This window comes from Bidens hawaiensis, unplaced genomic scaffold (genome assembly GCF_021521415.1).
Source record: "Bidens hawaiensis isolate Kalapana, Puna unplaced genomic scaffold, B.hawaiensis_p1.1 tig00001016_1, whole genome shotgun sequence".
In the NCBI taxonomy this organism is placed as follows: domain Eukaryota; kingdom Viridiplantae; phylum Streptophyta; class Magnoliopsida; order Asterales; family Asteraceae; genus Bidens; species Bidens hawaiensis.
In genome coordinates this window covers 2305360-2377448 of record NW_027491059.1, presented here as the reverse complement: position 1 = coordinate 2377448, position 72089 = coordinate 2305360, and the positions used below count along the sequence as shown (strand labels likewise).

The following is a 72089-nucleotide window of genomic DNA, read 5'->3' as shown; positions in this document are numbered from 1 at the left end:
GCTAAGTTTGCTAAGGCATCTGCTTCAGCGTTTTCTTCTTTAGGTACCTGTACTATATCAAACATCTTGAAATACATAGCTAATTGTTTAACTATTTCTAAATATTTTGCTAAATTTTCCGCATTTACTGCATAAGAGCCATTAAAATGGTTAGCTAATAATAAGGACTCAACATAAACCTGGAGATACCTGACCTTCTTATACTTAGCTAATTGTAATCCTGCTATTAAGGCTTCATATTCAGCCTCACTATTAGTAGCCTGAAATTCACAAGATATAGATAAAGGTATAATGTCCCCCTGTGGCGATTTTAGCAGGATACCTAGAACTGTTCCTCTTATGTTAGAGGCTCCATCTATGTGCATAGTCCAATTCTCCTAGACGTCCAATTGTTCAACTTCTTTTTCTACTTCTTCAAGAATATCCTGGCTAAAATCAGCCACAAAGTCAGCAAGTGCCTGAGATTTAATGGATGTCCTTGGTTCATACAAGATATCGTATGCACTAAGTTTCACAGCCCACTTTTCCATCCTACCTGGCATTTCTGGTTTTCTCAAAACAGCCTTAATAGGATAGTTAGTTTTTACATGAATAACATGAGTTTCAAAATAATGTTTTAACTTGGTGGAAGCCATCATAAGTGCCAAAATTAATTTTTCAAGATAAGAGTACCTGGATTCAGCATCTAATAGGCTTTTACTTACATAGTATACCAGATGTTGTTGACCTTCATGATCCTTGACAAGGACAGCGCTTATTGCACTCCTTGAAACTGCTAAGTATAAGGATAGTGGTTCCCCATCAACTGGCTTCATCAGGAGTGGTGCTGAGGATAAGTATTCCTTCAGAGATACCAGCGCCCTTTCTTGCTTATCTCCTCATTCGAATTTCTGATTCTTCCTTAGGATATCGTAGAAGTCTTTGCACTTCTTTGAAGATCTTGGGTAAAAATTGTTTTGGGTAAAAATCAACAAGTGCAATTTCGTAACCAAATTAGTAAGTGAGGTATGGTGCTTGAATGAAATGAAAAATGCAATAACACAAGGATTTGTTGCGAGGAAAAATCCCGTTATCCTGAGGATAACAAGAAAAAAAACCCCAGACGGTGAAAACTATCACCACCAGTTTATTAATAATCAAAAATGGTTACAAGTGTTGGAGCTTTTCTCTTTGGATCATGTTACAGAGTATTGCTAGAGCTAGTGTGATTGTTGTGTGTGTTGATCCAGAGATGGGTTCTGTATTTATACTGAAATCAGCTAACAAAAATTCCTAAAAAACAGGAAAAGCTAAACTATTTCAAAATTAGTCGTTGTCTTCCGTTAAGCATGTTCTTTGAAGTAGTTGATTAGTGGTTCGATTCTTCAGGAAGACATGTGAACGTTGTATGACCTGGTAAACATCAAATAAAAGAGGTCAAACTGTTAGTGTAACAATATATTAAGGATACCTGTTGCTTTGAAGGATACTATATCCTGAAGTTATCCTGAATACATCGCCTGCTTAGGATACCGAAAATTTGATGCCTAACACATCCCATGGCAAGTTGCATTGTACACTGCAACGTATCCTGCCATCATTGTGGAGGTTGTTATCAACTACTGCTTATGACTCCTCCATAAATTGGTTCGCCTGCTAGCAAAAAATGTACCCCGAAGTTGATTTCTTGTCATCTTTGCATTTTGCAAAGTCGGAATCAGAATAGCCCACTACTTCCAAGTTATCAGTTCTTCTGTATGTCAACTTATAGTCTTTCGTTACTTGAAGATATCGCAATACTTTCTTTGCTGCTTTCCAATGATCTAGACCAGGGTTAGATTGATACCGGCCTAGAATTCCAGCAATATAGGCAATATCTGGACGAGTATAGACTTGAGCATACATTAAGCTTCCTACTACTAAAGCATAAGGTACCAATCTCATTTGTTCCCTTTCTACCTCTATTTTTGGACATTGAAAAGAACCAAAAACATCTCCTTTAACTACTGGAGCTATTGATAGAGAGCAACGTTGCATCTTGTATCGTATAAGGATATGATCAATATAAGCCTTTTGAGACAGTCCTAATATTCCATTGGCTTAATCTCGGTGTATTTCGATGCCTATTACATAAGAAGTTTCTCTGAGATCTTTCATGTCAAAATTATCCGGAAGTAATCGCTTTGACTCATGCAGAAAACCTAGACTATTACCTGCCAAAAGGATATCATCCACATAAAGGACAAGTACAGAAAAGTTGCTCCTATTCATTTTGAGGTAGGTGCATTGATCCACTTAATTTTTAATGAAACCTTGTTTCTTCATTACTTCATCGAATTTTAAGTACGATTGACGTGATGCCTATTTTAACCCATATATGGATTTCTTTAACTTACAAACTAAGTGTTCTTTACATTCAGGTTTAAAACCTTCAGGTTGAGTCATGAACACATCCCCATGTGAGTCACCTTTTAGGAAAGCTGTTTAACAACCATTTGATGTAGCTCTAAGTCAAAATGAGCTACTAATGCCATAACGATCCTTAAGGAATCCTTCCATGATACAGGTGAGAAGGTTTCTTGATAATCAATTCCCTCCTTTTGAGTATAGCCTTTAGCAATCAATCTTGCTTTATACCGTTCGGCATTTCCATTTAGGTCCAATTTGGTTTTGTAAACCCATTTACAGCCTACAGGCTGGTTTTACACCATTGGGTAATTAAACTAATTCCCAAACGTCATTCTGTTTCATGGAATCAAGCTCATCAATCATAGCTTTATTCTATTCAGAAGATTGATCGCTGCTAATGGCTTCTTTATATGAAGATAGATTGTTACATTTTCCTATATCCATATCGGCTTCATTAAGGTAGGTTACATAATCATCAAAATTAGTCGGTCGTCTAGACCGTGATGACCTCCTTAGTTGATTATCGGGTTCAACAGTTTCAGTAATTGTCTCAAGGACTTGCTCTTGTGTGTTTGATGTGCCTTCATTTACATGGATATGCGGAGTATTAAGTGGTGCGGTGTCATGTAAAAGAGGTGTAATAGGAGGTAAATTCGCAGAAGAGTCCATCCCCCCTCCTCTTGCACTTCTTGGAAATCAAAGACTCGACTTATACCGCTCCCACTGACCTTAGAGCTTTCTAGAAATTCAGCATTACGAGTTTCTACAATGCGAGTAACGTGGGAAGGGCAATAGAATATAAATCCTTTTGAATGTTCGGGATATCCGATAAAGAAACAACCGACGATCCTCATGTCAAGTTTCTTTTGATGAGGATTATAAAGCTTAGCTTTGGTTGGACAGCCCCATACTTTCAGATAGTTTAAGCTTGGTTTCCTTCCTGCCCAAATCTCATAAAGAGTTTTAGGGACAGACTTAGAAGGAACCCTAATCAATATATGAGCTACCTTCTTTAAAGCCTATGTCCATAAAAAATCAGGAAGATATGAGTTTGCTAATATACTTCTTACCATATCCTCAAGGGTTCTATTTCTTCTCTCAGCAACACCGTTCTGCTGAGTAGTACCCGGCATGGTAAATTGGTTCGCGGTCCCATTTTCTTTACAAAAGTCAAAGAAAGGACTAGGAACTTGACCAATGTCAGTATGTCAGCCATAATGCCCGCCTCCTCTATCTGACCTGACTACCTTTGTCTTAAGATTAAGTTGATTTCAACTTCAGTCTTAAAGATTTTAAACAAGTCAAGTGCTTCATATTTCTCATTAATTAAATACAAGTACATGTAACGAGAGTAATCATCTATGAAAGTTATGAAAGATGTATGGCCAGTTATGCCAGGAGAGAAAGGACCACAAATATCAGTGTGTATGAGTTCTAAAAGTCCTGAACTGTCACACCCCAACCTAAGGCGGAAATGCCAAGGCCTGAGCTGATTGCTCACAGCTCAAAGGTACTATCATAAATAAAATGACAATATCTATTAAGTTAATTATTTCACAAAAGGTGCAGACAATATCCAAACATGGCAAATAATCTAAACAAGTAAATTATTCCAAACATGATAGAATCATAAATAGTCTTCATTGATTTTCCGAAGGTCTTTTCTACATGTCCTTCACGTCAAACTTCAAGTCAAACGATAACCAACATATGCGTAGAAAATAAATAGAGTTTGTCAACACTAGGTTGAGTGAGATTATCACCAATTTTGCATGATATGGTAAATATAAATAAATAAGAAAAACGAAATAAATGTGGTAAACACAATCAAACCATAAACAAATAGTGTGTCAATTAACCATTCCTCACGAACACGGGCTATGGCTACTATGACTGCATATAACTGTGATTGTCAGTTTACCATCGCCAACTGAATCGGGCTTTGGTTACTAAGACAACGTACGATCATACTGACATGCTAGAATTCTGATGGACCTCTCCGAATATGATAGAATGTAAGCACATAAACAAGTAACAAATAGCATTTGATTGAAATTCACACAATCATTCGTTTGCTAGTTTTGTGTGGGTATGTAGTATAAAAATATGGATTAGATATTAGTACTAGTACACATATGTCCCCAAAACTTATGAAAACAGTAAAATAGTGGGGAATGATAATATTCACCTTAATTCCTAGACAGCGAATAAAAATAAGTATAAACGATTAAGCAATAACGGATCGTCCATTAATGTGTCGAACCGAGTAAATCAAATGAACCTGAAACTTTGAGATAAATAAATATGAGTAAAACCGAAATCATTTCCGCTAGAATCGTTCCAAGCGGATGTCTAGAACTCTAGTTATGAGAATTAAACATTTAAGCGAGCTGGTATTGACCAGATCCGAACAGCGAGTCGGAAGTCGGATTTTGGTCAGTAGCCTTAAAATATTGTTACGAAAATAAAAGTCTTCTGGACCGAACGTCAGTTTCGACCAAATGCATGAGAAACTGAGTAGTCAAACTTGTTGACCAATATGCCCTTGAACGTGTTTTAGTCGAATCGATCGGTCAATACCCTTCAATCTTAGAAATTGATTGAAGATTATTAACTATGGAAAATATATTAATGATTTACGTCACACAACTTACCCGGAAAGTGAATGATTCAACCAAAAAGTGAAGTCAAAGGTTGTTGCAAAGGTAAAGTCAAGCACCGAAGCTTATATCTTCAAGTAAAACGGCCAAAACAAAGAAGATTATGATGGGCAGAGGTGGATGACGGCTAGGGAATGATGTAATTAGGGTTTAGGGAAATTTGTGGCAGGTATAATATGTCCTGTTTATATAGAATAAGCAAAAACGAACCAAATATAGCTAGTTTACTCGTTTAAGAAACCAAATCAAGTTTTAATGACCAAATCAACTGAAAGTGCAGCCAATATTCATTCTTGAGGAAGTGGTAATGTATATGGACAAGTAATTAGTCTATGTTAGTTTTCTTGGGGCTTAAATCACGTGATACGGTCCAAAAATAAGCGATTTTGTTCCAAAAACGAACTAGAAAGCATAATAAACAAAAAATTCTGTGCAGGTGTGTGAAGGTGTCACGCGACGGCCAAGGGATCTTGTGGCCGCGCGGCGCCCAGGGTATAGGGAGGAAAACTTTTGCTTTTTGACAATATAGGCCCTTGTACTTTATAAAAAGGCTAAATATTGATTATTTTAGAATTAAATCAATGAATGACAAACTTTAAAAACATAAGAGATATAAAATGAAAATACATTAAAGAATACTTATAAATGTTTGATTTGATTAATAATAAAAATTCGAATAATGTTCCCGAATCGGGTTAAATATAAACGAATACGAGTACGGAAAATCCAAGATGTTACATGAACTCCTGGTGGCACCTTTCTTATTCTTTTTCGTCTTTTTACCTTTAATATATTTAACACATTTTTCAAAGTTGGAGAAATCAAGATTGGGTAATATTTCATCCTTTACGAGTCTTAACATTCGATCTCGTGAAATGTGGCCTAAACGTTGATGCCACAGCATGGATGATGTTTCCAAATTTCATTTTTGTTTGTTAGTGTTTTCATTTCACATTATATGATAACAATGATTTTGAAAATTGATGATCTAGTTCTAACTTATAGAGACTTCCTTCAAGAGAACCACAACCAATGCATGAGAGTTTAAAGTAATAGTGACTTTGCCATTTCCATGCAAAACATTATAACTGTCATAATCCAACTTTGGTACCGATACTAAATTCCGAGTTATTCTCAGTACATACAAAGTATCAAAAAGTTTAGTACAATGACGAGTTTTCATTATTAATTGCATGGTACCAAGAACTTCAACATTCAATTCGTCACCATCTCCCACTCTAATTGTCCTTTGGTTTCTTTCCAGCTTCCGGATTGTAAGGAATCCCCTTCTTAACCAGCCACTCCTTGAATTTAGGGCAATCTCGCTGCTTGTGCCCCGTGTTACGGCAGAATTTGTAGCTAAGTTTTCTGGGTGTGGCTTTTGAGCTAGGGGCTGCACTTGTACTAGCTATATGGACTTTGAAGCTTTCCCCTTTGAAGTTTCCATTCCTTTTTAATGGCTTGCTAGTAGTGACGTGAACAACATCTAGTTTTTCTAACTTCAAACGTTCTTCCTCCTGCACGCACATTGCTATCAACTCACTCATTGACCATTTGTCTTTCTGAGTGTTATAGTTAATTTTAAAAGCATCAAAGTGTGCTGGAAGAGAGATAATAATGAAGTGTACTAAAAAACCATCACTGATTTCCATGTCTAGGCTCTTGAGTTTATTAGCCATGTCACTCATCATCATTATGTGCTCATGCACACCACTTACCCCATTATACTTTAAAGTAAGCATTTCCAGAATTAAAGTGCTCGCATGTGCTTTTGAAGATCCTTTAAACTGCTCCTCCACTGACTCCAGGTAAGCTTTAGCATTTTCCGAATCAGGTATTGTTTCCCTGATGGCAACTGATATGGAATTCTTGATTACCATCAGACACATTTGGTTGGATCTTTCCCACCTTTCATACTCTTGTTTCTCTTATGTTGTGCTTTCATCCGTAAGAGTAGCGGGAACATCATGCCTCAGTGCATAATCATGATCCAACATGCCAAGAATAAGTCTAACTGGGTCCCTCCATGAGGCAAAGTTTGCCCCAGTCAGAACTTCAACTCCAAAATTTGGAGTAATAGAGAATGCTAGATTAATACATGCAGAAGTGGTAGAGTTGAAGTGAGCTAAATAATGGGGTAATCAAAATAAAACAGATATTATTAATACGCTGAAGATAAAACCCATTATAACGCCAAAATAATAGGTTACAACTAAAATTCTATTTGAACATTAACTTCGCGTTGGCTATGACCAATATCCAAATGTTATGAATGAAAATAATGTCCTACTTAAACGTTGGCTTCGCATTGGCTATTACGAACGCTCAAGTATTATGAACAAATAAGTGTATGGTCCTACTTGAATGTTGACTTCGCGTTGGCTATGACCAACACTCAAGTATAATGAACACATAAAACTTCGGCACATAAATACACACATCAGTGTTGGACAAAAGTGTATATTTATGCATGTTAGGCCTATATTTTAACATATATACCATCAAACAATTAACCGTTGGGTTTATTATTTGACAATACTCATGAAATAAAAATAATTATGTTATATGAATATAATTATGACATGTTAATATATGAAATCTAAAAGAATAAACTTAGGTGATATATATAGATAAAACCATATATAGCACACATATTAAGTCATGAGCATATAAGTTTATAGGAAATTCTAAGTTCTTTGTACGAAAGTATTATGATGCATGAATAAAACAATCAAACACAACTGAATAATTTAAGTCACTATCAATTATACTTTGTCATTCAAAACATTCCTTTAATTTAATAATTACAGATTACTCTTGATGTCAATTACAAAATTAGAATAAGAAAGAAAGATAAAAATGTCTATAGTTATACATGATGTTCTTTAACTTTCCATAAGTCACCAGAAAATAATTCATTCGACTTTTAATTTTCTTATTAGCAAGTTAATCATTCAGATAAAATAAATAAAGTATATAAACAAGGATTTAGATATTTATCGTCCGAATGAATCTTTGAAGAAAATACTCCAGGTATGATTTTAGTCATAATGAAACTGTTAGCATATCCAAATGAAATTATATATGATTCACTCTAATTCAGAAATTTAATGCAGTTAAAACGTATTCACCATTTCTAAAATTGTCTAATATAATAAAACTAGGTTAGAACTCGTGTGACACACGGGTTGGTTAAAAGTATAATAAAATAAAATAAAACATATATATACATAATAAGATAGATAATAGGTTCATATTATATAAACAATTAGGGTTAGGTTATAATAGGAAGTATAGTTTTTGTAAGAAGGATAAGAAGTAATCTTAGCCATTGATTTTGAACATGGAGGGTTGAGATTAGTTTAGGAGGAAATCAAGTGTGAACATAAGAGAAAGGATATAAAAGGAATAACACATTTGTGGATTTTCACTCTCCACATGCAAGGCACATGCCAAATTCCTCCCATCATTTTAAAACGTCCATAACTTTTTATTACTACGTTTTTATTGAAAAACAAATTTACCATAATAACGAGTGTTTTTTTATCTTTTATATGAGTACCATATTGTAATATAAAAAAAATAGTAGGTTTTTTACAAATTGTGTTTTACCAAATTGTGTTTTACAAAATTGTGTTATACAATAGTATATTTTCATTGTGTTTTTTTTTTCATTGTGTTTTTTCCATTGTGTTTTTTCCATTGTGTCATACAATTGTGTTTTTTATCATTGTGTGTTTTTTTCATAGTGTTTTTTACATTGTGTTTTTCATAGTGTTTTCCATTGTGTTTTTTCGGACTTTTCCGGCAAGGTGGTGGCGATGGGTAACGGGTGTGGTGGCGGTGGGCGGTGGAGTGGTGGTGGATGTAGGAGATGAGTGAAGATGTAAGTGGGTTTTATGTAAATAGGTTTTTGAAATTAATGTAAGTGGGTTTTGATATAAAAGTGTTAAGACAAAAATATCCTCCTTCCTAGCCTTCTTAAGAAAATCAAACTTCTTATTTGAACCTAACCCTAAACAATTATATTACTTTAAGTAAACATATAAATTACAATTTTCTAAGTAATTCCTTGAGTTTGGTTTACAGTCATCACAACAAATGTATCGGAAAATTTTAATGTATATCAATTAAATTTCAATAAAACTACTTACAATTATTTTGAACTAAACATGAACCCAAGCCGGTCATTTAAATTTACTTATAATAACTGTATAATAAGGATGATATAAGTTGTATTATGATGTGCAGACTGGCAAGATATATGAGAGGGGTTCTTCTTTTTGTTAGTACAAACCATTTTTCTTATCCTTCGGTTTTCCTTTAAGATAGTTAAACTTTAAAAAATATATATAATATAATATAATAGTGATAGTAACATCGCTAGTTAAAAAAATGAAACTTACAATTTGTGGTCAATGTTTATTGTGTTATTTGTTGTGTAGAGACTAAATTCTCACTGGTGATACTTGTAAAAAAAATAAAAAATAAAAATGATAATTTTTACTAAATAAATAAATAACTATTGTGTAATCAATAATAAGAATAAGAGTTTAGAGAAGTCTACAATCAGCAATATATTAGATAGAGATATTCATAAGGTAGTATTGCTAAATGTATAACAAATCATCTCCTTAAAAATAATAAAAAGCCCATAGTTCTTCGAAACAATCAACTAAGAATAAAAGTAATTCAAATATTGCATATTTGAAGATATTTACTCGTTAATCTATTAAACATTGAATCTTGTACTATATCAACTTGCTTTTTGGATATTTTAATGTGTGTTTTTAAAGATAATATGTCTTTATTTAAATAATACTTATCGATAAATCCGATTGAATATGTGTAGGTGAATCTATTGACTCCGATTGAGGATGTTAACCCGATTGAATTTGTGAAGGTGAAACAATTGAATATGTGAATATGATAATAAATGTTTGATAGTTACCTTGAATACTGATGAATTTCAATGTAATAGGTGGATAGTGATTGCTGCTAGGGTTAAAACATGTGAATTGAGAAAAAAAAAATTGAATATGATAGCCATCGCAAGTTTGATTTTGAAATTGAATTAAAGTAATTAAAAATAATTAGGAAATATCATTTGATAATTTAAAGAAATTTGATAATTTAAAGAAATTTGATAAAAAAAATAAAAGGAGAATTTGATGGAAAACCCATGCCACTTTAAATGCTTTTTGTTAATTTAAAATAAAAAAAAAAGATATTATGTTTTGAATTTAAAATAATTAAAAAATAATATGAATTGACATGTGTCATTTTAAAGTCTCCTTATTAATTATAAAAATAAAAAGTTTTTTAGAAATCCACTCTTTTCTTATATAGATAGATATTTCATCTATCCAAAAGAAACTCAATCCGAGCTAATTACAATTTTACTTACTCTATTTATTCATGACTTTTCAAATCAAATTAATAAGCTATATCAAATTTTCATCAGATAAATATTGATTTAAATTATAGAGCCAATAGCATTAAAGAGCCATGCGTTGAATTCATATTTGCAGAAAATCAAAAGGGGGTTGCGGCGCAACTTGTTGCCCGTTTGCCTGCCACTTTATTGTAATCGTTTTATAGTAAATTATATAAAAATACATTAAAGTTGACAATTCGAAAAAAAAAATTCCAATGGCGCCATTTCCGGTTAGCAAAAAACGATTAACTGATTATAATCCACCAGTGTTAATTTTGTTGATTATGTATATAATCAATTATTTCCACAAAACCATTGTAAGGCGTTACTTTTTTTAAAAAAACCAAGTCATCGATTTTAATTTATCAGAGAATAAAATAAGATTTAACAATTATTTTATAATTGAATCGATATAATCAATTATTTTGATTATATCGTTAGAACATGGGCATATTAAGAACCATAAACATGTAAACTCAATCATGAACATTAGATAATTAATGAATTATTAACTATACTTACTTGTAGGGATGGTTATCTTTAAAGATGATGAAGCCATTATACTAATCTTTCTTCCTTCCCTTTAGATGCCTTAGTTTTTTATGGAGATTGTGTGCATATATATGAGATAAGATATGGTGTTATTGTATCTCTATTTATACACATACAAGACATCAAAGGGTAAGAGTCCTTTCACATTATGTAATTACATCCATCATTTACTACCAAATTAATGGAGACTTCTCATGATCATTTGGTTAAGTTCAAAATGAATGATCTAAAAAACCATATTTGAGTAGCATTATTTCCAACATCTTCAACCTCAAGTTCAAACAACCAATTATAACATGATGACACATAAACATATTACTTAACTTATAGAAAAAGAATTTTTTTTTTATAACGACCAACAAAAAACATGGTATTAAAATACTTGCAAGGCGCTAGAGCCGCCAAACAAACATCCATCAACAACTGAAAAAACAAAAAACAAGCAAGGCACCGATAAAACTGGAACGACATAGGGAAAGAATTACTGTAAAAACTCTCACATCTAGTGAATCCCTAAATATGGAAAACTCTCACGTATTATTTTATGAAAGGGATCAGAATACTATTTTGTATTTTGCCGTTAAATTTAGAGATTTGGATGGAGACACAAAACGACACATTTAACTCTACTTCTAAAGTATGTATAATTTTTGAGAATTACGGGACTTGAACGCTATCCCCTTGAAAAATCAAAGCTTATTAAACACAATAATATCGTTAGATCGAAGGGCCATTTGGTCTTAAAAAAACAATTCAAATATGTCATATGCGTTAAAATATGGGTTATCTAATTAAGTTCATTATTTATAATAAAGGGTTAAGTTTTCAAGTTCAATATATATATTGTACAATAATAGTTGTAAAGTAAAAAAAAAGTTTTAACCAAATACAATCGTATGTTAGATTTTAAAAACTTTTAACTTCTAATTTAATTTCTCTTATTACATGGCAAGAAAATAGGAGTATCAATGAGAGAAATTTTCTAATGAAAATTTTTCATTACTAGAAAATTGAGCAATTGCCACCAAATTTTACCACCGAAGAAAAACGGTAGCAAATTTAGCGACCGATTTAGCAAATTTGCTACCGAAAATGCCAATTACTTGAAACAGTGGCTAAACGGTCGAAGATTTTGCTTCCGTTTATTTTTTATGGCTAAGCGGTCGGAGTTTTTGCAACCGATTGCTAGGCGGTCAGAGATTTTGCAACCAGTGGCTAGGCGGTTGGAATTTTTTGCAACTGTTTGGCTAGGTGATCGGAGTTTTTGCACCCGATGGCTAGGCGGTCGGAGCTTTTGCAACCGATAGCTAGGCGTTCGGAGTTTTATTGCAACCGTCGGTAGCAAAATGTTATTATTAGTTAAAGATTTTATGACTGTTTATTTTCGGTGGCAAACTTGTGAGAAAAGTTTTAGTTGAGACCGTTTTAGTGGTTGCAAAATAGTGTATATCTAAAATTTAAAATTTAAATGGTTGCTACCGGTCTTATCGATAGCACCGATTAAAATTTAAACGATTAAAAATAAAACAAGTGGGCCATAAAAAGAAACCATTAAATGACGGTTTGCTCCGCATATCGCTCCTATTTTCGATTAGATTAGGATTCGCTCTGATTTCAGTCCGAATCTCCGATTTCTGATCTCGCAGACTCAAATTGAAAGGTTTGTCGATTCGTTCCACCCACTTGTGCTTTGTGTTAGTTCATCCTTTTAGTTTGTGTACGATTTAGGTTTATCTATATGTATGAGAAGCTAATTGCATCGTTAGTTCATTGAGGTTAGTAGTTAAAGCCGATTGCATCTGTTAGTTCATCAATTTTTGCCTCAGTTAAATTAAAGATAATGTGTGCCTCAGTTAATTAAACATGTGAAAGAGGATATTATTGCCTCAATTAGGTTGAATTGATGATTTGAAGCTGAGTTTATCTTTTTGACCTATTTGATTTTAGCAATGGTTTATCTATATTTTTCCATGATGATTATAATTAACAATCTAACCTAATATTTTCCATGAATTGAAACCGACGCGAATTGAAACCGAATAACTTGTCTCGATACTCCTGAAATCATGTTCATAATTAGCCCTGAATCCTAGCTTCTTCAATATGCAGGTGAGATCAGGTAGGATTTTCGCAACCGTTGGATGTTTATCTTCAGTTGATTTCTTTGACTGTCTGCTTTTGTTGCCTGATTACATTTGTGTGATTTAAGTTCTTAATTAGTTTTTTTTTATTGAAATTCTATTGTATTCTGAATATCTTTTGCAGATATTCTCGCCTTCCTTACAGATTAACTCCGGCAACCTATTCAAGTCTTCATCTATTCAAGTCTTCATGTTTTGTCGGTTAGATGCAATTGCACTAACTTGATGTTTGTACTGTTTGCAAGCTTTGAAACAACTTCACTAGGTCTCATAGTAGCTGTCAAGCTTCTGAGAGATAATCCTCAGGTATTTCAGTAATTAACAATTAGTGAATACGACTTAATTCAATCTAATAAAAATGTCTATATTCATTTTTTGAATATCTTTTAGCCCTATAACCTGATGTTGCTACTACTGTATGTAGGAAGAGCATGATAATATCCTAAAAAGTATTATATATTTATAGTATTCCTAAATCTAAAATACTGCATTATATATCACCAGTGAGTCATGCTTTGAAGCCTTGTATCTTGTAAATGAAAAATAAATCTAGTTATATATGCAGGTCTTTGCAACCTAGAAACCGTGCAGAAACCTTATGTGGCTTGCCACTTTGTATGGCAGAAATTATGCAACTTCACAACTACGACGCCAAGGTGATATTTTGATTATTTTTTTTTTAAATTACAAAATTAACTTTAGTTTCTTAACGAAACTTGATATATATACATACGGATTTGGTGCAGTTTAACAGTACAACCTGGTCAACTTATTTTTGCAAAACTAATTATTATGTTCAAATTTATCAGATCAGATTGCAAAACTAATTATTATGTTCCGAGCTCGTTTAGCCTCGACCTCAGCTTGTTTTAACTTAAGAGGATTATGTGTATTAGGTTTTCAATACGCAGATTTAGGGATGCAATAGAGAAGACAAGAATAATCTAGGTTTAAAATATACAACTTTTTTGTACTTATAATTTGACTCGCTAATTATTATAAGAAACTTTGAACAAATTGTGTTCTTATGAATTTAAAAATTAATACGTGCAAGTCCAAAAGAAGTAAAACTTAAAAATTTGCAATGCTTGTTAATGCTTGGGCCAATAACTAAACGAGCTTTTTTTAGGCTCGAGCTCGAAAAATCTTGGTTCGTTTCGAGGTTTTTATCGATTTGATCTCGAGTGGCTCGTTTGCACCTCTGTAGGAGACTTGTCGAACTTAAATTGAATTATATTTTGAAAATGTATCATCTGCGTAATCCTGTTTCTATTTGATTGATTTTGCTTCTGTGTTACTTAATTTTGCAAATTGAAGCTTAATTCGTTAATTTGCTTCAGAAATTTGTAAAAACAAGAGAAGTTGGGGAGTTTCTCAGTGGTGCTCTGGCTGGGGCTATGACCAAAGCTGTTCTTGCACCTTTAGAAACCATAAGGTTTGCGGTATTCACAAATTATATCCACAAATTCAAATTATTAGATATAGTTACTTCACTATTTTGAAGCATGTAATAGATTTGTAAATGTTATGCAAGACGCGAATGGTGGTTGGTGTGGGGTCAAGAAAAATATCCGGTAGTTTTCTAGAGGTAATTGAAAGTCAAGGCTGGCAAAGACTTTGGGCCGGAAATGCAATTAATATGATACGAATTGTTCCCACACAAGCAATTGAACTCGGAACATTTGAATGTGTTAAACGAGTGATGACATCAGTAAAAGAAAAATGGAGTCAAGAAGAGTGTCCAAATGTGCAAATCGGTCCGGTGAAACTAAGTTTTTCTCTCTCGTGGCTCTCACCGGTCGCCGTTGCCCGTTGGTGGTGCGGCTGCAAGGATTGCCGGCACCCTCGTGTGTCATCCTCTTGAAGTCTTAAAAGGTAATAGCTTTAAATAGTAAACAACTCATTGTTGTAGACTGATGATATTTTTTGTTGGTTAGTAATTGAATTATTTGGTTTTTGTTTTTAACAGGATCGGCTGACTGTGAGTCCGGTTGCTTATCCTAACTTGAGTATTACGGTTCATAAAATGTATAAAAATGGCGGTATCGGTTCTTTCTATTCAGGTTTTTCTCCAACGTTGATGGGCATGTTGCCATATAGTACTTGTTACTATTTTATGTATGACACTAATAAGAAGTCTTACTTGCTCTAAAGTCAAAGCCGAACATCAAAAACCTTTTGGGTTACTCGAGCAACCACCAATCCCCATATGGAAATGGGAAGACATTGCTATGGACTTTATAATGAAACTACCCACTACACAAAAAGGCAACGATAGCATTTGGGTGATTATTGATCGATTAACCAAGTCCGCTCACTTTATTCCAATTCGAGAAAAATACTCCGTTGAGCAACTAGCCCAAATCTACGTTCGCGAAATCGTGTGTCGCCACGGTTTACCTTTGACTATCATCTCTGATCGCGATGCTCGATTCACGTCTCATTTTTGGCGATCACTTCAAGAAACCTTGGGAACTCGTCTTGATCTTAGCACCGCTTATCATCCTCAAACGGATGGACAATCCGAACGTACGATTCAAACACTTGAGGACATGCTTCGAGCGTGTGTACTCGATTTCGGTGGGAATTGGGATTCTCACATTCCTTACATTGAATTCTCTTACAATAACAGTTTCCATTCTAGCATCGGTATGCCTCCTTTCGAAGCTCTCTACGGTCGCAAATGTCGTTCCCCGATTAGTTGGAACGAAATCGGTGAAGCTCAAATTACCGGACCCGAAATGGTCCAAGAAGCCACCGACTGTATCGACCAAATTCGCAAGAACCTACTTGCCGCTAGAAGTCGACAAAAGAGCTACGCCGACAAACGGCGAAAACCGATCGAATTCAATGTCGACGATCTCGTCCTTCTCAAGGTATCCCCTTGGAAAGGAGTTGTTCGTTTTGGAAAGAAAGGAAAACTAGCTCCTCGTTTCGTAGGCCCATTCAAAATTCTTGAGCGAGTCGGAAAAGTAGCCTACCGACTCGAACTACCGGAAGAACTCACCGGTGTTCATCCGACCTTTCATGTTTCAAATCTCAAGAAGTGCTTAGCCGAAGGTAGTCTCCATATACCTCTTGACGAAGTACAAGTCAATGAATCAATGATTATGGTTGAACGACCCGTTGAAATCATGGACCGCAATGAAAATAAAACCAAGCAAAGTCGCATTAAGTTAGTTAAAGTTCGATGGGAATCACGGCGTGGCGCGGAGTTTACATGGGAACGAGAAGACTCGATGAAGGAGAAATATCCATATTTATTTTGCATCATCTTAATTTCGGGACGAAATTTCCTAAAGTAGGGGATCCTGTGACATTTGTCAATTTCGGGTTATTTTATACTTGTATTCTTAATGTAAACCCGACCCGTTTTGTATCCCGAACCTTTCGATATTATCAAAATGATGAATTGTATGTTAAATATTTGTTTTATAGTTGTTGGATAAAAAAAAACATCCTTTTCGGTTCTTAAAATTCCCCGAAAACGCTCAAAACGAACTCCAGGGACTAAAACTACCAAAATGGAGACTTGAATGACCCATTTGTAGTTTGTGCTTTCTTGGGTCTATAACCAACCCATTTTCATGAAACACCCTTTATGAAAGACCCATTCAACTTACCCTATATATACACAGCCATCTTCTTCATTTATGCTTGCTTATTCTTCATTTCTCTCTCAAATTCTTGAATTCTAAGGTTGTTCTTCATAAGCTAATCATTCATTTTAACTAACTTCTCAATACTTAAAGCTTGATGTTACAACATATATATAATATACACTCCTTGTTTACCTTCGGTCTTTTATTTCTCCGGTCTCGGTCGGTTGAAATGTCGGGCTAGTAAGGCAAGGTTACATGGAGGACTTTGTAGTCCTTGTTTATATATTTAACAAATCTAACCATATAATTTGTTATACTTGCTTAAATTCTACATATCTTAGTTTATTTTTCATATTTGTCAAGTTCCATGGTATTGGGTATGTGGTGACTAGCCTCAGTTTCATCCCGAGTTGAGAACCGAACCAAAAACCGAACTTTTGTTTAAAAGCATTATTGTTAACTTTTTGAATGTAAAACTTGAGTATTATTATTTATAAGTTATTTTACAAGTTCCATGGTAATTGGGTATGTGGTAACCATCCTCGGTCTTATTCCGAGTCAAGGACCGAACCAAAAACCAAACTTTTGTTTAAAAGCTTTATTGTTAACTTTTTGAATGTAAAACTTGAGTATTGTTATTTATAAGTTATTTTACAAGTTCCATGGTAATTGGGTATGTGGTAACCATCCTCGGTCTTATTCCGAGTCAAGGACCGAACCAAAAACCGAACTAAACCGAGTTCACTCGCTTAAGACACACAAGTGTGTTTTTAGTCACCAAAACTCATATTTTTCTTCAAGATTATATTTTAAATCAATTTTAGTTAATTTCTAAACATACTTGGCATGTCGGTAACCAACTTGATCTTATAACAAGTTCGAACCGATAAGGTCATATACTCGCTTAACGAACATTAAGGTTCTTCACAATAGAACTACATACTTGTTAAGTCTATTTTGATTTTATTGAGTTATCTCATAACATTTATTATTTTGGGAAGTTAACTGTGAGCTTGTTCAATTATCAAGTCTCGAACCGACAAACCCGAACACTCGTTTAAACCTTGTTTTGGTATTCTTATAACCAAAGGTTTTGCAATATCGCATTTTAACCCACATTATTACTTAACATAGGTTGAGTAAAAAGAAAAAGAAAAAAACTAATGAATAGAATACCGAGACCCGGTTTCGAGTAAACTTATTTTACAAAACTCGTTTCTTTAATTTCTCAAATATTTACATTTTAAATCCTAAACTTTATTTATTTACTTTATTTGTCATGTATTTTATTTTAAACCCTTCCAAGAGTACCTACTAACACAAGACCCGTTTAATATAGGTCTTGCTCGTTAAACGGATCTCTCCGATTATTCACGACACTATCTTTCAAGCTACTTGTTAATGTGAGTACTTTTTCACCCCCCGTTTTCCATCTTTCGTTTTGGGGGTGGCATTGCATACTTATTCAAATTCAAATGATTTATACTTGAGTCTTAAACCACAACACGTATTGTATATGTTTACTTAAATAAATGCTCGATTTGGTGTTATATGCTTTACATGATTATGTGCAAATTCTTGAATGCTAAGGCGGGTAGCCTCATCAAAGTATGATCATACGTTAATTCCGAGTATATATGGTATCCCCATATAGAAAGGTGTCGTCAATGTATTCTTATTGACGGTTCGTCAATGTATTCTTATTGACGGTTTTATTATCTAAATTGTTGCTATTATTTATTGTTTTCATATACTAGTTGTGGATTTCATACTATATACTTATTGTCCAAAACTATGAAAATTGCTCACCAACCTTCGTGTTGACAAACTCTATTTTATGCAATGTTACAGGTTTGATGTTAGCTTGATTGGATTACTTAAAGAAACTTATTATCTTGGCTTTAGGATATTAGAAAATAAAAGAACAAGTTATTTGTTTATCTATCTATTTGGCATTTTGTATGAAAAATTGTTGTGTTATTTATGATGATATGGATTTAAATGAGTTGTTTAAATATTGTAACTTTATAGTGTCATTGTGCAATGAGCAATCATGTCGCGCCTCGACGTTTCCGCCTTCATTGGTCGGGCTGTGACAATATATTTACTTTGAATATTTGTTTTTCAATGTAAAGTTGTTTTTTGTATTTTTTTTGTATTTTTTGTATTTTTTGTTATTTCTTGAGGAGACTTGAAGCAACAGCTCTAGAAGGCCCAATTCCCGTCAATTATGCTGCTTTGACTAAACTAGAGGATCTGTAAGAATATTATTCAGCAGTTTTTGTAAAACTCATATATATTTAAAAGATTAAATATTTATTCATTTCTTACGGTATAGGCGAATTGTTGGTCCAAGCGGTGAAGATTTCGATCCTTGATTTCTCGGTTAACATGATAAGCCTTTCGATTCTGTAAGTTTTTACTTAGCCTTTCAGTTTTCATTGCATAAAATGACAAAAAGTAACTTTAATCATTAATTTAGTAGTTTTTAAATGTTTGTTGTTAACCATGTATTTGAATTGATGATTTGGTCTTTGCCTTCTTTATATTTGTGTAGGTTGCATTTTAGGACCAAGGTTTACAATCCAAACATTAACAACAACGGTATCATATTTTAGGCACTCAAGGAACAATGGAGCACAACGCTAGCATTCTTCAAGGTTTGAGCTATAGCTCCATTTCATCATTTGTTTAAACCCTATTGAGTTAATAAGTATGGCTTAACGTGTGATGGTGGTATGTAATAACGTGTTGTGTTTGGCAGGTATCGCGTTCCATCTTAACAGACCCAAACCCAAATGACTAGTTGGTGTCAAAAGTTGCTCATATGTAACTAGATATAGAAGAATGGTGGGAATAACAATTTTTTTTGTTTGCTTATAGATGTTGAATAACATTTTGTTTATATTGAACGTTTATGATAGAAATTTTTATTTTTATTTGTGTATATGATTGTGTGTGTGTATCATTTGTAATGTTTTTTATCAAACAATTTCGACTACCTTGCGACCACTAAATGGTTGCAATAAAAAGAGGTCGCAAATATTTAGCCAGCGGTCGCAACAGTGGTGGCAAAATTTCCAACTGCAGCAGTGGTGAAGAAACACTAACCGGACCCCGGACAGATTACTGGTAACCTGGGGGTTAGATAGATGTTTCCCACGAGGGGTTAGACCCTGAGAAGATGGTTCTTCTGATAACCTGCAAAACAGACACCGTGAGCTCGGAAGGGGGGGTTCCTCCTTGTGACCACCCTCCGGCGTGAGAATCAGACTAGATTGCTCTTTAAATATAAAAGTATATTAAGAGATTGCTAGAGCAGATATCAGGTATAATATGATGATAATCCGATAAGATATGATAAGATAATACAAGATAAGATCAGATGGTCATACCATTTGTGGTATTTATAGCCGAAGGTAGGTTTCCAAGGAGGTATGGCCGGCTGCAACAGTGTTCCTGTTCACCAACAGTAGTCTACGCACGTGCCCTGCTGGTAGTTGGTGGGTAGGTAGCGGCTGACAGCGACCAGGCCTGTTGTATACTATTCCTTTTCCACCAACTGTCAGCTACGCACGTGGTATGACAAGAGTTGGTGAGTAGGCAGCGGCTAATAGTGACATACAGTGTAGGAGCATGCTGCTCGCCATACTGTTGTCTATAAGCTGTCGTATCTTTAGTCAGATCTTTTTCCCATACCTCGTCAGGTACAGTACAGAAGATCTTTCTGTATCGTACGGACTGGCTTATTTGGGCGGGAGTATTCCCCCTCCCGCCCTTGTGCGGGATTGTTCCCGGCTTCGCTCATTCTCAGGTGACACTGAACGATTGAGAGCTAAGTGCCTTGTGCGTGTAGCCTTGCTGCGCGGGTGGCCTTCCCTAATGGCTTGTATCCGAGGCTGCGGGGACAGGCGGAGTCCTTCACCATTGGGAGGCATTTCCTGCGGGACCAGCTTGCGTACTGCGCGTAAGGACGTCACGTCTCTGAGCATGGTTGGTCCTGCGGATCCAGTTGGTTTCTGCGCAGACGTCCCTGTTTAAGGTGAGTCTTGCGGGTTCAACTGGGCTCTGCTGGGACCTACCTCTTCAAGTCCCCCCCAGTCCAATGTTCTTCTCATGCGTGTTTAATAAAGTGAGGTGAACTTTTGGACTTAAGCAAAGGGTTTTGAAAAGGCTTTTTTAAGGTTTTCCATGGGGATTCTTCCCGCGGAAGTCCTTGTCACTTGCAGAAATTCCCGAGTTTCCTGCTTGGTCTTTGGGTATGATGCGGGTAGGTCTGTAACCTCCTCGCAAGTCAGGAGCGTTGAGTCCCACTTGTGTGGATTCTCCATGAGGTTTTGTTAGTTTTGAATATAGTGATCAATTATGTTAAAACCACCAATTCCATCCTGGAGCTTCAAACAACGTAGTTCTCGACGTTCCCGCTATGCGGGGATGTTATTTTCGCTTCCGCAAGCATTGCCCAGAAGATCCTTCTTGGTTTCAATTCCCAGCGGAGCGCTAGGTATGTGAAGGGTTTTGCCTTAACACTGTACCAGCGCTCGTCTTACGGTTACTTTACTTCCAAGGTATTCCTGACTTCAATTCCCTGCGGGTGCTAGGTATGTGAAGGGTTTTGCCTTTACACTGTACCTGCAGCCGTCTTATAGTTACTTGGTTGCCAAGGAATATTTGGCTTCAATTCCCTGCGGGTGCTAGGTATGTGAAGGGTTTTGCCTTTACACTGTACCCGCATCCGTCTTACGGTTACTTGTTCGCCAAAATTTACTTGGCTTCAATTCCCTGCGGGTGCTAGGTATGTGAAGGGTTTTGCCTTTACACTGTACCCACATCCGTCTTACGGTTACTTGTTCGCCAAAATTTACTTGGCTTCAATTCCCTGCGGGTGCTAGGTATGTGAAGGGTTTTGCCTTTACACTGTACCCGCATCCGTCTTACAGTTACTTGTTTGCCAAGGTAAGGGGGATTTTCCCGCTTACTTTTTAATATTTTCAAAATTTGAATTTTGAAATTCGAAGGGTTGGTGGAAAGATAGGAACAGTCCAAACCTCTGAAACGTCGTGCGACGGTTTCTTCTGACTGTGTCAGGACGTGCAGGAAGTTATGGTGACGTGACAGTACATGGTCATTCCAGACGCTTTTCAGGCGCGTGGGCGTGATTTTTCGGGCGCGTGGCCGCGAAATTACTGGCACACTTCCTTTCAACAGCTGTTTCCAGCTTGCTTTTTGCCACGTGTCATAGTTTCATTGCACCTTCGATTTCTCTTTCCTCCGCATTAAATTCACCGCATTAATTGCGATTAGTATATAAAGGGGGAGAGGCCTTTTTGTAATCCACACTTTCACCTCTCTTCTTCTTAGTGATTTCCGGCAAATACTCCCCTTTTCAGGCAAGCATTTTCCCGAAATCACTTTCTTCTTTCTGCAAAATGTCTTCTCATGATGCTGAAGCTGTAGCCGACGATAGGAGTACTGCTGGCGAGTGCCAGTGTGCTCTACCTGTCGATCAGTACCAGTACATCGTCAGGAAGTTCATGCTTGAGTCTCTCGAGCCTGAGTTTCCTGAATCCCAGCAGACTGTGTACGATGCCCCCAGTGGCAAGATCGGGGTATATGCTGCATTCTTTGTTTATGGGAACCTTAGGTTCCCATTGACAAAGTTTGTGTACCGTGTCCTGGAGAGGCACGGTGTGCACCTGACCGAGGTGCATCCAATGGCGATTGCCAAGGTCCGGCACTTCGAGTGGGTGTGCCGGATTCTGGGTATTGAGCCCTACGTGGACGCCTGATGACCTTCTATACTTGGAGGTGCGTCCAGGGGTGGTACACCCTGACAACCCGTATTAAGGGTTTGAAGATCTGCGTGACCGAGCGCAGTCTACGATCGTGGAAGCGGGAGTTCTTCTACATCTCTGCCCGCGCCATCCCCATTGCTATGAAGTTCAAGAAGGGTCAAGCGCTTCCGAGCCTTCACGCTTCCAGCTACCAGGAGGCGGAATGGTTCGCGAAGATATCCCGGGTCCAATCTCCGGTTTACCGGTTTGCAGAGTCCAGGATGGTGATGCTGGGGATGAGCCGGGTATGGAAGGATGCGTCCCGGTTTCCCATCCTTCTCGAATACGGTTTGAACTCTATTCCTTATGGTATATCTTGTCTTTCTTGCTGATATAAGTCTGTCTTCTAACTGTTTTTCTTTCAGAGGGGAACAATTTGGAGTCGCTCCTGTACCCGCGGGAAGCTGACGGTCCCGTGCGGGTGGGTACTCGTGCTCTTGACGAGAACGAGTTGCCCATCCTGGAGCAAACGGCGGATCGGTTTGTGGAGGTCTATCCGCTGGGCCACGAGATCCCGAGCCAACGGCGGCCAGGTAAGGCGATACTCTATCCTCAACCCCTCAATGCTGTACCCGCTGCTGGAATTCCTTACATCCTGTCTTCTTCTGAGGAATCCGCAGATGGTCCTCCGCTGGTGCGGAAGAGGAAGGCTGCCGGTGGGAAAGGGAAGGAGGTGGCCTCCACAGCTGATCCGGTGCTCCTATCTGACAGTGAGTCAGATAATGAAGAGGTGGCGGGGCACCCCGGTGGTGAGAAGACCACTGCTCCGGAGGCTACGACTGTTACCTCCGGAGAACCAACGACGACGACGGTGACCGGCATCAAGAGACCGGCTCCATCGGGTTTGTCCCCGCCTGTCCGTACGTTCAGGCTCAAGAAAACCCGTAAGTACAAACATCCTTGTTTTTGTAGATTTAACATACTTCATAAATTTATTGTTTTAACACTTATCTTCTTGTGCAGGCGTGGATGTTGACGCATTCCCGGGTGGAGTGCCTAGTAGTACCTCTCCGCCGATGACGGTAGGCTTGGTCAGCCTACCTGAGGCGTCGACCCAGGCGCCTGCGCCTGGTCCCGCTGGTTCAGTTGCTCACTCTGAGCCGACTGTTCCAGCCGAGTTTATGCCACCGCCGGCCGTGAGTGCGATTTTTACGGCGTCCTTCACCGAGCCGGCGGTTACGATTGCTGCGGATTCTGCGGCAGCGACTGCGGCGGCTGCCACCATGCCCCCGCCACCGGCACCGATGGCCGGCCCATCAGGTACGCATGGGAGTACTCGCCAGTCTTTGCCACCTTCCCATCTGCCTGACCTTTTGGATGGGTTTCCTTTGGGTTCAGGTGATGGGTTCGGCGGTTATCGGCCTGTTATAGACCCTACAGGTGCGTAGGGTTCCTTTGGCCCCTTTTTTTACTATTTTTATCATCTTTTTCCTAACTGCTTTTTTGTTTTTTGCAGTGTCGGATTCCAATGAAGTGTATGTTCCGCGATGGAACATACGCCGAGGAACAACTCTTCGTACCCCTGTGGAGTGCGTGGACTGGGCTCGCCACGCTGCTCCTCATGGTGCGTTGTTGGAAGCCATGGCTAGCTACCAGGAGGGTAGGCTAACCAATGAGCTTCGGGTTCTCCAGGCCCGGATGCAGCCACGCGTCGAGCTGCTTTGTCGTGAAAACGACAAGTTGAAAGCAGCTCGCGCCAAGGACGTATCTCAGGCGCGTGCTCTTCGGGAGGAGAACCAACGATTGACCGCAGCTGCTGCGGAGAAGGAGAAGGCCTTCAAGGCCCTCGAGGTTGACGTTCAAGCGCGACTCGAGGCCCGCTCCAAGGCTGCCCAAGCTGTTAACGAACAGCTTCGGCTGGCTAAGGAGACTGCGAGGAACGCGACTGAGAGGGCTACCAAGGCTGAAGCCGTTGCTGAGCCTTTACGCATGGAGAACGAGGAGCTCAAGGCCCAATTAGAGGCCCTCCAACGTGCTCATGATGCCTTGGCCATGGAAGATGCCAAGAAGCTCCAAGAGATCCTGGACCAGAGGGGTGTGCTTGACCACACCGAGCGGAAGCTTAAGGGCGTTGAAGAGGCTGCTGCAAAGGAAGTGCTTCTTGCCAATCTTGCTAAGAGCGAAGCCGAACGCGCCTGCACCCAAGCTCTGGTTACCAAGGAATGGCTTCTTCGAGAAGCGTTGCCTCAGGTATTTTAGCTTTACGTCTTCACGCTTTCTTTTGTACATAGAAAAGGTGTTTTGACACTTGTATATTTTCTTTGTAGGTTGTGCATCGGGTCTTCTCAGAGACTACTTATGATGATGCCATGAGCGCAGCCCTCAACGCTTCTCACGAGGATGGGGAACGGGCCGGCTTCCTGCTTGGTCTAGGGTTCGTTGAGAAAGGCTTCCCGCCTTCCAACTTCCCTTTGTACAATGTTGATACTGAAGCCATATACGACCAAGCAGGTGTCGTGCCTCCGCCCATGCCTTGACTTCATCGAGAGTTTGGCGGGGGAGTCTTCGTTTCTCAATCTGGGTATCCGTGGATCCCAGTAGGCGATCATTTACTGCACTTGCCCCAGCATGAGTAACTGGGGTAGTGTTCGTAAAATTTACTTCACTTGCCCCGGCTTGGGTAACCGGGGTAGTGTTTGTAAAAACTGTGTTACCGGTATTCCCCCCAGTAGCTGGGGTTGTGGTTACCGGAATTTCTCTAACCATCTTTGTAGAAGTTTGAAAAAACTGGAGAAAAATGTAGTTCTAGCTTTATGCACGGATGGCGCCAATGAAGAAACACTAACCGGAGGGTTAGATAGATGTTTCCCACGAGGGGTTAGACCCTGAGAAGATGGTTCTTCTGATAACCTGCAAAACAGACACCGTGAGCTCGTCACTGAGAAGGGGGGGGGGGGGGTTCCTCCTTGTGACCACCCTCCGGCGTGAGAATCAGACTAGATTGCTCTTTAAATATAAAAGTATATTAAGAGATTGCTAGAGCAGATATCAGGTATAATATGATGATAATCCGATAAGATATGATAAGATAATACAAGATAAGATCAGATGGTCATACCATTTGTGGTATTTATAGCCGAAGGTAGGTTTCCAAGGAGGTATGGCCGGCTGCAACAGTGTTCCTGTTCACCAACAGTAGTCTACGCACGTGCCCTGCTGGTAGTTGGTGGGTAGGTAGCGGCTGACAGCGACCAGGCCTGCTGTATACTATTCCTTTTCCACCAACTGTCAGCTACGCACGTGGTATGACAAGAGTTGGTGAGTAGGCAGCGGCTAATAGTGACATACAGTGTAGGAGCATGCTGCTCGCCATACTGTTGTCTATAAGCTGTCGTATCTTTAGTCAGATCTTTTTCCCATACCTCGTCAGGTACAGTACAGAAGATCTTTCTGTATCGTACGGACTGGCTTATTTGGGCGGGAGTATTCCCCCTCCCGCCCTTGTGCGGGATTGTTCCCGGCTTCGCTCATTCTCAGGTGACACTGAACGATTGAGAGCTAAGTGCCTTGTGCGTGTAGCCTTGCTGCGCGGGTGGCCTTCCCTAATGGCTTGTATCCGAGGCTGCGGGGACAGGCGGAGTCCTTCACCATTGGGAGGCATTTCCTGCGGGACCAGCTTGCGTACTGCGCGTAAGGACGTCACGTCTCTGAGCATGGTTGGTCCTGCGGATCCAGTTGGTTTCTGCGCAGACGTCCCTGTTTAAGGTGAGTCTTGCGGGTTCAACTGGGCTCTGCTGGGACCTACCTCTTCAAGTGGTTACAAAGTTTGCAATGGAAAACGTGGTCACAAAATTTGCGACTGCAGCTGTGGTCGCAAGATTTGCGACCGCAACAGAGGTAGCAGTATTTGCGATGACAACAGCGGTCAGAAATCAGCAGTCACAAAACGGTCGCAACAGAGCAGTTCCGACTTGTGTTTTTCTAACCACATTATTGGTCGCAAAATGGTCGCAAAAGAGCAATTGCGACTGTTTTGCAACCGAAACAGACGGTCGCAAATGCCTAATTTTCTAGTAGTGTTTCATCCGAAACAAACATAAATATATTATCGGAGGATGCCATCAAAATCCCTTTTAATTACTTTTTTTTTTTACTTTTAAAGAGCCTAAAGATCAAATTGTGGACTAGAAATAGATCAAATTTGGGGGAAATCTCATGGAAAAATGGTGTGCCTTTGATGTTTAGGTGGAGGTGCTTTCTTATGGGGTAGCTTTTTTTGTGCTTTTTATCTTTTTCATTTGTTCCTCCTGGGAGGTTTTGTTCCCGGTTGGTTAACTTCTTCCTATGCCGTTTTGGTGGTTAATAAAGTTCTTTTTGTCGTTCAAAAAAAAACTAAAAAGCTGTAAGGATCGCAAGTCTGTTAGTAAATATCTGTCAGTGATAAGAAACCACTAAATATTGTTCTTGTCAGTCGTTTCCAAGTTTAATTCCCGGTAAATTATCTAATGGTGGTTTCCCCTCATCAAAGACATGACATGTAGAGGTAGTAATGTTGGTTTGTTTACGTTATGGTTTCTGTCCTCCACCCAAGCCTCCTCTAGTCCTCTTTTATACCCTAACTGATTATTTGGTCTGATGATTTGGTGGTGATTAAATGGTTTAATTGGTAGTTTCCAAATTAAAATACTAATTCTTTGTATGTGATAATGTGATATCTCCATCTATTTATATTAAGTCACATTGGGAAACGAATATGAATGGTTGAGGTGGTCCTTGAATCACCGTATTTGTATGTGGACTTCCCGTTAATACCAAGTAAGTCACCTTGGAAAGCGTAAATGAGTGTTCCATGTGTTTTTTTTAAAGTGCCCACAGCCATTAGTTGCCTCGCTTTTTAGATAAAAAACATTACATTAAACGTGGTCTTGAAGGTTCAAATTAGTAAAATGAGTGTGTGATAGTTGATCCATGTGTGGTTATGAGATGATCAATAGTATATCAATGACTTTGTGTTATGCATACAATTTCTGTTATATGTTAAACAAAACCCTACTAAGCTAGCAACGATTACACCGGTCAGCTTAGTCTACGCCGCAATTGTCATTGTATAAGTTTTGATATTTTCAAATGGTGATTTAGAATATTTCGTTCATATATGATTTTATATACATCCTAAACTAGCTATTGATGTCGCAATACCTTTCGTAAGAGTTTAAATCCAATTGTGTTGTAGTAAAATATGTTCATCTAGTTTTCCTATGGATTGGATTAACTGTTGATGTTGTTTAGAGATGGCCATGAGCTTGAAGGTATGCGACTACCATGGCCAAGGCATAGATGGGGCGTGGGGATGCTAGTGTGATAACGGGGGAGCAGGGGCTATACTGTTTTATTTATATTTATTTATTTTTTAATTATTAATTAATAAACTGACTGTTCATTTAGCTTCACCTAACCACTTATCATATTTTAGTCCATCATAACACATGTATGTCTTAATTTGGTGTAAAATGTGAAACTCTAAGTCTCGTTAAAATTCATTTCTATTAATTTTTCATTTCTATTTGACTCATCTCAATTCTCTAAGTGCCAAAAGAAAATTCATGAATGGTATGAATGGTAAGTCAAGTCAAGGTCATATAAAGTTACAATAAACAAGATAAAGGTTAAAGCCATAGGACCATGTAACCAAAATAGAAAAAAATTCAAGGCATTATACCAAATTGGGATGACCAAAAGAGATGGGGATAGGATTCTCGTCCCACCCCCACTCCTCCACATGTGAACACCATGAAAGGAATTTCATACCAAAGGCTATATAATACTTTTTTTCTTTCTCTTTGTCACTTAAGTTTAGCTTTTTTCAAATAAAAATTTAACATGTTATCACCAATAGAAAACATACATTATCTGTAACTCACTTAAAAAAGACATCATGATCTTTTGCCTGAAGCTATAATACCTTAAATATATCGATACCCAGGTTATTCTTTCTTTTATAACAACCCACGAGATTAAATTCATCATTTCATAAATTCAAGGTATATTGGTCTTTACTAATCCTAACTATCAACTTTTGGTCACTACCGGTCCCAACTAACGAATTGGCTGCTAACGGTCCAAACGTTTAACGTATTTGTTCCTAACGATCCGCGACTAACATAATCCTAACGTCGTTAGTTTCAGGTCGCCGGAAAAACGTTTTTGGCCGGAAAACTCAAAATTTTTCCCCAAAACTCAACATTTTCGTCCCAAACATCTTGGTAAATTGTATCAGACCTTTAGGAACCTTTTTTTAGTAAAATCCTCAATTATTGAGGTCGCCGGAAACCCTAGAACCATCATCGGAATCGGTTGATGGTGCTCAAGTGGTGATAGTTGGTTGGCGTTGAGTCAATTGGTGGTGGTTACGGTGTTCAGGTGGTGTTTTCCGGCAACAAATTTGACTTTTCCGGCCAAAAACGTTTTTCCGACAACCTGAAATTAACGACGTAAGTATTGTGTTAGTCGCGGACCATTATGAGCAAATACATTAAAAGTTGGGACAAACTGTAGCCAATTCATTAGTTGAAACCGACAGTAACCAAAAGACAATAATTAGGATTAATAAAAACCAATATACCTAAATTCAAACATAATACACTTATGAAAAAATTATACACCTCACCCTACATGATGAATATTTTAACACGATACAATCATGCTTCCAATTCCTTTTTTCCACTAGATAATAGTTTACATGTCATTTGGTGGTTGACCTCCTTGACTTTGACTTTGATATCTAATTGTTGGTACTTTTGATAGATTTTTGTTGGATGGAGAATATTAATGATCGAGAGCACGATCTTATCACTAGATGTAGTTTCAATCACGCATTCACGCGGAGTGCTAGTATATATTTTTCCAAAGTATTATATCATTTTTTTCTTTACTTTCTAATGGGTGTAGTGATAGAAATCTTAAATTTCTTAATACAGACGAGTTAAATCCCCACAGACAACATTTTGATGAGAAACATGGGTGGCTCAACGAAGGAAAATCTTTGTAATCTCCAGTTTGATTCTGAGGACGACCGGGGTTTACCACCAGTGGACATTCAGGCAGGTGGGTTTTCCTCGGAACTGAATATAATTCGGAGGCGGTTAAATGCTCCGTACGGCTGCATTGGGCTAGCTGGCGGTGGCCTTTTATTATTGGGTCACCCCGTACATATCAACACCTAGACAATTTTCTGTTTGTTGGTCGTTCAAAAAATAATTATATATCTTATTTTTCTTGAAGTATTTTATCAATACTACTATTTATATTTTCGTCAATAACATAATACAATCATTTTTTTTTTGTCATAAAAAGTGTAAATGGTTCTGAATCATTGATTTCATGGCGATGATATAATTGTAATTACGGAACACAATTGTGGACATTTTTGTTTTCAAGTTCTTTCACTTTTTCAAAATATTGATAATTTTTTATACAACAATATTTATAAAAAAAAATACACAATAAAATTGATTTATTCTCTTTGTTTCGAGTACCTTGCTTATATGCTTCTTTTAGAAATAAAAGCGATTTTTTTTTAAACCCAGATGTGTTGTGCGTGATTATGTTTATTCATTAATTTATATCGTGCAATTATTTAACATCATGCATCATTATTTTACTTCACGTATGATTATTTTACTTCATGTATGATATTTTTTTCATGTGTAATTAAATCTATACTTTGTGGATGATTTTGGTTCATATTTACAATTATGTAGATTGATATAATAAGAAGAGAAGAGAAAGGAGTAAGATAAGGGAGCATTGTAAATTTCCTCACCCTAATATATTATTCACTAGCTGTTATTCCCCGTATTATAAGGTTTTTTATATTATTTGTTTATAATATTTATATATTTTTAAAATTTTAATTTTATTTATTGTAAGTAAGATAATAATATGCTTAGGATTTGATGATGAAATGGTTTCACAAATAAATGAGATGTTATTACTTGGTTTAAAAGATATTTGGGTTTGGTGAGACCCGTGATTCACTTATTTTTTTATTATAAAATTGTTTCTTAATTACAAATAATATCTTTTAAAAAAACGGATATTAATTTTTAGTAAATCTCTATTTTATATAGGATTTTCATATCAAATGTTTGGTAAGATTAATTTTTAATTTAATGAGATGCTATAACCCGTTTAAGGGTTATGTGGGTTTGGTGAGACCAATACCCGTGAATTCGGGTCAAATGCATGAGAGGCCTCCATTTACAAAGTGGATTCCTCACTTCTTTCTCTCATTCAAAACCGTGCATGAGACTCACGGCTCCTAAGTGATAAAATAAAGAATAATAAAACAATCTGATGGCTTAAGAGAATGTAAGAAGCAACCAGAGAGGTTTTAAAGTTTCGTTTATATATATATATATTTAAGATTTAAGATATGAATATAAAATACTCATTCGGTGCCTTAGACTATCTTCATTCACAAACCAACCTAACCCAATCTTTATTATAAAACTAATTTCTATCTCTTACACATACTTAATCCAATCAAACCCAAACTTTTCACACTCATTAGCAACCCAACCTTTTTATTCAATAAATATAATTTATAATTGTTTTCCTAAATGGCTAGGAATAAAAAAATAGTTTTATATTAAAAAGAAATGTATTCATCAGGAATATTTAAATAAGTAATGTTGATTTTTTATTAAATTTTTTTTTGAACTAACTCATTTTTTAATAAAATTTATACATGTATGCTAAAAAATAAATAAATAAAAACTGAACAAGACTGTATTTTTTAGATTTTTATAAAAACGTAATTATTAAAAGTTATTAGCAAAATTTAAGATTAGACATAAACTAATTGTTGTGAAAGAATAAAGAAATAGAAATTAAAAATATACTCACTCATATGGTGACATGTGACACCAATATGGGTTGCAAGCTAGTTTGTGTTAACAAACTAGTTTGTCATCATTTAAAGATTTTTTAATATTTTTTTATTTCAAATAGTATGGCAAAACTAATTATTGTGAAAGAATAAAGAAATAGAAATTAAAAATATACTCACTCATATAATAACATATGACATCAATATAGATTGCAAAATAGTTTGCGAGAGCAAACTAGTTTGTTATCATTTAAAGGTTTTTTATTATTTTTTTTCCATTCTAATTAGTATGGAAAACAATGGTGGTTAGCCAAGTGAGAGCATTCTCAACCTTTTTCCTACCCTATATTCATATATATCATATAATTACACTACAAATTACTGTTTTTTCTCTCTCCTGTTTAATTAAATAATACTTTTTATACCTATATCATTATCTTTTCTCTTTCCTTTACTCACATCTATTTTTCAAAAATATTAAAAAACTATAGGATATGATAGTGAATCATCAAATTTAACTTTCCTATATAATATTTTCTTTCTTCTCTACTTACAATCACTCATAACCATACCATATAATTTAAAAATCCTTCTCACATATTTTAAAGAAATAGGCTGAGAAGGGTAGTCTTAGAAAAAGGTCTACACAACTTTGCCGGATAAAGTTGCATTTCTGGATGTTCCAATTAAAAGTTATATTAATATAAAAGCTTCCCACATTAACCAATGGGATGTGGACACGATAGAGTTTCAACTACCCTATATTATATAGTGATACCTTTCCAATATTGTCACAATGTCGCATGAAGCAAATGTAATTAACTAATACAAAGATAAGATATATTATAAAAAATATTCTAAGACGTTAAGAATGTCACTTATATTTATTCGTTGAAAATTTAATGAAAATGTTGTAACCAAATACGTAAGTATATTATTACCAACTCATGAAATGCATTATTAAGAAAAACTAATTATTTATTTCCTTTTGTTAACCCATAAAATAACTTCTCTTTATTGCTATAACTTACAACCACCATAGTTTGGAAATAACGACTTTGGACATATTAAACAATGCGGAACATATACATATGGATTTTCGTAATAGAAGCTTGTGACATCCCAACTCAAGTTTAATAATAAAATACAACTGTTAACAAACATTAAAAACATTTTTCTAAACTCAGGTGTAGTTGTTGAATACAGAGCATAATTTAGACTGCTTATCATAAGCTCGTAATACACAAGCTACAAAACACGTGTTCACAAATTTCACCATAATAGTCTCACACAACTTTCGTTTCTCGTCTTTATTCTTATTTCTTAATGAACATTCATTTACGAGTTTTGTCTTTCTTATCCTACTATATCATTTGTAGAAACGGAGTTTAATCTAATACAAACAAGATTTTTATGCGAACAATACAAATTGAAGAAAAGTTGGGTGCAGTGGCAATTTGGTAATTACATGTATAGCGTAATTACACTTAAACACAAAATGTAACTAATAAGTAGAACAATTTTATTGCACTATAATTTTTATAATTTATAAGTAAAACAATTTTATTGCACTATAATTTTTATAAGTCTTCTTATAAAGTTTTATCGTAATAAAATTACGTTACTTGTAAATATTATAACATAATAAAACCACTCTAGTTTGCTTTTAAATAATATATAATCTAAAAGCATACATACTCATTGACTTTTATATAAAGTTTAAAATATATTACAAAGTATCAAACAAGTCATCCATTAAAAAAACTACAATACAAAATTTACAACTTGTAATTAGACGTAATTAGGGTGTAAATGAGCCGAGTCCGATCTCGTCTCGTTTTTTCATACAAGGGCTCGAGCTCGAGCTTGACTCATAAGTTGTTTTTCAAGTATGGCATTCCGGGCTCAGTTCGTTTATTAATCATTAATTTATTCATATACATTTGTTTAAGTTATTCTTATATATACGGAGAAAAACCATTAACGAGCCTAAGCTAGCTCACTTAGTACCTCGAAAGAGCCACAGCTCAATTGTAAAGTGTTAACACATAGGAGTCCAAAAGATGTCAAACTTAAAAATAGAGGTGCACAAACCGGTTTTAACTCAAAACCGGTTTTGGTTGAAACTTGTTCGGTTTGGTCAACAAAAGTAAAAACAGGTTTATGATCGGTTTCGGTTCTAGTTGAAACCGGTTTTTTACCAGGTTACGACCGGTTTCGGTTCGGGTTTTGATTGGTTTTGGCCGGTTTGTTAACTGGTTTGGAACCGGTTTTGGAGAAAAAATTGCAAACCGGTTCCAAACGACGGTTTCAATCGGTTCCAAACCGATTTCTACATAATTAGTTTCAAATCGGTTCGATTTCAGTTCAATTTTTAGGTTGGTTCGATTAACCGGTTTATTTGTCCACCTCTACTTAAAAATACAAAACGCTCGTGAAGGCTCAACTAGCTTAAAAAAGCTTCTCAAACAAAGCTCGAAATCATGTGCAATAACCAAGCGCCGCTCATTCTGTGTTTTTTATCGATCCGGCCTCGTTTACAGTGAAGAATAATAATCCAAATCCATTTAAAAAAACAAAGACGAAAATAAAACGCGGTTTCTTGCAGCGAGTATTTATTTAGACAAAGTGGGCCATCAATTACTCTCTTTCTCACCTCTTTCTCACTTTCACTTGTTGGCTTTCATTTCATTTATCCAACCACTAAATCACCGGCGGTTACTATGGGCAACTGCTGCAACGGCACCGGCACCGGCGGCGGCGGTCAGTCTGCTATCGGCGGATCTTCTCATCATGACGCCAATGCTCCAAACGACGCCGTTGAAGGCTTTCTCAGAACTCGAGGTTACCACGGCCTCTACAGTCAGATCGAGGTTTATTATTATTATTATTATTATTATTATTATTATTATCATCATTAACTGTTTATATGTTTAATGTTAATAGCTTCGGTAACCTGTATGTATTGATTAGTTGTTGTATCGCCTACGGTCGGCGTAATTTAGCATTCCGGCGTAGATTAGCTATAGTGACTGGTTAAGTGTTGATGACGCCCGTGTTTAATTGATTAATTAATTGAATAATTTCATGTGTTTGCCAGGCACATTGATGTTATATTATCTATTGCTTTCAGTTTAATTATATTAGGTTAATATGTTTACTGTTGATAGCTTCCGTAATCTGTTTGTATTGATTTACCTGTGTTTGTATTAGGCGTTTTACGGTCGGCGTAAGTTAGTGAATTAATTGAATAGTTTTGTGTTTAATTGATGAATTGGTTGAATAAGTTAACGTGTTTGCCACTGGATGTTATGCTAGTTTAGGTGCATTGATGTTATAGATATATCTATTTCTTTCAGTTTAATAAATTATATTAGGTATGTGTTTACTGATGATAGCTTCTGTAATCTGTATGTATTGACTTATTGTTGTTTGTGTTATGTGATTTTGTTGTATTGCCTGTGGTCGCCGGTCGGCGTATTTTAACCGTCCGGCGTAAGTGAATGGTCAAGTGTTGAAGACTCTGTGGTTGCATGTTTAATTTTGAATAATTTCATCTTTTTGCTACCGGATGTTATTCTAGTTTAGGCACATTGATGTTATACTATCATCTGTCAGCTGCTTTCATTTTACTTATATCAGGTTATATATATACTGGTAATAGCTTATGTAATCTGTATGTATTGATTTATTGTTGTTTGTGTTATGTGATTTGTTGTATAGCTTACGGTCGGCTCATTTTAGCGTTCTAGCGGAAGTTAGGTCTAGTGACTGGTTAAGTGTTGAAGGTTGCGTGTTTAATTGATGAATTAATTGAGTAGTTTGATTTGTTTGCCACTGGATGTTATGCTAGTTTAGGCGCATTGATGTTTTACTATCCACTGCTTTCATTTTATCTTAGGATATATATTTATTGTTAATATCTTCGATAATCTGTATGCATGGATTTATCGTCGTTCTTCGCTGGATTATGCTTGCGTACGGTGTAATTTAGCATTCCGACGGAGGTTGAAAATATTAGGTCTAGTGACTGGCGTAGAAGACTCTGTGGTTAAATGAACTAATTTTTGAAATGTTGAATTAGTAGGTTAATTGATTAATTTCGTGTGTATAAATGATGGTGTGATTGTGAGATTGTGTTGAACTGTTGATAATTGTAATTAGGGTGTTACATGGTAGAGGATTATATACTTAACCCATGTTTTCATAATACTACCTCTAACATTCACTAATTACATTGTGTCTAATAGTTTGCCATTGGTCAAGGAAATGAGGGATGCTATACTAGTCTATGCACATTGATGTTGAGACAGATAATTTAATAATATCTCAATATATCTAAAGTGCTGCAGCAAGTAGTTGTATACTTTGATCTAGAATAAGATTCACATTCACTTGTCTTTGATGTCAAATTGGTTGAATTGAAAACCACAGGATTTAGAAACTTTCCTTAATAACTTGATAACTTTGCTAAAGTTGCAAAAGGATGGTGTTAAATTATATTTCAATAATAGAATTGGTTGTTTTCTGCATTTGAAAACTGTAAATAAGTGTTGAATTATATACTTAATGGTACAGGAACAGTGTGTCTGCAAGATGCTTTGATGGCTTATACTTAGCTCGTTCACTTTGCACTATACAATTATAGTCACATGATTAACGATGAGTTAGCTATTGTACTATGGTTTATGGTTCTTAATTACCTCATATTTTGTTTCTCTAATGCATTAAATATATTCTTGCAGTTATCCTTATCCGCTTCAAATTTGCGTGACCGGGATGTGCTTTCCAAGGTTGGTTGCTTGCTTTCTACCTAGAATCTGCTTAACGAAGAACTCTTTTTATTTTCCTAATGTTGATTTGCTATCACAGTTGTTATACTAGATGCTTCTTATAGCTTAGTGTGATATATAGTGAGAATATAGTACAAGAAAAACCAAGGAATAGCATATTCATCTCTTTGATAGTTGTCATTAGTTAGCACAAGATTTTTATTTTTCTTTTGCTTAGATTTGTTTTTAAGTTTATGAATAAAGTGAAAACTGGCTTTTTAACTACACAGGTCTTCATCTTTATACATGAAAGTTTGCCTGCTTCTCACACATATATGTTTCATTTATAGAGTGATCCTATGGTAGTTATATACACAAAAGGAAGGGACGGCTCATTGCAAGAGCTTGGTCGTACTGAAGTTATTCTAAATTCATTAAGTCCCCAATGGATTAAAAAAGTTAATATTACTTATTACTTTGAGGCGGTTCAGACACTGGTGTAAGTTTTGCAACCCAATCAATCCTTTGTCTTTTTACATGTTTTGAGTGCCATTTACCATCATATCCTATCACAGGTTCCATGTGTATGATATTGACACTCAATTTCATGGAATAGAAGAAAAGGTATCTTAACTTTTTTCATATTTTAATAATGTCTTTTAGAACTCGAAATGACATATTATTGTTATACAGATGCTTAAGTTGGATGAACAGCAACTTCTTGGGGAGGCTAGTTGTTTATTATCTGAGGTAGCAACTATTCATATGTTTTATTAGCTGAGAAAGACATGTAAAGCCTTAACATAAACATAAACACACGTATATGTAGTATATGTAAAGTCAAAGCATTGTAACCATGCATTTCATAAAAAAGAAATTATTGTAAGCGTAATATGCTAACTTTATTTCTACATAGATAGTAACCAAACGAGATCGCACAGTGGCCATAGATCTTGTGGGAAAAGTGGGATCTACCAGCTCCACTCACTTAAGGAAATTAGGGCAGCTTAAGGTTCATGCAGAAGAATGTGCTGTCTCAAAAACTACAGCTGAGTTGGTATTTAGATGCACCGATTTAGAGAATAAGGAAATCTTCTCTAAAAGTGTATGTAACTTCTGATCAATATTTCATAAATAAATTTCAAGTAATTTATAAATGTGAATTCATAATACGACTAGCATTGATTATTTCATATTGTTTTTTGCAGGACCCTTTTTTAGTAATTTCTAAATGTGTGGAGAGTGGTAATCCTGTGCCAATTTGCAAAACAGAGGTTTTGAAAAATGATTTAAATCCAATGTGGAAACCTGTCTCCATAAGTATCTCACGAGCTGGTAGCAAGGAAACACCACTCGTTATCGAGTGCTTCAACTTTAACAGTAACGGGAGGCATGATTTACTCGGGTAAGTAAATTACATTTACAGTAACTTTTATTTTAGTTTTCAATAGACCAAAACAGTGACAATTTAAAGGTATAATGTATTCAGCAAAGTTCAGAAGTCACTTGCTGACTTGGAAAAATTATCTTCTGGTGGGCAAGGAGAGCATATGTTTGTACCCGTATCTGTTGGGAAAGACCAGCAAGCTAAGGTTTAAAAATAAATTAATGCATATGTGCCTATAAGTTTGTGTCATCTCATCTTTTTTCATATATATCTATAAAACATTGAATGCAGGTATTGAAGAGTCGGTTATATGTGGACAAGTTTTCGGAAAGTGTTCATCATACGTTCCTTGATTATTTGGATAATGGCTTTGAATTGAGCTTCATGGTGGCCATAGATTTCACAGGTATCTGATCCTTCTCTAGAAATGCATATGCTTCCTTTGACCTTACAATTGTTGACTTTTCAAGAAGAGTCCTATAAATTGTCAAGCGATACAAATATGCAATTTACTTTTCTTTTCTTAGTCCGCAGTGATATATTATCACAATGAATTTTAAAAATAACAATGATAAACTGTATATGCACATTAAAAATAAGATGATAACAATAAAGTTGATTATGATAAACAAAAAGAGTTTTTTTTTTCTTTCAGTTCATCTTTATTTCCTCCATATACTTACAGTAAACATCAATACAACAAAGATTTACTTGAAAGCTTGAATATTAACAATAGGAACATATTAAGCACAACTGAATCATCAACCATAAAATGAAACTAAAACAAAACTACACACTTTTAGAACAGCTATGAAACTTATAACTAATATAAGGTTTTTAAAGTATACAATGAACAAACAGTTGTATGCTGCCTTGACACTAAAAACAAAATTAATTTTTATGAACCATCATAAATAAAGATAAATTTATTATTTGTTATCAAACTATACTTGAATCATGTAGATAATCATTATAGTAGTTAATTAATTTTAATGAGATACTATGTATGAAAACTCGTATAATCTTCTATGTTCTATTTTCAGCCTCAAATGGAAATCCTCGTTTACCAGATTCTTTGCATTATATAGACCATTCTGGACGTCCAAATGCATATCAGAGGGTAAAAATTGGATTTTCGCGTACTTATATACAAAATATATAACCATCTAAAAAATATAATTATGGTATTGTCTATATTTTAGGCAATACTAGATGCGGGTGAGGTACTGCAGTGTTATGATTCCGAGAGGAAGTTTCATGCATGGGGCTTTGGAGCACGGCCAATTGATGGTCCCGTCTCCCATTGTTTTAACCTAAACGGGAGCAGTGGCCACTCGAAGGTAAAACTTATTCTGTTTATTGTTTTATTCAAATTCTCGATATTTAAATTGATTTCTTTCGTTACTTGTTATCGTTCTAGGTTGAAGGGATCCATGGAATTATGACGGCATACACAAGTGCCCTTTTTAATGTCACACTTGCCGGGCCCACCCTATTTGGACCAGTGATTACTGCTGCAGCAAGGATTGCCAGCCAGTCTTTAGCAGCTGATGAAAAGAAATACTTTGTTTTATTAATCATCACGGTATACATCACCATTTACTAAAATATATATATATATCTGCTATTTCATTGTTTTGTTATAAGCTAATCAACCGAGAATGTGACAGGATGGAGTGATAACAGATCTGCAAGAAACAAAGGACGCGCTCGTGAATGCATCTGATCTTCCACTATCTATCCTTATTGTTGGGGTTGGTGGGGCCGACTTTAAGGAGATGGAGGTACTAAAATTAATTTTGCACCTTTTTTGTTTCCGTTCAAGTATTGCATATTACTTAGGGTTGTTTTTTCAATATTAATGTTTGGCAGATTTTAGATGCTGACAAAGGAGAGAGGCTTGAAAGTTCAACGGGACGTGTTGCAACACGTGACATAGTCCAATTTGTTCCGTTTCGAGATGTACAAGGTAATCGATTTTGTTCCATACACACAGAAATACCTACATACATAAATATATGGGGCATTTACATATTTCCCCTCCTTAAAGTCATTTATTACATATATCCCTTCCTAAAACACATATATAACATATTTCCCCATTTCATTAAAAGCATCTTCTTGAATGACACCCTCACTAACAAATAATAATTGTTAACCTTTTTTTTATGCTTTAGTTTTCTAAATAATTTAGTATTATTTATTTATTATTAAAATTTAATTAATCAATGTAACAAAATAACATCAAATGTGAAAATCTTTCATTCACAAGCTTCATAACTCACTGTTTCTTTGAGCAACTCTTAACCCACCACTTTCACCACATCTCATGAACAAGAGGCTGTATGTATGTTTCATTCCAAACCACACCACCGCGAGCCACAGCCACCAAAGACTATTGCTACCCTTGAGTCTTCGCCGGAAAACTACCGTACGATCCTACGATTTGTTCATATCCAACGATGGTGGAATTCCTCGACGGTGGTTGACTCAGATTCGCCTCTTCGCCATCAGTCTGTTGCATCCCTTCTCTACACACCTTGGTTCACCGCAGTCATGGGCGTTTCAGATCTGAACATTGGTTGTTTCTTGTTTGACAGTTGTTAGTGGTGGCGGCGGACAATGGTGTGGAGGTGGCAGTGGTTCCGGCCAAACCCATCTGAAGAAACCTCAATTCCGGTTTGAGAAGTGGGGTTTCCAGTGGTGTGATTCTATTCTTTGGTTTTTAACTTCATTTAGTTAACTATTATTGTAAATTGTATAGGGGTAAATGGGTAATTTGATATAAAAAAGGGAAATATGTAATTGATTTTTTTGGTTGGGGAGATATGTAATTAGATAGTGTTAGTAAGGGGAAATATGTAAAAACTCCTAAATATATATATATATATGCATAACATCATATGTACATATATCTGTAACCAGTGATGAAGAACTCGCTAGTAGGCGCTAGTTGGGCGATGGGGTAGGGACTAGCGATTAGTCAGGTGTAATAAGGATTAATCGGATTGAATTTACATGTAATTTTTTAAATATACATATATATAACCCAAATTTTATATATAAAATTTTCATTTTTGACCAATTTTGGGCAAATAGCGATTAATCGGGGATTAATCGGCACCTAGGCGCGATTTTTACAACCTTGTCTATAACTGTTACAAATGTTAACATCAATCCCATCAATATTACACTCAACTTTGGTAAGATTGGTAACTATATAAAAGAGTTATGACTTTTGGAAATTTTCAAAAACGAGAGTTGACTTTTTTTTTTCTGATTTATTTGTTTTTCTTGCATGCAGGTACAGAAATGTCTGTCGTTCAATCGCTTTTGGAAGAACTACCTTCACAATTCTTAACCTTCATGAAAAACCGAGATATTCACCCAAGTACATGATCATGTACAAAATTGTAAATACATGTTACTAGTGCTTTCCATCATATTTCGTGTGCAATTTTTGATATCATTCTCTTCACCCTACTCATCATTTGGATAGATCTGATGACTCTATATCAACGTGTGGGACCCATCAAGCACGAGGCATTAGATCTATCCAGATTAGGAGTAAAAGGAGAGAATGGCTTTGAATATGTTTCACTTTTGATAGAAACAGAAATCCTTGTGTGTTTTTAGAGTTGATTTGCACATCACATATGTGATAGTTTTGGAGTTGCGAAAGAGTTTGTCTTGCCTTGCTGGAGGGTATCAAAATCAATAGCTTCATCTCTTGAACAAATTGTAATCTTTTTTTATTTTTGTTTTTGATGTTATATGTGAAATTTTTTTATTTTTAGTTTTGACATTATATTTAATAGATTGGTAAGTTTCCCGTAAAAAAGAAACTTCTGTTCACAAACGCGCCAAATAGACAAAAAAGAGATGACTTGGTTAAAATTTGCCGGTTCTAATTATTTTTTTATGCCTACACACATGTATTGAAAAAATACGCTCAATTCTCTATTTAAAATTGGTTGTATATAGAACAAACCATTACTTGTATTGCATTAGAACACTTTACATGTAATTTTTATTGCAGATAAATGATAAGTATCAATGTAATTTTAGTAAAAAGAGTAAGAAACTTGTTTAGAGTATAATAATTTTTATTGCAGATAAATGATCTACTTACGTAAAAAAAAATTATCTTTGCATGCAACTTAATACAAAAGTATTTAACTATCGATTTACTTATACTATTTTCGTTAAATAAATAATACAGTTAGGAATATATTTTTAGTTTGGTTATTGTATTTTAGAAAACGTCCATAAATCAATATTTTAAATAATTGGTTTTTCGCTTAATTTGAACAAAAACATATAACTTGCGCATTCATAGGCCTTATTTAGACCAAGGCTAATTTAAAATCACGAAAGAGGAGACAGGTGAAGCTTAGCCAGCTCGAAACCCTTGAGATCTCTTGCTTATTAAGTTACAAACCGTAGTTTAGTCTATATGTATATATATTACTTGTAATTGTCGATGGATCACTCTAGAAAATATAAACCCTAGTTACCGCTGTGCATGTAAGCCAGCCTAGACCAAACCACGTTAAATCCCCGTGTTCATTTATTTGCTTTCATGTTTGTGTTCAATCCATGTGAGCATTAATCCCTAACGCTTCTTGACGAGGTAAAATGGTGTAATATCTTAGTAACAATTTGTGAAAGTTAGCTTGTCTGATTAACAATTTTTAAAATTAGATGACAAAACAAGACATAAAGTCAAAATGTCTCGTTAAAACCTCAAAAAGTTATAAATATTAAAGTAAGCAAAGGGTGATGATTTGCTTGATAATTTGGCCACATTGGAAAATTAGATTTCAGATGGTGTCCTTTATGTGATAATAAGACTCCCATGTTAAGGAACTTGATAACTCTTGGTTTGCATTCACTTTGTGGGCGTTAGAACGGTTCTTGTGTCGTCTTGATTGAAAGTTTGGACCCAAGGGGAAAGGCTCCTACACACATAAACAAATCGACTTTGATTATATATGATTAATAAAAATAAATGATACACTTGACAATCATTGATTATAAAATTGATTAATTATGGCATTTTAAAACCCGTTTACTTGATGATTGGTCAATTTGGGTTAAATTTGTATTTGTAACCGGTCAAGTGGATTAAAAGATGAGGTGTGCACAGTTAAGTTTGGATCAATTTTGGGCTAAAACCGAACCAAAAACCAAAACCTCGGTTTTTGAATACCATTCGGTTTCAGTTTTTGGTTTTCGGTTTTCCATTTTATTTGAGCTTGAAAATCTTGGGTCGGAAATAAAAAATAACCCAAATAATGAATTTAGGCCTAAATCATTTTTGTTACTAAATATCTAATTAAATTATTAAAAATCTATAAATTTGGTTCAGATTTCGGTTTTTATTACATGCAAAACCAAAACCGAACCGTATATTCGGTTTTTACAAAAACATAAAACCAAATTGTCGTTTTTGCTTTTGTTCGGTCTTTTTGGTTTGCCTTTTTTTGGTTTTTCCGGTACGGATCGGTTTTTTCAGTTTTATGCACACCCTAATAATAAGCTTTGACCTTTGCGGCATTCAACTTGGTCCAACCCGTTTTGACCTTTTACAAAAACTATGTTTGCTACGTCTGCTTGATATGCATCAAAAGTCAAACTTTTATAGATCCCAATGCCCTGATTGTGGACTTTTGATAGGCAAGTCTGGTAACGGCCAACAGGTCGGGCCAAGTTGAAATAGCAACACGTTTTGTTCTTTCGAAACTTTTTGAATAATCAATATAATTAGTATGAACAAAAGCTATACTAATTTGTTGGAATAGATCAATTTAGGAGTTTAAACTTTAAACATAACCAAATAACACTTTGGCAACTTTCAACCGGCTTCATGTTTTTAAATTTGGCCCGTTAAAGATTGTGTAGAATGTGATATGTTACCTGACTTCCAGCATTCGGGCCATCTGTAGTAAAGAGAATAGGATGACAGCACTTATCTTGATTCAACAAGCTTGATTCCTGAAAGTGTGCAATTAGAGCAGCTTTTCCTTGGATTCTAGCATATGCAAGACATGCCACTTTTCCGCTATGAAACTTTTCCCATTTTTTGCCATGAAATGACTGCAAACGTATACGCCATTTTTGGTATATCTTTTCGTTAAATTAAATCATAACCAAGAATTTAGTGGATTGAAACTTACCTTGTGAAATGGCACTATCTGAAGTGGATCAGTCATGTTTATAAACGCATACCCCATATTGCACTTGTTCTGTTAAACAGCAACACAAGAATGTGGTTAGTGTTGTAAACGAACTGACCGTTCGACGAACTGTTCGCCGGGAAGTTCGTTTATGTTCCCGTTAGTTTTAATAAATGAACGAACATGAACAAAAACATAGACCGTGTTCTTTCAATTGTGTTCGTGAACGTTCGATAAGGTGTTCGTTTACGTGTGTTTATGTTTGTTCAATAAAGGTTTTATATATATATAGCAAAATTGTTAACTATAAAACATATATGTGTATGTGTGTGTGTGTGTGAGTATTATGTAATTAATTCATATGTAAATTAACATATGAATATGAGTGTTAAAATTAACACCAACACAAACTTGGTAGCCGGGCTGAACCATCGACGCTAGCCATTCACGGTTAACCAAATCAAATAAAACATTGTGTTCATTTGCGTTCATGAAGCATTCACGAACAAATTCAGTTTCTTAATGAACAAACACGAACAAGAAATTTCGTTCTTCATGAACCGTTTGCTTGTCCGATAAACGCTTAACGAACGAACATGAACAAGGCCTAGTTCGGTTCGTTTACAGCCCTAAATATGATTACAGATGTTAAACTTTATAGCACAAGAATAAAATGTCAAATAATAGTATAATGCCCTTACCTTGAAGTCAAGAGGCAGATATAAGAAATCATAAGTCCCTTGATTCTGTTCATTGATTACCGACAAGAGCATTGCTGAACTGTACCTGCAGTAACAACACCAGATTCAATAGCTGCAAAACTGGAGTATTATGAAATAGAAACATAGAGATGTTAACATACTTATTTGGAATATTTTTAATCATCAGTGTGGTTCGGGTGTCTTCCCCACTCAAGACACGGTCAATATCAAGTTCAAACTGTTTTTCGTCTGTCTGACAGGAAAGAGCTTCATGTCTTCCATGTGGCGTTCTTCTCACCCGCCCCTTTGATCGACTAAAACCACACTTTTTGGGATTGGAAGTGGTATGAGTACAAACGCCATCAGTATTAAATGTAGGCGAGTATGACCAGATTAGAGGACTTAAATGCTGATTCTGGAAGGAGCTAGAACAGTTCAACACAGGATGATGTGATCTCAGTGCTGGCCTGGCAATACTTGAAGAGCCTGTCATGATCATGATATATAATTTGAGTAGGTAGCTAAAATAGAAATGACAACTTTCTGGACAGAAATAGAGAATACTGACCTCCAAACATGTGTTCCACTTGTGGGCCATATGAACCGAACATATCAAGATGGTTGTCGTTTGTTTCTGGTGTAAAACTAACATTTTCCAAGTTTAAAGAGTCAAAGGTGACAAGACCGTTGCAGTTGATGGGTACTGACTGTGGATGGAAAGCTTGATCGGTAGAATAATGTGTCATGTGGCCAAATTGAGGATTATTATAAGTAGTGGGAATCCCAACACTGGATTGAAAGCTGTTTGGAAAACAACAATTTGCCTGGATTGGTGATTGTACACCATAGATAAGTTCATCCTTCATGCACATACCATGTAGTAACGAGTTGCTATTAGGGGTTTGGCATGACCTAAGGTGATCTTGCATTAGCCCGTGAGTAAATTGTTGCATCAACCTGCATAGAAAGATAGTTGTTTGTAATTTAAGAGATAGGATTTTATCAGATTTAGAAGAAACTAAATATATCGTAGATTTATCTTTATCACAGCTTGGGAACTTATGGCAAATGCTAGAGATGATTAAATACAAATAATCAAATAAAACCTTTTAGTGTGTTCTGGATAGTTTACTTCAAGTTTGATCCCGTGCAACATATTGCTACTACTTAATCCATTAATAGCCGCCCCTGCAGCTCGAATATCATAGAATTTAATACATCTTTGATGTGTAGTTCCACATATCTGTCAGTAACAAATAAACACATAAGGAGGATGATTCATCATGTCATTTAAATGATATAAAGTTCAGCCGGTAACTTACTTCTTCAATTTCTCCAAAATTGCTGAATATTTGGTGAAGTTCTTCATTTGATATAGAGGGATCACAATTTAATACCTCAAGGCTGGCCTCATCAAGGTACTGTCTTGTGGTATCCTATTTATGAGTCAAAGTTGTTAAAGTCAAGACTAATCCAGCAACATATTCGCACATAAATATTCAAAAAAAAAAAGTGCTTCTCATTTTGGTCATGTACCTTTGGATTCAAATAGCCTATGTTAAGCTTCTCATTTTCCAATTGCATATTTTGAAGATTGCTAAACGCAATAGCAGCAGCCCTTTTGTCATAATATGAAATTATCACAAAACCGTGACTTCTACAAGTTGTGTAGAAAGTTTGTATATATCCATATTGCTGATAAAAGGAAAGGAGCCATTATAAGTAAGACTATAAGGATTAACCATTAAGTAAACGAAGGAGTAACAGCGATAAGCAGTTATGCACCTCAAAAAGAGCCCTAAGTTTTGAATCTTCAACTCTATTATCCACATTTTTCAAAAGAAGTGTTCTGGAAGGATGTTCACTGGAAACTAAATAGTCTGAACTGCTTTGATCACTATTAAGTCCTTCAGCGGTCAAAAACTTCTGTTGACTAATATATAATTTAGAATTTCCTTCTAATTCCATGCCTCCATTACTGCTGAACAGATCATAATCTTCATCATCACTATTTGCAGTAGCAGTGCATCCCAATTCATCAATTACACCAGAGAACAGATCTTCCTCATCAGGAAGAAGACTTTCAATAGTCTGTGATTGTTTGGGACAAGTTAATGACCCTTTTTCTTCAAGGCATGTGACTGCAGTAATTACAGAAATATTAATATCAAATATTTGTCACAAGCAGCATGGAATTAATAACACATGGGTATCAATCATTGAATTGCCAGCAGATAAAGAAAGACTTGGTAATAGAATGATCTTTCCAAACCAGTTGGAAGTGATGAATGCTTGCAGTCAGAAGGAACAACTAAATATATAACTATATAAATGGTTAAAATGCCAAAGATATGTAGGTCAAAGTTCTCAGACCTAAAATGCAACAAGATACAAGACAGATCTTGGTAGCCTAGTCTAGTCATCCTCTTGAATTCAACAAGAAATTAGAAGTAACAGTATATATTCTATTTTTCTATAAATATAAACATAAACGATTATGCATGAAATGAATAATGTTCACCTTGCTTATCAGCTTTGAGAGTTGATTTTGCAGCACGTTCCTTGCAACGAAAAAACATAGGTTTTTTCAGAAATTCAATAACAAATTAAGATCCCTTGAGAAGATAATAATAATAATAATAATAATAATAATAATAAAGAAACCATAAATCCACATAGATAAAATGACAGAATAAAACAAACACATATACTACAAATACAAAAGGTTAAAAAAGGGTACCTGTTGATCCTTCACAGCAACTGGCATGATGACAGTGTGAAGCATAACAAACAGGATGAAGAAGGTCTACAAGCCCCAACTTAGTATCATTTGATCCCTATTTAAACATTATGTGAGGCTGATCACTTGACCAATGATGAACCCTAGTTCACTACAGTAGACCTGAAATTAAAAACCATTTGCATTATACTTTTATATAAACAGTAAACACACACATGAGCATGAAGGTTTGACAGCTCAAACCATAAAGCAAAGTTACATAAAACCTTCAAATCATTACTTTCCTTTTCATATATAGTAATAACACTTTTTACAGCTTTCTTAACTTTTCTGCCTATCCAACAGTTCTTCCCTAGTAATAAACATTCATCTGAACCGATTAATTTATAGTAATTAGACTAAAATTCCAAAATTAGATACAAAATTAATTTCACAAACTCATCAGGAACAACTAAAATCACCGAAATGCAAGATCAAGCACCACAAATTCACGAAATTCTATGGAAATAAATCATGCAAGTTAGTGCCTAACAACCAATGAAACAGCACCATTGAATTCCGACATAATTTGCAGTTTTGCACAAACAGGATGAAGAAGGTCTACAAGCCCTAACTTAGCATAATTTGATCCCTATTAAAACATTATACGAGGCTGACCACTTGACCAATGACTATTAGACTGACAAATCCTAGTTTAGTACAGTATACCTGAAATTAAAATAATTTGTTTAATATAAACAGTAAACACACACATAAGTATGAAGATCTGACAGCTCACAGCATAAAACCAATTTCTCATAAGTCATAACCTGAACCTTCAAATTATTAATTTTTTTTCAAAACAGCATAATAGGCCTATCCAACAGTTCTTCCAAATACACATTCATCTGAATTCTAACCTATTAATCTCTACAAAAATTAAACTTAAACTCCAAAACTAGATCACAAAGTTAACTTCACAAACTCATCGAAAACAACTAAATTCCCTGAAACGCAAAATCAAACACCACAAATTCACAAAATTCTATCAAAATCAATCATACACGCTAGCGCCTAGCAATCAAATAAACCACACTCATGTAGTCACATAATCAACTATCATAATTCATAAGCCCTAGTTTAGTACAGTAGAACTGAAATTAAAACAACCTGCCTAATATAAACAGTAAACACACTATTCAGCATAAAATTCTGGCAACTCACAGCATATAACCAATTTCTCATAACCAGAACAACTAATTGCAAAGTTACAAACACAAAACCTTCAAATCACTTATCCAACAGTTCCTCCTACTAACATACACCTGAATTCTAAACCTAACAATTTCCACAAAAGTTAAACATAAATTCAAAAATTAGGTCATAAAATTAACTTCAAAATCCACCTAAACGCAACACCAAACACTAATTATTCACGATCAACGAAATCGACTCACGTAAGTAACATAATCAACTATCATAAGCCCTAGTTCAGTACAGTACACCTCAATTAGAAACAATCTGCCTAATATAAACAGTAAACACACAATTCAGCATAAAAGTTTGACAGCTCACAGCATATAACCAGTTTCTCATATCCACAAATTATTGCAAAGTTGCAAACACAAAACCTTCAAATCACCTATCCAACAGTTCCTCCTTATAAGCATACACCTAAATTCTAAACCTAACAACTTCCACAACAATTAAACATAAACTCCAAAACTAGGTCACAAGATCAACTTCAAAAACTCACCGGAAACACCTGAATTCACCTAAATGCAAGATCAAACACTAATTACTTCATCTGAATTCTATAAAAGCGTTTATGGAGAATAGATTGATTGCCTTTCATTGATAACAATAATCCCTTTATATAGGGAGAGAATACAATGATACCTATCTCTAATGAGGAAACATAATCACCCTATAATTACATAAGATAAATACCAATAATACAAATAATATATCTTCTAAATATATTCTAATAATATCGGCTAAGACTCCCCCGCAGTTTGAACGGGCGTAGGACAGACGTTCAAGCTGGAACGAAAAAACTGAAACAATTGGCGTGACAAGCCCTTGGTGAAAATATCCGCATATTGCAATGGAGAGGGGACATGAAGAACGCGAATATCCCCAACATGAACTTTTTCCCGAACAAAGTGAATGTCAATTTCTATGTGCTTCGTTCGTTGATGTTGAACCGGGTTATTGGACATGTAAACAGCTGAAACGTTGTCGCAGTAGACCACCGTAGCCCGACGGAGCGGGAGATGTAATTCCAGCAACAAGTTGCGTAACCAAGTCGCCTCCGCAACCGCATTAGCAACACCCCTATATTCCGCCTCTGCACTAGAACGTGATATTGTAGGTTGGCGCTTGGAGGACCAAGAGATTAAATTATCCCCAAGGAAAACACAGTACCCACTAGTAGAACGACGGGAGTCTGGACAACCTCCCCAATCAGCATCTGAGTAAGCAACCAAAGAAGTGATGGTAGATTTACGTAATCGAATACCATAGTCAACAGTGCCTTGTAGATACCGCAAGATGCGTTTTAAGAACGCAAAATGGGGATCACGAGGTTCGTGCATAAACAAGCAAAGTTGCTGAACCGCATAAGAAATGTCGGGACGAGTAAACGTCAAATATTGTAAAGCGCCTGCAAGACTTCGATATAAAGTAGGATTAGCAAATAGTAACCCATCCGAAGCACTAAGCTTGGAAGACAAGTCAACAGGGGTGGTACATGGTTTACAAGAAGACATAGATGCACGAGAGAGAATGTCCTTCACATATTGCGATTGATCCAAGAAGAACCCGTCAGATTGTTGTGTGACCCTGATCCCCAAAAAATGAGATAGCGGACCCAAATCGGTCATCGAGAATTCCCGTGATAGCATACGAATGATATCCTGTAGTAGGTCATTGGTCGAGGCAGTTAACACAATATCATCAACATACAAAAGAAGATAGGCGGTTTGAGATCCCCTTGAAAAAATGAACAAAGAATTGTCGCACGTGCTGCTGAGAAAACCTTGCGATACTAAAAATGTGGCAAATCTGGTATACCAAGCCCGAGGCGCCTGTTTAAGTCCATAAAGAGACTTTTTCAACCTGCATACAAAATTAGGATAACGCCGATCCACAAATCCTGGTGGTTGATGCATAAAGACAGTCTCATTTAAGTTGCCATGCAAAAAGGCGTTCTTGACATCTAACTGATGTACTGGCCAAGAACGAGAGATAGCAATAGAGAGAACGGTGCGTATAGTTGCCGGTTTGACCACCGGACTGAAGGTATCGTCACAGTCAAGTCCCGCAGTTTGTGACTTACCATTAGCCACTAGCCGAGCTTTGTAACGCTCAAGGGACCCGTCAGATTTAAACTTATGGCGAAAAAGCCACAGGCACCGGATAACTGGCCGATCGGCCGGTCTAGGGACGAGTTCCCATGTCTCATTAACCTGTAAAGCACTAAACTCAGCCTGCATGGCAGACATCCAATTAGGGTCGGCAAAGGCTTTGGCATAAGAGGTGGGGACCGGGGAGATCGTGGTGGTAACAAAGGTACAGTGGGCTTTGGAGCGGGTGGTCATGGGGTGTGTGTTTGTAGGTTGGAGGGGTACGGTTGTGGTGGCAGGGGACGGCGTGGGGGTGGGGTTTGGATGGGACGGAGCGGTATTGGGCTGTTGTGAAGGTTTAGGACGACGAGCATATGTATATAGGACTGGGGGCTGCGGTGAGGGCTGCTGGGTGGGGCTGCTGTGGGGCTGCTGTGAGGGCTGAGTTTGTGGGTAGGCTGTGGGAGATGCTGGTGGACTGAAAATGAACCCGGGGGGTATGGCATCATCAAGGAATGAGTAGCGGGATGTTGGTGTAGAGATGGTGTAAGGGAATGTGTGCTCGTCAAAGGTGACATGACGGGAAATGTGGACCTTACCCGTGGTAGGGTCAAAACACCGATACCCACGGAAGTCAGATGGGTATCCGAGAAAAATGCACCGGACTGCCCGTGGGTGGAGTTTATGTGGTTGGTTTGCCGATGTGTTAGGGTAGCAAGCACAGCCGAACACTCGTAAGTGGTCGTAGGTAGGGTGGCGAAGGTATAAGGTGAATGTGGGAGTGTAAAAGTTTAGTCGTTTAGTTGGAAGTATATTGTGTAAATAAGCGGCGGTGTGAAGTGCTTCTACCCAAAATAAAGGTGGAAGATGGGCGTGAATGAGTAAGGAGCGTATGATGTCATTAAGTCGACGAATCATGCTTTCCGCGCGGCCGTTTTGGGAAGAGGTTTGAGGGCAGGAGAAACGGAAGAGAAGACCGTGTTGGTGAGCAAAGTCTTTGAAGGCATGGTTATCGAATTCCCCCCCGAGATCACACTGAAAGGTTTTGATGTAGCGGTTAAACTGGGTGGCTATGAGGCGGTGAAATTTGGTAAATGTGGTAAAAGTTTCGGATTTATATTTTAAAGGGTACACCCACACGAAGTTGGAAAAATTGTCTATTAGGACCATGTAATATTTAAAGCCGGTTTTACTAATAATAGGAGATGTCCACAAATCACAATGTATGATATCAAAGGGAGCAAACGTAAAAGAAGTAGATTCATAAAAAGGTAAACGTTTACTATTGGCTAAATGACAAGAATTGCAAAAAGTAGAAAGCTTGTTCGAATTACATGGAAAATTAAAATTGCGAGACAAAATATCAAAAACTTGGTTGCCGGGGTGGCCAAGACGGTCATGCCAAGGCAAAGTAGCAGCGGTGATGAAGCAAGCTTGTGGTGGTAATGTTGGAGGAGTGACTGGATAGAGGTCGCCCGTACTATTGTGGCGGGAAAGGAGCCGCCCCGTTTTGAGATCCTTCAAGGAAAAACCAAAAGGATCAAATTCAATAGAAACATTGTTATCACGGGTGAATCGGCGGACAGACAATAAATTTTTAATGATATGTGGGCTATAAAGTAGGTCAGGTAGGATATAATTTCGGTTATGTATTGGTAGGTAACCAGTGCCGGAACCCGCAATTGGTAAGTACTGTCCGTTGCCGACTAATAGTTTAGTGTTAACAGGAAATAAGTCAGGGCGATGAATCATACCTTGGTTGTCAGTGACATGACGTTCAGCACCTGTATCCATGAAGGGAGTCGGGTCCGCGTATCCAAGATTAATGTTGTTCACGGCAGCACTTAAGTCAGATGGGCATAATGCATTGAAACCAGGAGGAGCTGCCATTTGTGGGCTGTAGGGTGTAGGACACGGGTACCCGGTGAAGTTGGCGGAGGGTGCCGGCTGAGGTGTATTGGGCCGCCAATTGGGCTGAGTCGGGTATGGGCAAGGTGGAGTATTCCACCAAGCCCACTGTGGGTAATATTGCTGGCCCGAAAAATTGTTAAAGGAATGAGTAGAACTGTTACCTCGGTAGCCTCTCCCGCGGGATCCTCTGCCACGATAAGGTTGATTGTTGCGTCCTCGACCACGACCACGGTACGGAGTTCCGGATTGTGGGGGCGGGATGTTGTCCCGAGGCTGTGGAGATGGATGTTGGGTATCAGCCGAGTGTTGAGGCTGAGGTGCTGCGGGGGTTAGAAGTACCGTGGACTGGTGTTGTCGTGCTGCCTGTCGAATGACTTCATCATTCAGCATAGCTACAGCCGTGTCCCAATCAACTGCTTGAGAGTTGATCAAGGAAGCGGTTGTTTCGAATTCCTTAGAGAGGCCACGAACAAGCTGTAGTACGAGACGATCTTCGGTTATTATCTGGTCGACATCAGCGAGTTGATTGGCAAGATTTTTGAGTTGCTTGCAATAATCATCAACGGAACTGCAAGCGGGAAGAGTGAGGTTAACAAACTGAGTTTCGAGGGCAGCAGCTTTGGCACGCTTGTTACTACGAAAAATCTTTTCGAGTTTCAGCCATGTTTGACGAGCCGAAGCTTCGGTGTCCAATATGCGGTGTAGATACTCATCTGAGACGCAGCTGTAAATCCATTGCGAGACCAGCGCGTCCAACTCTTTCCAGGCCGGGTAAGCAGGATCGGTGACAGCCGGAGGAGGGGTATCATCGAGATGATCGACCACCCTATAAGCAGTCGCATTAAACTTGAATAATTTGATCCAGGCTGAGTAGGTCACCTTATCGCCATCAAGGGTTCGAATTTTGGACTGAATATTGTTTACAGAATATGCAGGATGTAAAGAAGGGTTTGAGTTGGGAAGAATGAGGGGCGTATCTGGTTTAGACATGGCTGCCGAATGCTTTTGTTACAAAACTAGGGTTTTGTTGGAAGAAGAAAAGAGATAGGTATTCAGAACCGAGGCTCTGATACCATAAAAGCGTTTATGGAGAATAGATTGATTGCCTTTCATTGATAACAATAATCCCTTTATATAGGGAGAGAATACAATGATACCTATCTCTAATGAGGAAACATAATCACCCTATAATTACATAAGATAAATACCAATAATACAAATAATATATCTTCTAAATATATTCTAATAATATCGGCTAAGATTCTAAACCTAACAATTTCCACAAAAATTAAACATAAACTCCAAAACTAGGTCACAAAATTAACTTCACAAACTCATCATAGCACAATCAATCAATCAATCAATCATACCCAGTAAAATCCCACCGACAGCAGAGCTATAGGTAGGGTCTGGGGAGGGTGGGATGTAAGCACACCGTACCTCTATCCAAAGGAATAAAGAGGTGGCTTCCAGAGAGACCCTCGGCTCTAAGAACATGTGTATGAAGCAAAAAAAGGAAATCAAAGTTTAACAGTTATATAAAAAACTACTACTAATTATAATAATATTAATAATAAGGTCACAGTTTAACCGCAATAAAAAAGCTAATAATAATAATAATAAAATATGTAAGGGAAATACCATTATGGTATGTGACCTAAATAAGTTAAGTCTAAGCCCTAAGGTATTCAATTCTCTCTAAAAATCCTTAACTTTAATTCTACTTCTCCACGAATTCCTATCCTCAACCATGTCCTCGGAGAGGTTTAGGTCTATCAAATCATGCCTAATCCTCTCATCCCAAGTCAATTTCGGTCGTCCTCTACCCCTCCTCCCCTCTATAGTAATGTTTTCTACGGATCTAACAGGATTCGTCGTCTGTCTTCTCTTTACATGTCCAAACCATCTCAATCTCCACTCTCTTATCTTGTCTGCTATGTTCGCCACCCCTAATCTCTCGCGAAGCACAACGTTTCTTATTCTGTCTAGCCTTGTGTGCCCACACATCCAACGTAGCATTCTCATTTCTGCTACCTCCATCTTTCGCACTTGTGCCTTCTTGATGGCCCAACAATCTGTTCCATATAGCATTGCAGGTCTAACTGCCCCCCTATAGAATTTTCCCTTCAGATTAGTCGGGAAACTCTTGTCGCACAATATACCTGTGGCTGCTTTCCATCTACACCATCCTACCTGAACTCGGTGGGTCACATCACTGTCTAATTCCCCATCGCTCTGTACAAATGATCCTAAATACTTGAACTTCGTTACCTGCGGGACCACCTGCCCTTCAATTGTGATGTGTGCGTCTTCACTGTCGTTTATCTCACCAAAATCACAGTGTAGGTACTCCGTCTTAGATCGGCTAATCTTTAAACCTTTTGTCTCTAAGGTTGTTCGCCACTCCTCAAGCCTCATGTTTAGATCTTGTTTTATCTCAGCAAGTAACACAATATCGTCTGCGAACATCATGCACCACAGGAGAGTCCCCTGAATCGACTTTGACAACTCATCCAAGACTACTGCAAAAAGAAACGGGCTCAACGCTGACCCCTGGTGAAGACCTACCTCTACAGGAAATAAATCAGCATCCCCCACTAGCGCACGGACACTTGTTTCACTCCTGGTATACATATCCATAATTATCTCTATGTATTTCCTGGGCACTCTTCTACCCTCCAAGCACTCCCAGAGCACCTGTCGTGGCACAATGTCGTAGGCCTTTTCTAGGTCAATAAACACCATATGTAGATCACGCTTCTTCTCCCTATACTTTTCCATTAATCTTCTTATAAGGTTTATTGCCTCTGTGGTGGAACGCCCCGGCATGAAGCCAAATTGGTTGACCGTAACCTGAGTTTCTCGTCTAAGTCTAACCTAAATCACTCTTTCCCATAGCTTCATAGTATGACTTAGTAGTTTGATTCCTCGGTAGTTACCACAACATTGGGCGTCTCCTTTGTTCTTATAGATAGGAACTACAACGCTGCTCCTCCACTGGTCTGGCATCTTACCTGATTTGAGAATACTATTGAACAGAGTAGTTAACCACATGACTCCTTCCTCCCCCAGACACTTCCACACCTCGATGGGTATGTTGTCTGGGCCAACCGCCTTAGACCTTCCCATCCTCCTAAGTGCGTCCTTCACCTCTTCTCGTGTGATCCGTCGGCAGTAGCAGTTATTCGATTGTTGTCGTTGAAAGTTTGTGTTGTCATGTTCTTCTTGGTAAGCTCTCCCATTGTTAAAAAGATTGTGGAAGTAGGTTTGCCATCTTAGCTTGATGTCCTGCTCCTTGACCAGTACATGCCCATCTGTATCCTTTATGAACTTCACCGGTCCTAGATCTTGCCTTCTACGCTCCCTGGCTTTGGCAATCTTAAACATAGCATGTTCCCCCTCTTTTGTTTCTAGACTTTCATACATCCGTTTAAAGGCCGCCTTCTTTGCTTCCGCCACTGCCTTCTTTGCCTCTATCTTGGCCGTTTTGTAGTTGTCCCTCAATTCCACTCGCTCCTCCTCATTCGTGCACCTCATTAGCTCCCTAAAACATCCTTGTTTGTCCCTTATCTTGTCTTGCACTGCGTCATTCCACCACCAAGACTCCTTATGCCCACTTGACTTTCCTGTTGTGACCCCGAGAGTCTCCTTTGCTACTTGGATGATCTTTGTCTCCATAGCTTCCCATATATGAGTTGAGTCCCCATTTAGTCGAGCCCGCGTATGCAGTATGAGTTTATCCTTAAACAGTAGGAGATTTTCGTCCTTCAAATTTCCCCATCGAATTCTCGGTGTACCTTTCTTCTCTCGAACAGTCAGCTTATTTCTGAAGGCTATATCAGTCACTAGTAGTCGATGTTGAGTCACAACTGCCTCCCCAGGTATGACTTTGCAGTCCTTCCACCAACGTCGGTCTCCTCGCCTCATCAAAAGGTAGTCAATTTGCGTGTCGCGTCCGCCACTGCTAAAAGTGATTAAATGAGAATCTCGTTTCCTAAAAAAAGAATTTATAATACCTAGGTCATGTGCCACCGCAAACTCTAGAAGATCTGTTCCGGTCTCATTCCTATCACCAAAACCGAAACCCCCATGTACGGCTTGAAAACCATCGTTAGCCTTACCAATGTGTCCATTAAAATCACCTCCTATGCAAATCCTCTCCCCCCTAGGTATGCCCCCTACCACTGCGTCTAGGCCATCCCAAAATTCTCTCTTTTCCTGATCCCCTAGGCCTACATGAGGCGCGTAGGCGGAGACTACTGCCACTACTTCCTCTCCTAGTACTAATTTCAACACCATAATCCTGTCATTATGTCTTATCACCTCCACCACACTAGTGTGTATTTCCTTAGCCACTAGAAACCCCACTCCATTCCTAGCTCCATCAGACCCCGAGTACCACAACTTATACCCATTACACTCAGCCCCTCTATGTCCTTTCCACTTAGTCTCCTGGAGGCATGCTATCTGAACCCTACGTCTTTTAAGCACATCTACCAATTCTAACAACTTACCATTTAATGTTCCTACATTCCAAGAAGCCAAACGCAATATACGCTCCCTATCTTTACACTTTCCTACACCCCTCGATTCAGGACATGGTCTCAGGTAATAGTCATGGTTCCTACGCTCTATGGTTGCAACTAATCACACAAACACAAGCAATAGAACACCAAATCAATAATAATAATAATAATAATAATAGTAGTAACAAAAACTAATAATAATAATAATAGACACACGGCACACAGTAACAGATAAATTGGACTGACTACTCTAGCAGCATCAAGGCCTATTGTCAACAAAAATAAAAGATATGAAACGATCTCACCGGGATTTTAGCAAGTCACCAATATTGAAACCGGGACGAGACACCGTGAGCTAACGAGAATAAGCTAGAAACGTGACACAATCTACAACCCTTGAGTTTCGGCGGCGGCGGCGTTGATCGGCGGCGACGGCGGAGCTCCGGCGACGTGTTACGGTGGCGGCAGAGGGTGAATCAGCTAAGATCCTTCAATGATAACACCTCGCAGCAACCCAGCAACCTCCACAGAGCCTTAATCGTTTTTCCGGCGGCGGCAATAGACGACGGCGGCGGCGGCAGTTAACAACAGTAGCCGGAAACAACAGTACAGCGAGAATAATGAGCTGCGGTGGTGTTATGGACGTGTTGGAGAGCTCCGGTAAGGGTTAATAGGGCTGTTGTTACCTTATATAATAACAATCGAATAATAGCCTGATTAAACCACGAAAACACGTCGGAATTGAACGAAATTGAATGGAATTGAACGGAATTAAACGGGATTGACGATACTGATGATCAATTGGAGGCTAATGCAGGTGCAATTGAGCGAATCGGAGGGTAATTAGAGTCGAATTGGGGTTAATTTTTAGAGAGAGAAAGTGGTTTTTAGAGAGAGAAAGAGAGAGTTGTATTAAACTCATCATAGCACCTAAATGTAAAATCAAACACTAATTATTCACAAAACACACTCAATCAACGAAATCGGACTCTCGTAAGCAACACAATCAACTATCATAAACACACAATTTAGCATAAAAGTTTGCCAGCACAAATTTCCTTTTGAAAACAGCATAATAGGCCTATCCAACAGTTCCTCCTAATAAACATTCATCTGAATTCTAAACCTAACAACTTCCACAAAAATTAAGCATAAACTCCAAAACTAGGTCACAAAATCAACTTCACAGACTCACCGGAAACACCTAAACTCACCTAAACACAAGATCAAACACTAATTACTTCATCTGAATTCTAAACCTAACAATTTCCACAAAAATTAAGCATAAACTCCAAAATTAGGTCACAAAATCAACTTCACAAACTCATCAAACACTAAACACTCACAAAACTCATCCAAATCACTCGTACACGCTAACACCTAACAATCACCGAAATCGGAGTGACGTAAGCAACTAACAGCGTCAAATTCCGACGTAATTTGGAGAAGCGAAGGTAGATTAAAGTAGAAAATTAGGCATAGAAAAAATTAGGTAAAGGAGAAGAGAAGTAACCAGCGGCTGAGTGTGTTGTTATTGTTAAAATATCTGCAAAATAATAATAATAATAATAATAATAATAATAATAATAATAATAATCAGAAGGAAAGTAAAGTAATTATAGAGTAGGAAGGAAGCAGGTGGTTAGTTACATGTACGGGTGGCCGGAGAGAGAGTAGATGTAGGTGTTCCGGTGGTGTTAGCTGTGTGTCTGTGGCTTTGAATGAGAAAATGACAAAATAAGTGAAAAAGAAATGGGCGCGATTTGTGTGTGTTTGCGTGAGGCAGTTAAATTACGAATTACGTAATTCGATATTATTATTATTATTATTATACTCTATTTTAAAATAAAAAAATAATGATCATTTATAAATAAATTAGAATATGCATGAGTCCAGGTTTGATTTTCACATACCATATTTTTGGGAGGGCTCGGTAAAGAAAGATTGAGATCTTTGTGATCTTCGGTTGAATCCTGAGGGCGTTCGGGTTTTACTACTGTGAGACTTCGGGTGAACGGATTTTCCCTGAAACTGGAGATAACTTGGAGGCTTAAGGGCTCCGTAAGGCTGAGTTGGGTTAGTAGCTGGTGGCTTTTACCGTTGGTCACAATGTACGAAGTACCTAGGTAATTATTTGTTTGTTGGTCGTTGAAAAAAAGTTATATATTGAAACTAAGACTAGGTGTTGTTGAATAGCAAAGTAGGTATGAGTATTTTATACGGAGTATTGATACAAGCATTGTACTGAACCTACCCATTTTTTTAGATGTTCGGGTATTGATATTTCTAGCGTCGGGTATTCGGTACCACTTTTTCAAAAAATTGGTATTGGTATTTTTGGTACTGGTCTCATCTTTATGCCAAAGGGTGGTATGGGGCTGGTGGGAGTGAGGCTTGGGGTGTGGGGCCACCCTTTTTTCAAACTGATTAAAATATTCAATTTACATTTTATTAAAAAAATCAAAAATAATTGTTTATTTGGTTAAACTATTACGTGTTTCTTAGGAAAAAGTTAGTGAGAGTTGTATGTCTACGTAATAGTGATATGACGGGGCATTTTTTACTTTCTAGTTAAATCGCTACCCTTAGCGTAATAAAAATTAAAAATATTTATAAGAAACCTTGTTACTATTGTGTAAGTTATTTCTTTAAAATATTTACTTATTTCTAAAATGGTATTGAAAATTTGAATGCGTGAAAAAATATCAGAAAAGGATTCTTCCTTCATAAAAAGATGTTAATTTCACTTAATTCATAATGTAATGTTATTTATGCGGGATTTGAAATCAAATTACTATTGTATCTTTAAATTAAATTTAAAATTCCGAACAATTATTTAATACAGAGTGAAAAACACTAAACAGCTTGATCAAAAAGTTTAATTTGTTTTTTTGAAAATTTAGAAGTTAAAACAATCCATTTTAGTTCTTTTTAAAAGAATTTCACTTTTTTTCTTAACAGCTAAAATTTCCACTATACCATCCCACTAAAATATATTGGTATTGAACATTTTATATTATAATTTACACCATCATCAGCTTACCGTCCTACCAAAATAGAAATGACTAAAAGGCATCTGTCTAAAAAAAGATTTGTATTAAAAGTCTCAAATGACGTATAATATACTTATCTATCAATATAATTTCATATACTAAATAAAGAATTTATAAAACGATTAGACGTATAACATACTGAAAACTCACTTCCTCCCTCTCTTATTTATGATGAGAAACCTTTTTCCATTACATGCCACCTCTCTATCTATGAAGTCGATATATCACCGATATATCAGTGATATATCGGTTATCGATCAATTGGCGATATATAAGTTAGAATATCGGTTCGGAATACCAGTTCCGATAATATCAACGATATTGACTGATATTGGACTAATATTTGGCCGATATATCACCGATATTCCCGATATCAGTGTTTTAAGTCTTAATTATCAATTTTTGGTGTTCAATGTTATTGTTTTAAGTCTTAATAAATTTTTACTTGCTACGATTGTTAGTGGTTTGCAATTTGCAAAAGATTAATTTGTTAATGGTAAGAAACTATATTGAACTATTAGTTTTAAATTGCTATATATATGAATTTTACATGATACTGAAATTACCGATATCTCAAATATCGATCAATAAACGATATTTTTCGGCATTAACTGCATAGCCCCTCATTCCTTTCTCCATTCATGTTGTTGTCATCCTTCCTACCAACCAACGATGCTATGTGGGATGGTCATGCCTACTTTAACATTTTTTTGTTAGTGGTTATACAAAACTATCAGGAAGTTTAAAATTTATATCTAATTTTTATCAACTTGTTTACAACTTTTGATTCTCATATCAAAACACTTTAAGGTATTTACATCATTGTTTTAAAAATCAGTTTAAACCGGCCGGTTGAACCGGATTTTGGTGAGCAACCCGGTATTTTATACCCAGTATATTTGAGCGATTTTATAGAACATCAAACCGGCCGGTTTTCATAGAAAACCGGTTTAAAAGCCCACAATATTTTTTATGTTTCGGGTCCATTTTTTTGCATATATTACTTATTTCATGTGATTTTTGTATATTATGATTATATGTAACTAAAACTTCTTATTTATTATTGTAAGAAATAAAAGTACTTATACTCCTGTTGATACGGACGACGATGAGAGTGAGTGAATTTCATCTTTTAAGCGATCGTGAACTTGATGCATACAACACTCTGATGACATAAATCTATTGCGAACGTTTATTTAAAAAAAAAAACTTTGTTTGAAAATCAAGTGCTTTTGTATTGTTTTTTGAATATGGATTAACTTTTGAATGATATTTTATTATGAAATTATGTATTTTTTTGCTTTTTTTTTTGAGTTAAAGTTGCATTTATATGAAATTATAAGGTAGACTATACAACCCGGTTAAACCTCTCGGTACAACCCGGTTCAACCGATTGTACTATTTTTTAGTCCAATCCGATACGAATAAATACCGATTTTTAAAACATTGATTTGCATAGTCTCTTTTCATTATTTTGAAATTTATACTATTTATTAAGTCGCATTTGGTATCCAGTAATGAGATGCAGAATGGAATGGACCATTGTGAATGATGAAAAAAATGTGTTTGGTTGGTCATTGAAATATAAAATAATATATTACCTATTTACCTCATCCATTTCGTTCATTCTAAAACACCTCAAATTCATTTCATCCATATCACTTTTTTTTATTTCATTTTCATCACTTACCATATCAGTTTCACCACCACCACACACCGTTGCCCGCTATCACCACCGTCAACCACCATTAACGCCCGCCACTCACTATCATTTTTATCTTATTCATTCTTCTTTCCCTGCTTACCAAACAATACAAAGTAATAATTCATTACATTTTCACATGGTAACCAAACATCTCAACGAAAAAGTAATGATCTATTTCATTACCTCGTCCATTCAATTCCTTCATCAATTCCATGCATATTAATCTTGCGATTATTGTAACATAAAAAATATTATTATTTTTTGTTGTTATTAGTTAGTTATATTTTTTTTCTTATAAAAATAATCTTATCATTTGGCATTACCATAGTCTAAACACGCAAAACCATGTCGTGACTAGATTATACCAAATGCTAGTTAGGAATTAGGATGATAAGTACGAAAAATATAATGCTACTCATTGTTTATGTATTAGATCATACTTTTTATACGATAAATTTTTATCTGGTTTAAATATATGGATATGAGCATTAACTCAAGACTCTTTAAACAAAAATAAGTACCAATAATGGTCAAGAAATAAGTATTTATAATGGTAAAGAGAAAGGTGGCACTTTCAAATATAGTAAACCTAATGATTCAAACGGGGTTTCAGTTATAAAGTAGCAATAGAGACTGCCCATCAACAAAATGGTGATGTTCAAAACTTTGAAACTTCGTTAAAAAAATAAAATAAGTAATCCTACATTCTAATTCGTCTACTTTTTAACATCGGTTATTTCTATGTTATTTATTTTTTATCGTTTTATTTGTAAATAAGAATACTAATACAAGTATATATTTGTAAATAAAAATCGTAATACAACTACCTTTTAACCTTCATATTATAACAGGAAAAAAAGTAGAAAGATGACAATATATTAGAAACAACTAGCAAGATGCTAGAGAAATTACTTACCCATGTTCAACGGGTCATGCATAGTAATGTTATGACTCAAAGATCAGCAAATGTAGTTTTTAAAAGATTGAGTTTTGCAATTCAAAAAAGGTGATGACGCAGCTTGTTGCCCGCTCGCCTTCTGTTTTGATGTAAATAAAAAAACTTAAATATTAGTTCAATAAATAGAATTTATTCTAAGTTGGAAAGCAACACCACTCTAACAAAACATATTACACAATTTAAATCTATTTTGTATTCAACGAAAGAAAAAAAGTGTGATGTCAGATGTTGTTTTAAGGATGATCGGTGATTCCTATTAAAAGTACGCATTCGAAGCCTTTCAAATCATCCATGAATTTAGAACAAAAACAACATCGATTCACTTGTAATACGACTCAAATCCATAGCCACTCACCATTTATAGACAAATCGTTTACCGTATACCTTCTTTTGTTTCGGGAAATCAACGCTTGGAACAACTTAGTGCTTTCGTTACCCTCGACGCCTTGCTTAACTCAAACTTAGTCTATTGATTAAGTCAGTTTCGACCAATCTTATTTTTCAATTTTGCCTTAAACTTCATTCGGTAGACAATGATTTAGCCTTTATGTTATCTGTTTTATCTAATTTGCTCACTTAGGATATGTTTGGTTGGAGGTAATGTAATGAAATAGGACTGTTCAAATGGTAAGACCCACCTAATACCCTATCCAGACCCTTTACCCTTTTAGGAAGAAATGTGGACCCGATACCCTACCCTCTAAACAATAAAAGGGTCAGGTATAAATAAGGGTTTCAAGGGTCCAACCCTTTACCCTTTAAAGCAGTAACATCTTCTGCATTTACTAGTTGCATATATTATATATGACTTTAATATATAAATCCTAGAACCATATACTTTCATTTAATAACACAGTAAATTCTAACTTCGAAAGTTTATCAACCATTTGAACCGATGTAATTAATATTCACATTCACAAATTTCATGTAGAGAACAATTCAGTGATTTTCATATATACATTATATGTTTCCAATCAGTAGTATGACCTTTTATTTTTATTTTTCTTAGTAGTTGGAAAATTTATGATGAATCGTAAATAAAATACAAACCTCTCATACATTTCAGATTAATCACGAATCTGATATATATAGAAACTAGTAAACGGGTAAAGGGTCGGACCCTTGAAACCCTTTTACTCTTTAAGGATAAATTTAAATACCCTTTACCGGACCCTTATTATATATTCGAGTCTAATTAAGGGTTTTACGAGTCGGGTAAAAGGGTTTCAAGGGTCTGACCCTTATCTTGCTCACCCCTAGAATGAAGGGGAATTGAATGGTAAAAGGAATGGAATGGGCTATGGAATAAAATGGATCATTACCATTCATTTGTCTTGTTTAGTTAACTTATAAGAATGAAATTAATAATTGCTATGTTGTTTGGTATCCAAAAAAAATTGTAGGAATGAAATAGAAATAATAAACAAACTCCTATCTCAAAATAAATTTTTTTACCAAAATAAAAAAAACTACATTGGCGATGGCGGTGGTAGCTTCGGTGACGAAAATGGTGGTGGCGATCAGGTGGTGGTAGTCAGGCAGCGTTAGTGGTGATGGCAGTGATGGCCAAGCGTAGGGGATGACAATGGTTGTGGTGGTTACCGCAACGATGATTGCGGCGGCGACGGTGGCAACGTTGGTTGTAAGGTGGCGGCAGTGGTAGCGATGGTGGTGGCGGGGATGGCGATGACGACGGTGGTGGTGGTGGTCAGGTGGTTGTGGTGGTGGTGGTTGTTGTTAACAGGTGGTGTTGTTGAGAAAGTATGGTGAAAGAGGAATGCAATGAAAAATAAAAAGAAGGGGGGTGGAAAGGAATGACTTTGATGGAATAGGATTCCATTTGTAATGGATGATTCCATTTCATTGAGCAACCAAACATCACATTTTTCATTCACACGCAATGAATAATTCCATTCACCTTGTTATTGCTGGATACCAAACGCTACCTTAATATAACTTAAAAAAAACATTTTTTAAGGCATATGATCTTCTTACACCACCATGGATCCTCACACAACACTTTTCGCATATAATGCCCGTGCATGGTTATGCGGACTGTATAGGACCTGAGTTGTGTCTGGCCCTACATAAACGATTGAAGACCTATACAGTTCGTATAGGGCTATACGGGCCGTATAAGCTAAAAAAGATGTTTTTTTGTCCCCTTCGTCAGCCATACGTAGCCTATATGGCCCGTAAAAGCCTATACTGGTCGTATAGTGCTGTACAGTCAGCATGGGGGTGGTGTATGAGAATTACATCCCTTTTTAAAAGTTAGAAGGTCTTAGTCGGCCTCTAAATCTTTTGATCTAGAAGAAAGATTTACCGAATTGAAAATCATGCGTTTAAATTAATTTGAAAACTGAATCCAAAATTCAAATCAAATATTAACTAAATGGAAAACCAAATTCGAAACCCATAATCCATAGAGGTTAATTTGATAATAAAATAATTTCAAACACCTAACAAATTAAGCATTTTACTTGGTTATATTTTGTAAAAGAATATCCAATATTTATATTTATAGTTAATAATAAAATGCCCACTTACATTTTGACACATACCCTACGTCCCTACCTAAAGTAGGCATGTGAAGTTAATAATCATGCGTTTAAATTAATTTGGCATGTGAAGTCAACTAGATTTAACCTCTGTCAAAAAAGTAAACTAGATTAAACTGAAAGATATTTAATATGGAAAAGACTTCGATTAGCTAAATATAATTAGATATTGAATACAAATATAATTAGATATTGAATACTGACAGGTCATGATAAATATTCTTAATTTATATAACAACCTTTTTTCGTCATCTTATATTTTCTTTTCATAATATATATATATATGGATAGGTTATTTTAAAAAGACAATGTTTCCTAGGAATGGTAAGAATAATTATGATTAGATTAGGGGATTTAAGGGTTGAGATTTAAAATTACCAAAAACCGACATAGTTTCATAGAATTACTCTTTCACCTTTATAATCGACATAGTTTACTAAAATTGTTCTTTAACCATAATTTATAATGGCACATGTCAAAAAATTATTGGTTTTTACCATTCCTAAGAAACTCTTTATTCTTATTTGAACCATTTTCTATATATATATATATATATATATATATGTATATATTATATTTTTTAACTTCTAATCACCTCAGATTTTTACTGTTTTTTCAAATTCTACTAAAAGAGTTATGTATAATGCATTATATTTTGTATATTTTTCATTGCCTTTCTTGGCTTACATATGCTTTTTTTTCCTTACGCGTACTCTCTGTCTTATCACTCTTGACTTAAACATGTCTCTGTCTTTTCATTTGGAGAAACTTTCTCTCTCCATTTTGATAAAAATCGACGGTCTCTCTCTCTTCTCAGTGGCGACAGCAGAACTACAATGTGGTGTGTCTTGCGTCCATTGTGATGTAGATGCGGTGTGCATGGGGTGTTCAATGAAGTGTTCGTCTGTCCGTTTACCATTTGAGCGTACATGATGTTGGTGTTAGCTAAACTTCACAAGTTGTTGCTAAGGTATAAGAGCATTCTCATCCAACCCCTTATTTTGTGTGAGGGGTGTTTTTATAATTTAGAGAGTGATTCAGGGTGTTGTGTGTGAAGAGTTTTTATATTTTAGAAAAAGTAGTAATTTTTCTGTATATTTGAAAAGTTAATGTTCATCCTCTATAATTTTTTAATATATTTTGAGAGTGGTTGTGAGTGAAGGAAAGAGAAAATGTAATAATAAAAGGTATAAAAAATATTATTTAATTAAAATGGAGAGAAAAATTTTAATGTAACTTTTTATTTAGAGATAGAGAATAGGATAAGAATGCTCTAATAGATTGTTACATTGTGGATGGAGATATGGACCATGTTTTACTTTTTGGGGTCAAATGAACCAAATATAGTAACTTATATGCAAGCTATTTCATAATAGGTTTTGGTTTATACCGGTCATAAATTAGCAATTTTGCATAGCATAATTCAGTTGTATCCCTGTTTCAATTACAAAATTACTAAGGTTTGAATTCAGCTTATAGTTTATTTTCGTAAGTAAATTTTTACATCTTATGCCATATTGTTTGTTTCCTTAGATAATTACTGAACTTCCACTTAAATGATCCAAGTTGGTACAACTACATATAAAACATAAAAACGCACGACCACTATTTCGTTAGTCATAAAACATAAGCGGACCCGTTAAGAAATAAAGCATTACATGCCATTAAAACATAAGTTGAGTTCGACCCGTTAGATAGATCATACCCCTCAATATTATAACTTATAACGCACTGCGTCTATGCCCGTACATTACCCTTCTCAAAACTGCCGACTATTGTGGCGCGGACCTATGCGGCATTCCATCTCTCTTTTATGACTTACTCGACAATAGTGAGCCTAAGCTCATCCGAGGGTTGATTGGTAGATGTTATCGGTAATCCTAAAGAGAGTTGTTTGGTTAGTCGTTCAATTCTTAACATAAAAATGTCTCTCAAGAATTAGACATTGATGGCTTTGAAACGACTAAGAAATGAGTGAAGGTCAAGGAGATGGAGGCAATGAACCAAAAAAAATAAAATGCTACGTTTGTTGTTTTAGCATGGCAATTTAGTTGCAGGCACAAATGAGTTAGCGTATCTGAACCTTGTTGGACTCGATCTGCCCAAGACACATATTATTATTGATGTGGCTAGTACCTTATGATCCAAGTCGGGTCATACCAAATAACAAGCTAGACAAACACCAATAATATTTGCTTATATATGATATGATCATATCAAATAAATATTAACACTTGCGTTATTTGAAAGGGGGTTTCTAAATACATTGTACTTGTGAAATGAATAAATCATATGGATGATTTATACTTTGAGAAAGAGCATTCCATATTGTTGTTTAAGAGGGTTAAGTAACAATATGTTAAGCATGTTACCTGTAATGTGTTATTGTTTTGTATGACACAATATAAGTGTGTATGGCACAATATATATGTGTATAACACAAAGCATTGTGTATAACACAATATAAGTGTGTATGACACAATACAAGTTATATAACACAATGCAATACATATTTGGAAAGTTGAAAAATAATAAGAAAGGAAAGAAAAGGGAGCCGGTCCGCCCCCCCTCTCTCCCTTGTTGTATTTTATTATTATTTTAATACTTAGTGGGTACATGCAAGAGAGGTGATTGGGTGCCTTGAGAGGTGCCTTTCATAACCTCTCAACTCTCTGTCTCACAAAATAACACCATAACACAATCACACAAGACACAATACTTCTCTCCCTCTCTTCTTTCTCTTTTGGATTCGGCCAAAGGAGAAAGACAAGTAAGAAAGTGTTTTGAAGTGTAAAATCCTAGCTACAAGGGTGTATTGTCGGAGGCTTGGGGTATGCAAGCTTGAGGGACTACTCTTTGAAGTTCTTGCCTTTCAACCATCCTCTCCTTCATCCGGGTTTTACTACTTGAAAGGTAGTCTTTACATGCATGGTTTTTTAGTGACATGCATGTGTTTGATAGCATGTATTTCGTATATGGATCCGGGATTGGGTTTTTTATGTATAAAATTGGTTTTATACACTATAACCTAATAAGATTTAAAACATATATCTGCTGCGTTTTTGGTAAAAAAAAATAAGGTTTTATCACTTTGATAATTTTGTTAAAACCCAACAATGGCATCAAGAGCTGCTTATACAGATGAATGCTTCATTAGACCAAAAAATTTTCGGGTTTTATGGTGGGTTTTACCATTTGGCCGAAAATTTTAGGGGTTTTGGTTACCCCGTGGTTTTTCAAGATTATACTTTACATGCATGTGGTAATCTTGAAAAACTAAGTCATTTGGATGATTGATTGTGTTGTTTGGACAAAAACCCGAAACTTTCGGTTTGGTCTTGATTTGGCCGAAAGTTTTAGGGTCAAAGGGGAACCATTTTTGGTTATTGTGTTATTGCATATATGGATGTGTAATGGATGTTCATAACCTAGTCATGGCCTTGTGTTTGGTTGAATGTTTGTGTTGTGTTATTTGTTCATTCGATATGGTTGTGATATTTTATTTGGGTTGTGTAATCTATTTATTTATTTAATTTGGTTTGTAATAATAAGTAGATTAGATGCATTTCTTTTACTAGAAAAATGTATTAGGATATATTTTTGTAAAAGAAGATGCAAGGAAGGAAGCCCAAATAAAGTGGATGGAGACCACAACACGGTGGTGAACACTTGGAGCATTTGAATGTGGGATCAAGTGGGAGTTCACCGACACAAGCATATGTCCTTTTGGGTCCCTTAGGAGAGACCTTTTGCCACACTTGTCTTCGGTCAAGAAGTGTAGTCATCATTAGGAGGTTATGGTTATGAACTTGTGGTTGTATGTTTTATGCTTGCATGGTTGATTTACTTTTGTTTGTGTTATTGCAATGTGGTTTGCTAACTACTTAAAATCAACAACTAGCATAAAATTGGTTCCTTCGAAATCGTTAGGTAATAAAAATTGGTTTTATTAAAGTCTAATGATTTCATAATAAAATGGGTTTTATTAATAGGAATTGTGAAAATGGGTTTCTCAACTAAGTACCATACATTTGAATTCATGCAAATGGAAGGTACATAAAAGGTTTTCCAATCTATAATTTAGAAAACAAAAATCCCTGTTATAAAATAAGTCGAACACCATCCTTTTATACAACACTAGAATCACCTGGGAACTCAGTATGAGATAAAGGTCACCTAACCATGTTGGAGGAAACTTGTGAGTTTGAGGTGGGTTTGCCATATTTGTGGGATAAAGGTCACCTAACCACTTGTATGTGTAAACTCACATGTGCGTATAAGTAGGACGACTTAAATTGGAAACCATGTGAATAGGGTCACCGAAGCTTGGTGTACAATGGTGTTGATGGGATTAAACATGCCAACTAAACATGAGATGTTTAACCGATCCCATAAAACTAGAAGTTGCAAAGGGTTGCAATCGTCAAACGTTGACTACCTTGTTAATTTAAATAGTAAGATAAAGGTCACCAAACTACTATTTAGATGTAACGTTGGATTCTAGATTTTAATCATTAATTGTCTATGAGACATAAAAGGTATTACCGATTAAAATTAATTATTGATATCGAAAATACTAAAATTGAGCTTTGTATATTTGTAGATGGCCGTAATCAGCAACCCCCCTAACGTCATTATCCCACCCATTAATAACCTATCACTAAGGTCTATTCTCGATAAGGATCATCTAAACTATAACAACTTTATGGATTGGTATCAAAACTTGAGAATCATTCTCAAGCAAGAAAAGAAATACTACGTAATAGAAGAGCCTATTCCCGATAAACCTAGCGTTTGACGATCTCCAAGGCCATAACGATTGGGTTAAGCACAATGAGGATTTGGTGCAAGTTTCTTGCCTCATGTTGAGAACTATGATTCCCGAGATTCAAAAGGATTTTGAAATTCATGGGGCATACGACATGATCACCCAACTTAAGGAAATGTTCCTTACACAAGCTAGGGTGGAACGCTTCGAAACGGTTCGAGCACTTCATGCATGTCGTATGGAAGAAACTCAATCTGTTTCCTCCTATGTGCTTAAGATGAAAAGCCACATTGATCGTCTCGAGCACCTTAATTGTCCCGTCTCCAAAGAGTTAGCCACAGATTTGATCCTAAGTGGCTTAACTAAAAAGTTTGAGACATTTTTTATGAATTATAATATGAATGGGTGGGACAAGAGCATTGGTAAGCTTCACACAATGCTCAAGATGGCCGAGACGGGAATGGGTTAGAAGGTTTTGCCGGTTCTCACAATCAATGAAGGTGGAAATAACAAGAGGCATCACCCGGAACCTAAGGCAAAGGTTGCCAAAGGTAAAGGACAAGTCAAGGGCAAGTTCAAGGGAAAGGCAAAAGTGGAACCACCCAAACCAAAGAAGTTAAAGGTTAGTGCGGAAGATCCATGCTTTGGATGTGGGGAGATTGGCCATTGGATGAGGAATTGTCCAACCCTTCTCAAAGAGTTGAAAGCTAAGAGGGATGCGGGGCAAACCTTGGGTACAACTTTAATGATTCATATTGATCTTAATATTGTTTCCTCAAACACATGGGTATTGGATACCGGATGTGGAACTCATATTTGCAATTTGTTGCAGGGGGTTCAAAGGAAATAATGGATTTAAGAAAGGAGATACAAGTCTCTTCATGGGCAACGGAGCAAAGGTTGTCGAAGACCGAGGAGACTACACTTTGAAGCTTCCAAATGGTTTGGAAGTTATTTTGAAAGACATTTTATATGCTCCTAGTTTGACTAGAAATATTATCTCCGTTTCTTTGTTAAGACAATGTGGTTTTGATTTAATGTTTGTGGACAATGGTATTTGTGTTTTCATGAATAATGTCTTTTATTTCAAAGTAATGCCGTCTAATGGCATTTATGAATTAGTTCATGATAACACATCCTTTGATAACATGTTGTACCAATCAAGCACCAAGAAACTCAAAATGGATTTGAGTAAAACTTATCTTTGGCATTGTCGCCTTGGTCACATAAACAAAGATCGCATATACACACTTCAAAAGAATGGTCTTTTTGAATCAAGTGAAGATGATTCATTTGATAAATGCGAGTCTTGTATGTTAGGAAATATGACCGAGGACCCCTTTAGTGGAACAAACGAAGGGGCAAAAGACTTATTGGCTATCATACATTCAGATGTATGTGGTCCTTTTAAGGCAATGACAAGGAATGGTGAGAGATTCTTCATTACCTTTATTGACGACTATAGTCGTTATGGGTATGTGTACTTGTTAAGACACAAAGATGAAGCTTTTGAAATGTTCAAAATCTTCCAAAATGAAGTACAAAATCAACTCAGTAAAACCACTAAAGTACTTCGTTCGGATAGAGGAGGTGAATACCTAAGTGATGCTTTCCAAGATCATCTTTGAAGTTGTGGGATCATCTCACAACTTACTCCAATCGGAACACCACAACATAATGGTGTGTCCAAGAGGAGAAATCGAACTCTATTAGATATGGTTCGATCTATGATGGCTAGAAGCACATTGCCTCTGTCATTTTTGGGGTTTCACTTTGCTCTTCGCGGCCCGTATTCTAAATATGGCCCCAACCAAGAAAGTGGACAAGACACATTTTAAAATATGGAATGGAAGGGCTCCATCGTTATCATATTTAAAAGTATGGGGTTGTGAGACTTATGTCAAGAACAACACCCAAAACAAACTTGAAAGTCGGTCCACTAAGTGTATCTTTGTAGGATATCCCAAGGACTCCATGGGAAATTATTTCTACAACCCAACCAAGCAAAAGGTATTCGTTGCTCGAAAGGCCGAGTTCTTGGAAACTAAGTTCCTTATG

At 36.4% G+C, this 72089-nt stretch overlaps 2 protein-coding genes and 1 pseudogene across 3 annotated transcripts; 2 read left to right on the top strand and 1 right to left on the bottom strand.

Moving 5' to 3' along the window:
• Positions 1-13140: 13140 nt before the first annotated feature.
• LOC143550877 (putative mitochondrial adenine nucleotide transporter BTL1) lies at positions 13141-15330 on the top strand (annotated as a pseudogene).
• Positions 15331-34141: 18811 nt separating this feature from the next.
• LOC143551625 (protein BONZAI 2-like) lies at positions 34142-41288 on the top strand. Of its 2 annotated transcripts, none has more exons than XM_077042021.1 (15): positions 34142-34317; positions 36190-36237; positions 36567-36715; positions 36792-36840; positions 36910-36966; positions 37133-37321; positions 37425-37621; positions 37706-37808; positions 37895-38009; positions 38647-38723; positions 38806-38943; positions 39024-39188; positions 39274-39387; positions 39476-39572; positions 40908-41288. In XM_077042021.1, exons 1-15 carry the CDS (start codon positions 34168-34170, stop codon positions 41000-41002), a joined length of 1743 nt encoding a protein of 580 aa, XP_076898136.1. In that variant the 5' UTR covers positions 34142-34167; the 3' UTR covers positions 41003-41288. The 2 variants fall into 2 exon arrangements, with proteins under 2 accessions (XP_076898136.1, XP_076898141.1); XM_077042026.1 differs by having other exon boundaries at positions 34267-34317; positions 36507-36715.
• A 1055-nt stretch (positions 41289-42343) lies between these two features.
• LOC143550868 (protein MEI2-like 4) lies at positions 42344-47382 on the bottom strand. Its single transcript, XM_077041435.1, has 12 exons — positions 47224-47382; positions 47005-47044; positions 46269-46624; positions 46020-46178; positions 45806-45919; positions 45590-45726; positions 45052-45440; positions 44645-44969; positions 44484-44568; positions 43783-43851; positions 43523-43702; positions 42344-42564 (listed from the first exon to the last, which is right to left on the bottom strand). Exons 1-12 carry the CDS (start codon positions 47266-47268, stop codon positions 42427-42429), a joined length of 2037 nt encoding a protein of 678 aa, XP_076897550.1. The 5' UTR covers positions 47269-47382; the 3' UTR covers positions 42344-42426.
• Positions 47383-72089: the final 24707 nt, after the last annotated feature.

Excerpts from the sequence above, each read along its gene's own strand:
- LOC143551625 (XM_077042021.1), top strand. The coding sequence starts at position 34,168 with ATGGGCAACTGCTGCAACGGCACCGGCACCGGCGGCGGCGGTCAGTCT. Across the intron at positions 38,010-38,646 it reads GGTGGCCATAGATTTCACAG|CCTCAAATGGAAATCCTCGT; the intron begins GTATCTGATCCT and ends TTCTATTTTCAG. Across the intron at positions 38,944-39,023 it reads GGAGCAGTGGCCACTCGAAG|GTTGAAGGGATCCATGGAAT; the intron begins GTAAAACTTATT and ends TTATCGTTCTAG.
- LOC143550868 (XM_077041435.1), bottom strand. The coding sequence starts at position 47,268 with ATGCTTCACACTGTCATCATGCCAGTTGCTGTGAAGGATCAACAG. Across the intron at positions 45,920-46,019 it reads TAGGCTATTTGAATCCAAAG|GATACCACAAGACAGTACCT; the intron begins GTACATGACCAA and ends ACTCATAAATAG. Across the intron at positions 44,569-44,644 it reads ATTAAAAATATTCCAAATAA|GTACAGTTCAGCAATGCTCT; the intron begins GTATGTTAACAT and ends TTGTTACTGCAG.